Source organism: Pyrus communis, chromosome 4 (genome assembly GCF_963583255.1).
Source record: "Pyrus communis chromosome 4, drPyrComm1.1, whole genome shotgun sequence".
Taxonomy (NCBI): Eukaryota; Viridiplantae; Streptophyta; class Magnoliopsida; order Rosales; family Rosaceae; genus Pyrus; species Pyrus communis.
The window spans coordinates 2,928,895-2,996,738 of NC_084806.1; the positions used below are offsets into that span (position 1 = coordinate 2,928,895).

At 37.3% G+C, this 67,844-nt stretch overlaps 11 protein-coding genes and 1 long non-coding RNA gene across 18 annotated transcripts in view; 3 read left to right on the top strand and 9 right to left on the bottom strand.

Annotated features, from left to right (window-relative positions):
* The first annotated feature begins 5,081 nt into the window (after positions 1-5,081).
* Positions 5,082-11,335, top strand: LOC137731013 (putative phospholipid-transporting ATPase 9). The gene is made up of 10 exons (XM_068470051.1): positions 5,082-6,620; positions 6,969-8,320; positions 8,429-8,539; positions 8,635-8,911; positions 9,005-9,202; positions 9,351-9,560; positions 9,672-9,797; positions 9,911-10,009; positions 10,142-10,333; positions 10,442-11,335. The coding sequence occupies exons 1-10, from the start codon at positions 6,225-6,227 to the stop codon at positions 11,072-11,074; spliced, it is 3,594 nt and encodes a 1,197-aa protein (XP_068326152.1). The 5' UTR covers positions 5,082-6,224; the 3' UTR covers positions 11,075-11,335.
* Positions 11,336-11,785: 450 nt separating this feature from the next.
* On the bottom strand, positions 11,786-12,810 carry LOC137732566 (probable calcium-binding protein CML16). The gene has a single exon (XM_068471883.1). It carries the CDS (start codon positions 12,553-12,555, stop codon positions 12,079-12,081), a length of 477 nt encoding a protein of 158 aa, XP_068327984.1. The 5' UTR covers positions 12,556-12,810; the 3' UTR covers positions 11,786-12,078.
* A 992-nt stretch (positions 12,811-13,802) lies between these two features.
* On the bottom strand, positions 13,803-14,267 carry LOC137731297 (uncharacterized). The gene has a single exon (XM_068470393.1). It carries the CDS (start codon positions 14,265-14,267, stop codon positions 13,803-13,805), a length of 465 nt encoding a protein of 154 aa, XP_068326494.1.
* Positions 14,268-15,078: 811 nt separating this feature from the next.
* On the bottom strand, positions 15,079-19,691 carry LOC137732210 (proline-rich receptor-like protein kinase PERK9). Its single transcript, XM_068471509.1, has 8 exons — positions 17,679-19,691; positions 17,021-17,431; positions 16,853-16,939; positions 16,642-16,712; positions 16,482-16,558; positions 16,203-16,350; positions 15,584-15,745; positions 15,079-15,498 (listed from the first exon to the last, which is right to left on the bottom strand). Exons 1-8 carry the CDS (start codon positions 19,054-19,056, stop codon positions 15,328-15,330), a joined length of 2,505 nt encoding a protein of 834 aa, XP_068327610.1. The 5' UTR covers positions 19,057-19,691; the 3' UTR covers positions 15,079-15,327.
* A 2,846-nt stretch (positions 19,692-22,537) lies between these two features.
* Positions 22,538-25,695, bottom strand: LOC137731798 (5'-deoxynucleotidase hdd1). The gene is made up of 8 exons (XM_068471021.1): positions 25,316-25,695; positions 24,701-24,825; positions 24,514-24,551; positions 23,760-23,870; positions 23,588-23,667; positions 23,299-23,335; positions 23,179-23,220; positions 22,538-23,081 (listed from the first exon to the last, which is right to left on the bottom strand). The coding sequence occupies exons 1-8, from the start codon at positions 25,595-25,597 to the stop codon at positions 22,996-22,998; spliced, it is 801 nt and encodes a 266-aa protein (XP_068327122.1). The 5' UTR covers positions 25,598-25,695; the 3' UTR covers positions 22,538-22,995.
* Positions 25,696-31,794: 6,099 nt separating this feature from the next.
* Positions 31,795-35,189, top strand: LOC137731612 (uncharacterized). The gene is made up of 6 exons (XR_011068276.1): positions 31,795-32,051; positions 32,177-32,386; positions 32,923-32,983; positions 33,252-33,388; positions 33,486-33,548; positions 34,374-35,189. It is a non-coding gene; the product is annotated as an uncharacterized lncRNA (long non-coding RNA).
* Positions 35,190-37,504: 2,315 nt separating this feature from the next.
* LOC137730836 (uncharacterized) lies at positions 37,505-47,479 on the bottom strand. 4 transcript variants are annotated; one of them, XM_068469822.1, is made up of 33 exons: positions 47,226-47,479; positions 46,784-46,845; positions 46,453-46,545; positions 46,171-46,342; positions 45,650-45,765; positions 45,391-45,477; positions 45,177-45,293; positions 45,028-45,091; positions 44,768-44,910; positions 43,996-44,043; positions 43,826-43,894; positions 43,526-43,601; positions 42,655-42,785; positions 42,508-42,567; positions 42,280-42,349; positions 42,116-42,180; positions 41,974-42,035; positions 41,752-41,875; positions 41,619-41,676; positions 41,344-41,456; positions 41,123-41,200; positions 40,955-41,017; positions 40,730-40,825; positions 40,496-40,605; positions 39,804-39,993; positions 39,304-39,418; positions 38,869-38,981; positions 38,700-38,774; positions 38,420-38,464; positions 38,196-38,327; positions 38,068-38,124; positions 37,905-37,985; positions 37,505-37,765 (listed from the first exon to the last, which is right to left on the bottom strand). In XM_068469822.1, exons 1-33 carry the CDS (start codon positions 47,356-47,358, stop codon positions 37,709-37,711), a joined length of 3,075 nt encoding a protein of 1,024 aa, XP_068325923.1. In that variant the 5' UTR covers positions 47,359-47,479; the 3' UTR covers positions 37,505-37,708. The 4 variants fall into 4 exon arrangements, with proteins under 4 accessions (XP_068325923.1, XP_068325921.1, XP_068325920.1 ...); XM_068469820.1 differs by having other exon boundaries at positions 38,196-38,330; XM_068469819.1 differs by having other exon boundaries at positions 38,399-38,464.
* LOC137731298 (cytochrome P450 CYP749A22-like) lies at positions 47,466-48,886 on the top strand. Its single transcript, XM_068470394.1, has 2 exons — positions 47,466-47,510; positions 48,085-48,886. Exons 1-2 carry the CDS (start codon positions 47,466-47,468, stop codon positions 48,868-48,870), a joined length of 831 nt encoding a protein of 276 aa, XP_068326495.1. The 3' UTR covers positions 48,871-48,886.
* A 149-nt stretch (positions 48,887-49,035) lies between these two features.
* Positions 49,036-51,481, bottom strand: LOC137730837 (F-box/FBD/LRR-repeat protein At1g13570-like). Of its 4 annotated transcripts, XM_068469824.1 has the most exons (6): positions 51,276-51,481; positions 50,877-50,950; positions 49,965-50,799; positions 49,688-49,846; positions 49,286-49,579; positions 49,036-49,164 (listed from the first exon to the last, which is right to left on the bottom strand). In XM_068469824.1, the coding sequence occupies exons 3-5, from the start codon at positions 50,775-50,777 to the stop codon at positions 49,286-49,288; spliced, it is 1,266 nt and encodes a 421-aa protein (XP_068325925.1). In that variant the 5' UTR covers positions 50,778-50,799; positions 50,877-50,950; positions 51,276-51,481; the 3' UTR covers positions 49,036-49,164. The 4 variants fall into 4 exon arrangements, with proteins under 4 accessions (XP_068325925.1, XP_068325924.1, XP_068325927.1 ...); XM_068469823.1 differs by lacking the exon at positions 49,036-49,164 and having other exon boundaries at positions 49,174-49,579; XM_068469826.1 differs by lacking the exons at positions 49,036-49,164; positions 50,877-50,950 and having other exon boundaries at positions 49,174-49,579.
* A 795-nt stretch (positions 51,482-52,276) lies between these two features.
* LOC137732091 (inorganic pyrophosphatase TTM2-like) lies at positions 52,277-57,811 on the bottom strand. The gene is made up of 12 exons (XM_068471385.1): positions 57,617-57,811; positions 56,273-56,629; positions 56,006-56,120; positions 55,270-55,465; positions 55,074-55,187; positions 54,790-54,963; positions 54,417-54,611; positions 54,002-54,124; positions 53,767-53,888; positions 53,330-53,453; positions 52,954-53,223; positions 52,277-52,776 (listed from the first exon to the last, which is right to left on the bottom strand). The coding sequence occupies exons 2-12, from the start codon at positions 56,607-56,609 to the stop codon at positions 52,555-52,557; spliced, it is 1,992 nt and encodes a 663-aa protein (XP_068327486.1). The 5' UTR covers positions 56,610-56,629; positions 57,617-57,811; the 3' UTR covers positions 52,277-52,554.
* A 6,246-nt stretch (positions 57,812-64,057) lies between these two features.
* LOC137730488 (peroxidase 11) lies at positions 64,058-65,950 on the bottom strand. The gene is made up of 4 exons (XM_068469475.1): positions 65,687-65,950; positions 65,390-65,581; positions 64,930-65,095; positions 64,058-64,723 (listed from the first exon to the last, which is right to left on the bottom strand). Exons 1-4 carry the CDS (start codon positions 65,921-65,923, stop codon positions 64,293-64,295), a joined length of 1,026 nt encoding a protein of 341 aa, XP_068325576.1. The 5' UTR covers positions 65,924-65,950; the 3' UTR covers positions 64,058-64,292.
* A 1,021-nt stretch (positions 65,951-66,971) lies between these two features.
* Positions 66,972-67,844, bottom strand: part of LOC137732361 (uncharacterized) — a 1,177-nt gene continuing 304 nt past the window's right edge. The window contains exon 1 of the mRNA XM_068471672.1: positions 66,972-67,844. This exon is cut by the window's right edge and continues 304 nt beyond it. Within this exon, the coding sequence (XP_068327773.1) occupies positions 67,210-67,844 (635 nt within the window). The 3' untranslated portion in view covers positions 66,972-67,209.

Consider the following 67,844-nt stretch of genomic DNA (forward strand, 5'->3'; position numbering starts at 1 on the left):
CTCGAACTCGGATTCTTGGCGAATTGGTTGTGGTTTTTCTCTATGAACTGTGAAGGATTTGATGGAAGATTGATATACTTGTTTCTGATCCGACAACCATATATAATGGCATAAATGAGCATTTGAAACCGTTCATTTTTATCTTTAAGAACGGTTACAACCGTTCATGTGATCGGTTTTATCATTTCAGAAAAAAAAAAAAAAAACTGAATGAAAAAGATCAAAAACGTAAAAATGATACTTGGGTTTTTCGTCCATCCGAGCCCCAAGGCGCAAGGCCCATCTTTGACATTTAATATATACACCCAAACCCTCCAAGTCTAAGGCCTAAGGTCCATGACTTTGACCCAATTCAATTCAAACCATAAGTGAGTGAACTCACTTATAAAGATGTAGAGTAAAAGGTATGTGGGACTGGCAGTCCCACGTAACACAAGTTCCAACAAGGTGCAGGTCGGGCCAAGGAAACAAAGAGGAAAGAGAGAGCAGTGGCTGGAGGGGTTTGGGGGTGCGGATGGAAAGGAAAAAAATGTGGAAAGCAGCAAGGGCAGGGAGCAGGAAGCGAGGGGTAGAGAGGTTAGGAGGAGGGGCATGCTAGAGAGAGGTGGGAGGGGCTGCCACCAGCCCAAGCCTAAGCAAGGGACCGGCGGCTGAAGGTTTGCAAGGTTAGGGTTTGTTTCCTAGAGAGAGAAACCTATGATAGTCGTAACTTGGTCTTGCTTTTACTTTACTATATATCATATTTCTTATGCATGCATGTTTGTTGGAGGTGACAAGGAAATGGATGGATACGTTCGTAACGAATTTTTTGGCCCTATGGTAATGTGATTATTATGTGTCCGATTTGTCGAATATATGCTCTTCTTATATTTAGGTGGTGATTCACTGATTTCATTACGCATCAAGTCAGACTTTATGTATATTAATTCGACCTTATGGAGCCCATGCATGTTAGTTTTTACCCTAAACCCTAATTGTTGGAGCACGTAAAATAGAAGGGACCGTATTTTTGTTTGTTCTTTTTGAGTGAAGGGTTAATAGTGCTTAATTCCTTACAACTTTGCTAAAAAGTGCTTTCCTACATGGAGCACTTCAACACCTGAGAATAATATCTAATTTTATATGAGTAATATTACACTTATTGCATTTTTTATACTATGGTTGTACCACTTTTATAAAAGATGTAAAGTTCACCAACACATTTAAATCTTATCTTTATTAAAGAGAATTCAGATATGATATAAAAGATGTAGTAAAAATGGCATTACTAAATCACTATCTTTTCCTTAATTGAGCTCAAGAATTCTATAAAAGTACCATTAAATACAAACAACCAATGATAAACTACCCACTTGATCACACACATTCTTCTCTCCTCCAGTGAGAGCCATTATAACCGTAGTGTGAGTGAGTTTCGTTTTCGTTTTTATGCGTAGCTGCACGCTGGCCCTGGTTATGGCCAGGGTCGATGGCAGTCTCTTGTTTTCCTTTTGTCTTCTTCTTTTCCTTTCCCTTACTGTTTTGTGCAATAATCCCAACCCTGTTCCGTACCGATCTACCCTTCACGATCTCATTTTCCTGCTACTTTCCTTGCCTCTGATTTCACCATCTTGCGTCCCAAATTCCGATCATCTGTTTCCTCTACCATCTTCACAAATTGGCTCCATTATTTTTCCACCAATCCTCAATTCGATTCACCTGCCTTTTTCTGCAATTTTTCGCGTTTCTACGGGAGGATGTGTAGAGCTTTGTCTCGGGTGTTCACACCATCACCTTTGTTGACCTTTGTTAGTCCTTCTTGGTGTTCACCCTTGTTGGCGATGTCGCTTGTCGGATCTTTCTTCCCATAGGCTTCCTTTATTTCTTGGTGGCGTCCGTTCGCATGGTCCGTAGAGGATGGTGAAGTCTATTTCATCCTCAATTTTTTGGATTCTGGATGGTGTCATGACATGCGCTAGTGTGTTTCTGGGCTTTTTTATAACTGTTCTTTTGTTGGTAATAAACTTACCATTTAAAAAAATGAAAAAAACTACCCACATGAATTATGATAAGCTATCTACTTAATGATCTCTCTGAGTAATTTCAATTAATATTTTCTTCATCGAGCTCAAAACCATTAATTTCTATTTGAGTAGTATTCGAAACACCATACAACCTGAGCAATTTCATTCGTTTATTTATTCACAAAAAACAGTAACTTGTCACATGAGTTGGTAAACAAACAACGATGATAAGCCCCACTTGATGAGAGATTTTTCAGTATGATCGGTACACGAGGTGGTACACCATGTGTTACTATACAAATGTTGCAATATGTGTGTTAAGTTAATTACTAACTTAAAAAATAAAAATTCCCACTACTTCTATAAAAATACATAGTATATCATTCGTATTCGCATCACAATGAAAAATTTCTCCCAAGATTCACAAATGACAATTCCAATGAACCAGAAGACACAATGCATGCATGCTACAATTTTCCTGTGAAATGGCACGCACTCATTGGTCAATAACCTTTACGAACAGCAGTATATGGTCGTATCCTGCATTGGTTGAAATGATGAATGAAATTTTAGTAATGATACAGTTACCACATATTTGTATCAGTATATGGTCGTATCCTGCATTGGTTGAAATGATGAATGAAATTTTAGTAATGATACAGTTACCACATATTTGTATCATCTTTCAAATAGGAATATGGTTTATCAATATATACGAGTTCTTTTTTACTAGAAAAATAATACAAATATATAATAAGAGTAATATTTTTTATAATTATTTCATGACGGCATAATTTATTTTTAGGGTTTGGTGACCGAAGCGGAGTCTTTGTTTCTTTCACGGTCTCGACGGCCTCTTTGCCACATTCCCATTTCATGCATGCAACAAACATGTTAAATATATTCAGAGCCGGCGGCCAACTGCTGCCCGGCCACCTTAATTAACACGCGTCTACAATGATTTACAAAAAGTTGAAAATATTAATCATTCTTAATTTTTTATTATTTTTTTAACGGGTCATAGTATACAATGAAAATAAAATAACGTTACGTCACTATAATTGAGCTATCCAAAATTAAGTATTTACAAAAAATCAATCTAATCCTTATGCTAAAGAGAGATGGCGATTGGTATGAGTCAATCGAAGTTACTCTGTGATCTTATGGAAATGGCAAAGCAGTTGAGGCTTTTAGTATTAGTTTGGGGCTGCTATGTTTTTTTTTTTTTTTAACTGTTTCTACTGTGTTGTGAGAATAAACAATTGTAAAATAATGAAGGTAAATGTTTGATGAACTATAGTGCTAAAGGTGATTTTAACAAAGAAAGATGGGGTTAGGATTGCTAGTAAAAGTTTCATGAATGGTATTGCTCGCCTGCCTCTAATGAAAAAAATATCATTTTTTAGAAGCATAGATAGAGCTGCTTCTGCTTTCTGCTGTTTTGGATCCAGGATTTTGAAAGAAAAAAAACGCCTTTTTTTTTCGTTTACCAAACACAATTAAGACCCCAACTTTTTAAGAAGCTGCTCTTAAAAAAATTTAAGCAACCTTAAACCAGCTCCTAGTGTTTTCATCCCCTACAAGTTCATGCCATGAAGCGGCACACTCAATGGTCTCTTTCATTACTAAACTTGAGGAAATTTTTATTGGGACCAAATTGGTTTAATGTTTTGATGCAGATGTAAATGTTAGTATTAGAATTTAATAAAATCTTATTTTTAAGAAAAGGTTAGGCCGAATCGATTTGGCATCTATCACATTTCTTCTTGATAAGCCCATTTCCTTAATATTTTCAATATTGTCCGAGTTTGTTTGCTTATATAGCTAGATTTGTTGCGTACTCAGATTTATTACCACATATGTCGACGTGGATAGATTTGATTTACCTTTTTTATTTACCATTACAGATTTCTTAATTAATTATAATTTGCTTTGGTTAATTCCTTTTAAGGAAAATTAATGAAAATGGCTTGAAAACTTTGAGTTTTAACGATAAAGACAAAAATAAAGGGTAAAGTGAATAGTATCAGGATTGACTTTTTAGTGTAAAAATATGATTTTTCGTTAAAGTGAATAGTACCGTAAATTTTTCGTTAAAACTCCCTTCCTTTTATGAGTGTCTTGATTTACCAAAATATCTTCTAAGATTCGTGATCTCCTGTACATTTTCTCAATCCAAATTCACATCTCAATTAGAAGAAAATAAAAAAAAGATTAATTAAACACTTTAAGTTTTTAACTGTTAAATTTTTTGTTAAAGAATCAATGATTAATATTTTAAAGTTAAAAAAAAAACTCAAAAATCATATACTTTTGAAGCACCATAAAATTTTTGAGAACTTTGATATATGATTCAAAATCCTTTGCTCCTTTTGGTTTAAACTTTAAAAAAATATAAGAGCTTGTCTGAAAGTGCTGTTAAAATGATTGAAAACATTTTTAGAAAAAATGTTTTTGAAGCCATTCATTCGTAAAATCCAATTGTAACTTAGAAAAATATTTAAATGTTTCTTAAAAAAAAACACTTAAAATATTTTTGAAAACAAAAATTAACTTCACTAAAACGTTTTTAATCATTTTAAAAACACTTTCAAACAAATTTTTCATTTGAAACAAAAGTTGTTTGGTTCTCTTATGTTGGATTTACGAAGAAAAAGCTTTTGCTTCTGGTCTTAAACCAGACAAGTGCCTCGAATTTAAAAGTACAAAACATTACAAACTAAAATGAAACAAATAAAAATGCAAGAAAAAGTGCAACATGTCATTGTTATGTTAGAACGAGAGCATTGGTGCTTGGCTGTACGAGTGTTTGACCCGCAGATCCCGTCTAAAACTCCTAATTTTAATTTTTTAAATACAATTCCTTAATTTTAATTTTTTTATTAAATTTATTTCAACCAATTAAAAAATGCTTAAACCAAAAAAAAAAAAAAGAAAAAAGAAATTAGTCTGCAAATAAAATCCAGTTTCCAACCTGATTACGGTGGAAAAAATAAAGTGTGGGAAAATTCCGGTAAGCAAAAAATAAAAACAGAGATCTCTGTTTTTATTTTTTGCTTGACAAAAGCATTCGGATTTGTCTAATTTCTTGCCCCTGTCTCTATCTGCGTTCCCTCTGATTAATGAGTTAATCTGCTGATTAATCATTGCATCAGAAAATTAATGCAAATCATTAAGGGACTTCTCTAATCAAGTTCCACAGAGAAAGGGACAAAAAGGAGAAGACCATTTCCCACATAAGAAAACAGAGAGAGAGAGAGAGAGCATAACAGTCACCACCATTGACGAGGAGCTTCCCTCCCACCTTTCCCGCGAAACTCAACTTTCCTGGAAATTCCCATTAGCCAAACCAATCTTCTAACCTTCCCCCGTCAACCCCTTTCATTTTTCAATTCGATAATTCCGTTTTCCTCCCTGGGGAAAGCAGCTGAGTTTTTGAAATCAATTTTCAAAAACAAAAACCCGAAAGGCAAATGCTTGTTCTTGACATGAGTCAAAATGCGAGATCAAATCCAAGTCTCCGTCCAAAGCTGCAATTTTTAGAGAAAATTTCAAATACCCGAGTAGTATTCATATAAAACCCATATTTCCCAACTCTTTTTTCCTTCTTATTTTTGGGTTTGGATTTCTGGGTTTTTTCTGTTGTGTGTAAAATTTTACAACTTTGGGTCCGCAGATTAGAAAGCTGGGTGTGCAAAAGGGAAAAGCTGTGTGCTTATCAGTAAACCCTTTTTTGTTTTTTTTTACCATTCAGGTTGTAAAAAATCTTTCTTTTTGTTTATTCTTTCTCTCTGTGTAATACCAAATTTGTTTGTCTTTTATTGACTGGGGTTCTGAGCTTTCTGCCTGAGAAAATTTTATTTACTTTCTGGGATTTTGCCCCCTCTTTTGGGTCTCTGTGTTCAATATTTGTAAATTCTTGGGGGGTTGTGGAACTGGGTTCTTGCTCTGGGTTGTCCTTTTTTGGAAGAAAGTAGCTGTTTTCTTCACTGAGGAATTGCTTTTCAAGAAGCGGCTGCAGAAGTTGGTACCTGTTGTTTTCACTAGGCGATACATATTCAAAACTCCTTTTGGATTCTATTCCTCTTGAAGAAGTTGCATTAATTAGTGAGGATTGGGAAATCAGAAGCAGCTTTTAGCCTTGTAAGTTGGGTTTGTGTTGGTTTTGGAATTGGGGTTGGTTGGAGCTTGTTGTAGAGTGAAAGGGAGTTCAGAGAAAATATGAGGGGTGGAGGCAGAAGGAGAAAGCTGCATTTCAGCAAGATCTATTCTTTCACTTGTGGTAAATCTTCTATGAGAGATGAACATTCACAAATTGGGGGACCGGGATATTCCAGAGTGGTTTACTGCAATGAACCGGACTCTTTCGAGGCTCATATGCGAAATTATGGAGACAATTATGTTAGGAGCACAAAGTATACAGTTGCTACTTTCTTGCCAAAATCTTTGTTTGAGCAGTTCAGAAGGGTGGCCAACTTCTACTTCTTAGTCACTGGCACTTTGGCATTCACTCCTCTGGCTCCATTTACCGCTGTCAGCGCGATCATCCCTCTTATTATTGTGATTGGGGCGACCATGGTGAAAGAGGGTATCGAAGATTGGCGGCGAAAACAGCAGGTATTGGTTTTTCTTCCTCGGTTTGGCTCTCTATTTTGATTGTTTTTCTTTCCCTTTCCCTTAAAATTTCAATGACTTAGGTTAGCAGTTGAGGATTTTTAACTGTTGAATTTTACTATAACTATATTGGGAGTTAGAATTGATGAGGAAATTTATTGAATGAAAGTTTTCCGAGGCGTGGAGGAGGATAATCAAACTAGATTTTCCAGCTCTCTTGAAGATATGCTGAAACTGAATTGTTTGACTGTGCCATGTATCTTACCTGCTTTGTTGTTTACAAATCATTTGCTGGTTCTGCTATACTATCACCTGCGATTATGTAATATTACAAGTGCGATGATTTTCCAGGATATTGAGGTGAACAATCGAAAGGTTAATGTACATTATGGTAATGGGGTTTTCGATTATACTGCTTGGAGGAATCTGAGAGTGGGAGATATAGTGAGAGTAGAAAAAGATGAATTCTTTCCGACAGACCTCCTCTTGCTTTCATCCAGTTATGACGATGCAATCTGCTATGTTGAGACCATGAATCTTGATGGGGAGACAAATTTAAAGTTAAAACAAGCATTGGAAGTAACTTCGTTCTTGCAGGAGGACTCTAAGTTCAACGATTTTAACGCCATTGTTAAATGTGAAGACCCAAATGCAAATTTGTACTCGTTTGTTGGAACTATGGAGTTTGACAAGCAACAGTTTCCCCTCTCTCCTCAACAGCTTCTCCTCAGAGACTCTAAACTAAGAAATACAGACTACATATATGGAGCTGTTATCTTCACTGGTCCCGACACAAAGGTTATTCAAAATTCTACTGCCCCTCCTTCAAAAAGAAGCAGAGTTGAGAAGAAGATGGATAAAATTATCTACTTCTTGTTCTGTGTTTTATTCACAATGGCATTTGTTGGGTCGATTTACTTTGGGATTGCAACAAAAGATGACCTAAACAATGGGATCATGAAAAGGTGGTATCTCAGGCCAGATAATTCTAGAATTTTCTTTGATGCTAAAAGAGCTCCGTATGCAGCAATTTACCACTTTTTGACAGCTCTAATGTTGTATGGCTACTTTATCCCCATCTCCTTGTATGTGTCAATAGAAATTGTCAAAGTTCTTCAGAGCATATTCATCAATCAAGATATTCACATGTACTATGAGGAATCTGACAAACCAGCACATGCCCGTACCTCAAACTTGAACGAGGAACTTGGCCAAGTTGACACGATTCTGTCTGATAAGACTGGAACTCTGACCTGCAATTCAATGGAGTTTATTAAATGTTCTGTGGCCGGAACAGCTTATGGCCGAGGATATACTGAGGTTGAGAGGGCTATGGGTAGGAGAAATGGTTCACCTTTGGTTCATCAACATTTAAGTGGTGGGGACAATCTCAAGGACTCTACTGATGGCAAGGCACCCATCAAGGGCTTTAATTTTAAAGACGAAAGGGTCATGAATGGAAACTGGGTTAATGAGCCTAATGCAGAATACATCCAGAAGTTTTTCAGTTTATTAGCAATCTGTCATACGGCAATTCCGGAAGTTGATGAAGCTACTGGGAATATTTCATATGAGGCTGAATCTCCTGATGAAGCAGCATTTGTGATTGCAGCAAGAGAACTTGGTTTTGAATTCTACAAAAGGACACAAACAACCATATCACTGCGAGAGTTAGATCCAGTGTCCGGCAAGAAGGTTGAGAGGTTTGTACATTTCATTGTTTTTCTGATAAGTAGGACCTTTAAATCTATGCTGGTACTCTTAATAAGTAATGCGGAGAGTATATTCATCGAGTGATGTCTTTTTTGCAGGACGTATAGCCTTCTCAATGTTTTAGAGTTTAACAGCACAAGGAAGCGAATGTCTGTGATTGTCAGAAGTGAGGGAGGAAAAATACTATTACTATCCAAAGGTGCCGACAAGTATGTGCTCACTGCCTTAAACTTGAATATCTCCTTACTTCTTACTGCTAATTTAAACTGTTTTTTCTAACCAGCATAACTTATTTTTTGTCCAGTGTTATGCTTGAGAGGCTTGCCAGAAATGGTTCGGATTTTGAAGAAGAGACCATGGAGCATCTAAATGAGTATGCTGATGCAGGGCTGAGGACCTTGATTCTTGCCTACCGTGAACTTGACGAAGACGAATACAAAGAGTTCAATCAAAATTTTATCAAGGCCAAGAATTCTGTTAGTGCAGAACGTGAAACAGTCATTGATGAAGTAACAGAAAAGATTGAGAAAGATCTAATTCTTCTTGGTGCAACTGCTGTTGAGGACAAACTACAAAATGGGGTATGTAGTCAAACACTGATGGGGTAACATGGAAGTTTCTTTATGGACGATATCAGATTTTGAATTAATGTTCTTTCTATCTTTTTTGGTCAGGTTCCTGATTGCATTGACAAGCTTGCCCAAGCAGGAATTAAGATTTGGGTTTTGACTGGAGACAAGATGGAGACTGCCATCAATATCGGGTTTGCATGTAGCTTGCTTAGACAAGGAATGAAGCAAATTGTAATCACTTTGGAGTCTCCGGAGATTAAAGTGTTGGAAAAGGAAGGAGAAAAGGAGGCCATCGCCACGGTAAAACTATATACATATAGTTGAATTTGTTTCTGCATTGAAAACAGAATCTGTAACTTAATACTCAAGGAAGTAAAACCGTGTTCTTGAAAAATATAATAGTACCTTAATAATCATGGTGATACAATATTTGCTGATTCATCATTAGGCATCAAAAGGAAGTGTTCTCAATCAGATAAATAGGGGAAAAGCTCAGCTTACAGCGTCGAGCAGGAACCCTGAGGCATTTGCATTGATCATTGATGGAAAATCACTTGCTTACGCTTTGGAGGACGATGTAAAGAATTTGTTTCTAAATCTTGCAATTGGCTGTGCATCTGTTATTTGCTGCCGTTCATCACCTAAACAGAAGGCACTGGTGCGTTTACAAATTATAATAATCTTTTTCTTTTCTGTACCTTCATAAATATTTTCTTATATCATAGTCAGAAAAGAATTAATTTGTTTTCAATGGTGAAATGAAAAATAGGTCACTAGACTGGTAAAATCTGGAACTGGGAAAACAACACTAGCGATTGGTGATGGAGCCAATGATGTGGGCATGCTCCAAGAAGCAGATATCGGGGTTGGAATTAGTGGTGTTGAAGGAATGCAGGTACTGTACAGATTCTTCCACTTGTTTAACCGAACATTAATTAATTTTTGTTTCGCTGTATTTTTCTCTAAACTTTTGTCTCGTTAACTTTCCATGCTTATTTTTCAATTCAGGCGGTCATGTCAAGCGATATTGCTATTGCACAGTTTCAATACTTGGAGCGTCTACTGCTTGTGCACGGGCATTGGTGTTACAGAAGGATCTCATCAATGGTATGCATGTCATATACTATGAAACAAACTTGAGATTTTAGAATCTCGACAATGTGGCGCCTTATTTTAAATTATCACAGGCGAAAACTGATGCATCACTATAAATTGACGTGTGCAATTTTCTCCTTGCAGATTTGCTACTTCTTCTACAAGAACATTGCATTTGGTTTCACTCTCTTCTTATATGAGGCACACACATCCTTCTCTGGAACGCCTGCATACAACGATTGGTTTTTGTCACTTTACAACGTATTCTTCTCTTCACTTCCGGTGGTTGCTATGGGAGTTTTCGACCAGGATGTATCTGCGCGGTTCTGTTTCAAGGCAAGCTCACTGGGTTACATGTGAAATTACGTTCGGACTAACATACTTAATTTGAAGCCTTGTTTTGAAACCGTTGGGATGTATTGTTTATCCTGTTTTGTGTGGCAGTTTCCTCTATTATACCAAGAAGGGGTGCAAAATATTCTCTTCAGCTGGCGTAGAATATTCGGATGGATGTTGAATGGGTTTACAACGGCCGCGATTATCTTCTTCTTCTGCACGAAAGCGCTAGCACACCAGGCCTTCAACAGCGAGGGCAAAACTGCCGGAAGGGATATCCTCGGGGCAACAATGTACACATGCACAGTTTGGGTTGTGAACTTGCAGATGGCACTTGCCATCAGTTACTTCACCTTGATACAGCACCTCTTCATCTGGGGTTCAATTGCACTATGGTATATCTTCCTCTTGGCTTACGGTGCCATGTCACCTTCACTCTCAACCACTGCCTACAAAATCTTCATCGAAGCCCTCGCCCCCACGCCTTCTTTCTGGCTCATCACAATCTTCGTGCCAGTCTCCGGTCTAATCCTATTCTTCACATACTCAGCCGTTCAAATGCGTTTCTTCCCTATGTACCATAGAACAATACAATGGATACGGTACGAGGGAACATCAAATGATCCCAAATTGTGTGACATGGTGCGGCAGAGATCGTTGCGGCCGCAGACTGTTGGTTTCACGGCGCGATTGGCGGCGAGGGCCAACCGTATAAAAGATAGACACCATAACCGTAGATAAGTTTTGTATGCTTCTTGTTTGTTATAGGTGGTCTTAAAAAATACCAGCTTCTTCAATCACTCCCAAGTTTTGGAACTGTGCCTTTTGTACATCATTGGGTTGCATATAATATTATACAACAAAATTCTTTGGTTCAAATTTGTTCTGGGATTGGGCCCTTGTAGCTAGATAATTACTTTGTACAGAAGCACTTTTGAGCTGTGTTAGATTTAGATCGTGTAAATTTTGATACAAGGTGAAAAAATATGTTGCAGAATTCAATACTTGTGTTTTCTTCCTCAATTTTCTGTTTTTTTCTTCTAAGGAATTCTCCCTTTTCCTTTTTTCAATAATAAAAATGAACGCTAAAACCTGAAATGAAATGATTATCAAACGATTCTTAGTTTTTGAAAAACGAGATGTTTTTCTTGTATTAATGACATAAGAAAGGAAATCTAGATGGAGAAACCATTAGATGATGAACATTAAAGAAAATCCAATGCCATTATGCGGTTAATCCAAAATCTTTCGTCTTTTCTTCAAAAAGTAATTTCGTACTCTGATGTTCTGTAAGAAGAGATTCTTAGCTATCTCCGGTTGTATGTCTCTACGTTTATTTCTCACGGAATATACAACTAGTTACAAGACATATTCTCGAATCTCTCTCACCATGCCGGAGACCAAGTTCACGTTGAATTACTAAATCATATTCCAAGAGAATTAAGAATGACATGCATGTTATCACAAATTATTATTTATACAAAAATACTTACAAGATTTGTTTGTAATTAGTTGATAATTCTAATCTTAATTAACTAAAAGAGCCTTGATTAGCATGTCTCCAACATTATTTTAATCAATGTATATACTTTCTCTTAATTCTTCCTTTTCTTCAGACACAAGAAATCCTATACAAGCAAAGACATGCCCTAAAAAACCCACACAAGAAAAAAGAAAAAAATAATAAAAATAAAAGTCAGCGAAAAAAGTCAAACAAATCCAGAACCCATCATACCCGCGCGCGGTCAGAGCCCAAGAAAATCAGCGGCGGACCGAGACATGATCGTCGCGAATTCGTTGAAACTAATGACGCCGTCGCCGTTCGTGTCGGCCTCCATCATCATATCGGAGAGCTCCCGGTACGTCAAGGGGTGGCCCATTTTGGCCATGGAACCGGCGAGCTCGGCGGCGGTGATGTAGCCGTTGCCGTCGCGATCGAAGGATCGGAAGACCTCCATGAGCTGCTCCTGGTTGATCAAAATCTCCTCGTTCATGTCGGGGAGGATGGCGGTGACGAGCTCGTCGAACTCGATGGCGCCGTTGCCATTGGCGTCGATGTTGGAGAGGAGGACGTGGAGCTGGTCGCCGGTGGGCTTGAGGCCGAGGGAGCGGAGGAGGGCGGCGAGTTCGAGCTGGGTGAGGCTCCCGTCGGAGTCCATGTCGAACCGCATGAAGATGTCCTTCAGCTGCTTCAGCTGATCGGATCCGAGCGCGGCCATCATTATTGTAATGGCGGCCGAGAAGAAGAAGAAAGGGATCGAGAGATCCAGACGATTATAATTTTGTGGTTTTTTGGCGTTTAATTTGGGGATAATTTTTTTTGGGTTGATTGGTTTGAGATTTTGGGGTTTCTTTTTGTTGTTTTTGTTTTAATTTTTGTTGTGTTTGGATTAAAAGTTTGAAAACTGGAAACGCGTTTTTGCTAGAGTGATTAATATTTTGCTACGTGGTTATATATTGGGGGATGCTACTTAGTAGGAGTTGTTTGTTGATTAACCATATTTAGGACTTAAACGTGTTTTTCTATTTTGGCAATAGTGTTGATTTGTAGGTTTCGAACTAAATTCAACGCATTGGTGTGTGTGGGTGAGGTGGGTTGATCAAAACAACGTATTTGTTATCATGCACTCGAGTTTAATGTTAGTTAGAGTGTTGATTTGTAGGTTTCCAACTAAATTCAACGCATTGGTGCGTGTGGGTGGCAGGGTGTGGTTAGCTGATCAAAACAACGTATTTGTTATCATGCACTCGAGTTTGATATCAATTTTCACGAAAATAAAAATAAAACTCATGCAGAGGTGTTTAGCCCAAAAGTTAACTTGGATAACTTTTATTGTGCCCCATCAAGAACAGCCCCGGCTGCGACAAGTGTTAAATCATTTCGAGTTAACGAGGAATTTTTAAATGTATCGGGAACACGATCTGGTACATCAAATATCATAATACAAAATTTTATTTTTTTTTTAAATATCAAACCACTTATATTATAATACTTGGTGTGCCGGAGCATGTTTCCAGCACATTGAAAAAAATCTTTGAGAAATAACATAATTGGGTGAAGAATATTCGAGATTCAATTTGAAGAATTTATGTGATGTGGAATTTTCAGTTTGTAAATATGATGAACATATTTACAAAGTTGACATAGTTCGGTAGTGTTATGTAGACGTGTGACAATATTTCAAAGTGAAAAACAAAAGAATTATTTGAAATTTATAAGGATGATGTCATTACATTCGAGAAGTATGATAAGGATTAAGAATCTAAGCCTTTGATTTGTATCAAGAGATGTCATATATATGCATATGGAATTAATTTTCGTACTGGAACTGACAATGAAACTACTCGTCAGTTTGCATTTGTTCTCACGCAATTAATTGTGTGACGAGAGATGACACATGACACGAGATGCAAAAAATAAAAATACGTACGAAACGCGTTGCAGGTAAGTTTTCTTGCGATTGAAAAGCTACCCAACTTTATGATCAATGGCTGAGAGAGCCACCATTTCAATCAAGTGATGTTGCGAAAAACTAGTATCAAACTGATCACAAATTGATGAATTTTGAGTTGGGGAGCGACCCAATTCTCCCCTACGCCAAAAGCTTCCAAATCCGAACTCTCCTCTCTGAGACAAATCCTGCAGTACCTCCTCCACCTCCTCCATGCAACGCCTGCAACTATGTCCTGCATCCATGGAAGATCTCATAGACTCTCCAACAATACTCACAAAGTCGACATCTTTACATGTATCCAGCACTATCATCTCCTTTCTCCTTCTCTGTTGGAGCTTCTTCACGGTGTACTCTCTCGTCTTTCGGATCAACTTGCAAGGGAGCTTGTACAAGATGAAGATGGTGATTTGGAGGATCAAGCACTGGCTGCAGCACGAAATCACGATGCAGTGTGCGGCGGTCATGTTGCAGTCTTCCATGGCTGTGATAATCTGGAGGAAGGGGGTGGTGGTGTTAAGGAAGAAGTTCCTTGCCCTTGTGGGAGGTAATAGGAAGGGCGACTTCAATCATTGATGTGGCATTGTACGAGTCATGACTTCAATCATTGTATCCAATTTAATATATATTTTTTTTTCTAAAGCGATGTTCTAATTTAATTAAAACTATGACAAGCAGACTCCAACGTAATATATTAAAATATTAGGATGTGAAAGAAAGCATAAAAACGGAATATCTCGATTTCATTCATCTAGTCAAAGAAAGCAAAAGAAACCACCTTGAAAGACCAAGAGCGGACTATCAAGACTTTGGGAAAGAATTAGGGGAAGAAGGGCCCACAGGTAACGAATGGGAAGATCGAAAAGTCGGAAGGAGGATATAACTTGACTTCTACTTCTCCTTGGTGGAAGATTTCTTTGATGGCTTTAAGCATTTCCATACAAGGTGTCACAGAGCTGTCCTTCAAACAAGCCCTCCCCCTTTATATTTGCAAACCCAGTTCACATTGTACCCCAAATATTTTAGCACGCGACGTTTGAGACACTTGTAAGAATATATCCCCGGGTATACTCAAGATTTTCGCGTTTCTGAGGGTGATAGGGCAGCCCTGCAGGCCGATTTAACGACCTGGCAAAGTTTAGAACAACATTCGACTCCTGTAGGTACTTCCATGAAATTGTGACGCATCCTATTTGCAACTGAAAGATGAGTACGTATTTTCGAACTGAGATTGTCGCGTATAAATCTCAATACATGGAGTTGTGAAACAGAGGAAGCAAATAGGATCCATGGTTAACAAAAATGAATTATTACCTCTATAACACCACCAAAAATATTGGTGGGTGCAACGAGATCATCTTACAAAGGCTAAATAATTACAGCGGCTGGACCTTTACAGGAAGGATGGAACGAATGCAGTCTCTACATCCGATGCAGTCAGTTCCGGTTGCTGGAAGATCGGGGTTCCAGCTGAGCGAATCCAAATCTAGCTCAATTTGGCAAAACCCTTTTCAGTTCAGTGTTTAGCTCTCCGAATATGTACTATACCTCTCCGCTAAAAAAATCTGTACTGTAATTTTGACTACCGAATGCCATTCTTCGGAACAACCTAATTTCAGCTGACTGTTGTGCCGAGTCAAATGCCTCACTTTCCCCCACTCTCATTCCGTTGTTTATATCAGAAGCAGCGAAACTATCAAAAACTCTAACAACCTGAGGAGAGTGAGAACGATGATGTTAGTTTAAGCTGGTGTAATGAATGAATTCACATAATAAGGAAATTTCAGCTTCTCATTACCTGTCCCATTCGTGGTCTCTTGGCAGATGAATGTCGCACACAAGCAGCAGCAATCTCGATCATTCTGAACATTTCAGTATCCACATAATTCTTTTCAAGCCTTGGATCTACCACGCCGTCAAAATCCTCATTATCAAGAGCATAACTCAACAACGGCCGCGCCTGGAAAGTAAAATGCGTCTCTTGTCAGGAAAGCTTGGGTTTGACCTTATAACATTCAGTTGGTTAACTATACGGTTTTATTTCATTCTATAACTATAATGCGTCTCGAGTCTCACATCTTACTCATGCATTTATCCATACACTTCTGAAAAAATTGAAATGAATTCACAACGAAGGCGAGACTAACTAAATTGTACCCCCCGAATCCACACAATTATTGACAGCATAATCAGAGAGTAGTAATGATTTCATGCATAAATATTTCTTTCTTTAGGATGATTCTGAAGTTTTATTTCATTCCTTGCTTAAGAACCATAGGGTCAGAAGATCTAATTCGCTAAATTGAAACTTCAAAATATTCGACCGGAAAAATCAAAATCTTATTATCGGTTGAAGCAAAGCAATATAAACAATGCAGCATGATATGTCCAGTATGACAAGAGGATGTTAAGTTTACCCATTCAACTAGACTCTCATCTCCCAAGGGTTGGGATGGATCTACAGGCTTCCTTCCAGTGATCAACTCCAGAAGCACAACTCCATAAGAGTAAACATCAGACTTGTCAGTCAATTTCCCACTTGATGCATATTCAGGAGCCACGTATCTGAAAATCAACCGGAATCAATACATAATCAGGCTTGAAAGGTATGTTTGTGATGACGGTATAAACTAAAATCTAGAAGAATCCTCATACAAGCGGAAAGCATACGAGCCAACACTAGATTGCTGACGTACCCAAATGTTCCCATCACACGTGTGCTTATATGCGTATTTGAATCAAGAGCTAATTTGGCAAGTCCAAAATCCGAAACCTGTAAAGTAAGGAAACCATGAGCTACATTTTAAACAAAATATAGAAGTACTGAAACGTGCTCTGAGTGAAATTATGTTGTACCCGAGCTTCAAAGTTGTTATCTAAAAGAATGTTTGACGACTTTATGTCCCTGTGAATAATTCGAGGATGACCTGACATTAGACAAATGAAACCAAACTTAGTCAACAAAACATTTCCAGTTAAATTATGTGACCCAAAAAACTATCGTATGAGGATATAATAACCGCAACATTCAGCTATTAGAATCCAGAAACTAAAGGTAGAAAATTACAGTCTTCATGAAGATAAGCGATCCCACGAGCTGCACCAGCAGCAACCTTAACACGTGTTGCCCACTCCAGAACTGGTCTACCTTCTCCTGAAAATTGCAAGGTGCAAAACATGAGAATACTGAACCATTATCACTAACTGTTTCTTCAAAGCTCTGTTATAGATTTACCATGAAGGTGAAAATAAAGGGTATTGTTAGCGACATATTCATAGACAAGCAGCCTTCGGTTATCAGAGATGCAGTATCCCACCATAGAAACCAAATGGCGGTGATGTATGCGACTAATAGTCTCAACTTCGGCCTTGAATTCTCGCTCACCCTGACTCCCTCCAATTTTTAGTTGTTTTACTGCCACATCTCTCCCATCTGGTAGGCATCCCTTATAAACACAACCAAATCCGCCTTCTCCCAAAAGATTTTGAGATGAAAAGTCATTTGTGGCCTTAGCCAGTTCTTCAAAAGTAAACCATGGCCTTGAATTGCCAACTCCTGCTTGTTCTGGTGGAGGACTTAAGATCTCACTGCTAGAACGGCTTCCAATAAGGGGAGCTGAAGAATGCACCTTCAAGAAGGATGAATCTGGAAACAAGTTACAGAAACCTTCTTAATTCATTTAAATGGCCTCAAATTTGTGGACAGACAGAATACAGTGGTTTATATGAGCTGATTAATTTATCCCATACCCTGATCTTAGTGAGGCTAAATAAATTCCTAAAAAGTACGTTGAATTCATTGTAATTTAGAAACAATAAACGGAAAATCCCACATTCATACGAAGTGAATAACATAACAAGAAATCAATTGTGTTATATACGATAGAAGTTACCTGATGTTGGGGATGAACCCAGAGAGGATTGCTTAGCGTAACCTTCAAACCCGGATACTTTTTTCCTTTGCCTCCTCATGCACCATACAATCAATCCAATGAGGCTAAGCACTACTGCCCCTATCAGTACAATAATTGCCACTACGCCTCCGGTACCAATGCCATTGGAATTGGAACTTTGTAGTGCCTTTGGACTGGAAGTGTTTGTTGGTGAACTAGGAATTTGAGGAGGTGCAGGCGGAGAAGCCTGTGAGAGGGGAGGTGGTGCCAGTCCTATAATGGGTGGTGGAGGTGAAGTGGTTGGTTGAGAACCAGGTGTGGTGGGAGGAGTACGGCTAGGAGGTGGGGGTGCTTTTCTGGGAGGTACTGATGCTGGTGGAGGAGTTGAACTTTCAGGGGGGGTTGATGCTGATGGTGAAGGTGAACTTTTGGGTGGCACAGATGCTGGAGGTGGGGGTGACTTCCCTGGTGGGTCTGATGGTGGCGGTGATGGTGAAGTTTTGGGGGGACTTGATGATGGAGGAGGAGGTGACTGCTCAGGTGGCTTTGATGACGGTGGCGGTGGTGGTGAAGTTTTGGGGGGACTTGATGATGGAGGCGGAGGTGACTGCTCAGGTGGCTTTGATGATGGTGGCGGTGGTGGTGAAGTCTCAGGGGGATTTGCTGATGGAGGCGGAGGTGACTGCTCAGGTGGCTTTGATGATAGTGGCGGTGGTGGTGAAGTCTCAGGGGGATTTGCTGATGGAGGTGGAGAAGACTTCTCAGGTGGCTTTGATGATGGTGGCGGTGGTGGTGAAGTCTCAGGGGGATTTGATGATGGAGGCGGAGGAGACTTCTCAGGTGGCGGTGGTGAAGTTTCAGGCGGCTTTGAAGAAGGTGGAGGTGGACTCTCAGGTGGTTTTGACGATGGTGGGGGAGATTGCGGCGGTGGAGGTGAACTTGCAGGTGGATCAGATGTCGGTGGTGGTGGAGAAGGCGAACTTTTCGGTGGAGTCGATGGAGGGGATGGTGGGGATGGAGTTGATGATGGAGGGGTTGGAGAACCAGAAGTTGTTGGAGGTGTACCGGATGATGGTGGGGGTGAAGAATCGGAAGCTGGTGGAGGTACATTGGAGGGAGGCAGTGGCGGCGAGGTTGGCGGTGAAGCAGATTGTGGAGTTGGAGGTGGTGATGATGTAGTTGGAGGAGGAGCTGATGGGACAACAGGTTCTGGAGATTGAGCTGTGGCGTTAGAGGACTCTGGTGAAACCAAATTCCGCTGAGAAGACGGTGTCGGTGTGGTGGTAAACGGTGGTTGTGGCGGCGGTGTTAAAGTAGTATCAGAAGCTGGAGGCACGGCGGATAGAGACGAATTTGGAGATGGCGACGTGGTTGCCATCTTATTACACCAAAATCAAGTGATGGGTACCATACAACTCACCCACCACAACCTTCATTCAATCATGAAATCTTCAAACTTTTCACAAAATTCAGAGCTTTCATGCAAATGCCAAGATTTTGAGAAAAACCCAAGTCACAAATTTCAAGTCTTTGTCAAACCAACATCTCCAAAAACTTAAAAAAAAAAAGGAACTTCCCAAATTCCCCACCACCAAACTCCACCAACCAAACACCTCTAAAACCTCAAACAACTCTTCTGTGATCAAAATCCCAGAAACCCAACTCAGAAACCAGGTTTTCCAGATCACTAACTTCAAAGTGAGATATATTTCTAACTCTACAGCAATCAAATTAGCAATCTTTCTCTAATGTGAACACTTAAAAATCCAAACTTTTAGTGACCAAATGCAGCAGAAGCAGCAATATTATCAAAAGCTGGTACTAAAATTCAAACCCCAGATGGTGAAATCCGGAAAGACTTACCTTTCACTTCGTCAAAGGCGGACAAACAAAAATCGTGAACTTTGATCTCTTGAAACTTCCTCGTCTCTCGGGCACTGGAAGCTCACCACACAGGGAGGGGAGTCAGGGACACGGATTGTGGGGTCCCCAAAATGTACTGAAAACGACTCGCAAAGAATAATTATTATAGTTTGACGCCATTTTCCAAAATCTTATTTTGTTTTGGTTGAATAAAAATAATAAATATTGACAAACCAATGTGGTTGGATTTTTTCTTAACGTCCATTTAGTTCGACGCAACGTAAACGCATTGCGCTATTTGGTCAATTGCCCCTTAAATCTTTAGTGTTTGGAGTTTTTCTACTTGTTTGCTTTCAAATATCCCATATATTTGATAAAAAAACAATATTATTTTTTGTTGAAATAGATAAATAATATATTTTAAAATAGTATTTGTAAAATAATATTTTAGAAGGAATAAATAATATTATGATATTCCTCTTGTGCTTTTTACATGGAGAGAAATATCATAATATTAGTGGGGTAAATTCCTGCCCAAATCTTCGAAGTCTGAAAGGGGATGAGAGATATTTGTTTTTGTGGGGTGTGAGTCGTGTGACTACGTAAGCTGTCATATAAAGTGGAATTATTCCACTATTATGATGATTAAATTAGTAAAATACACACCTTCCTAAGATGTTGAATTTGTCTTAAACATATTTTAATACTATATAAATAAATAGAATAATCACCGTGCTTAATGTGGCTGTAGTGTTTTGGAGTTTACTTGTGGAGCCACGAGTTTGACTCCATTCGTTAATGCCAACAAGTCCAGCTTAGTCCATCTATCTCCCTTTTTAAATAAGACATGAGACAAAATTTCAAACCAAATTTACAAATTAAATAACGTATCATCAATAGAAAATAAGCATGTTAATTGATACTTAATTAATAATTCAATCATCAACAACCACATCATTTGGTTTACACAATTTGGTTTAAGATTTGAACTGTCTATCTTTTAGGTATTCCCTAAAAAATCACCCAAATACGTCTACCAAGAACCACTCAAATCTAAAACCATATGAGTGTTGGATTAAGGGTTTAGGGTTTCTTTGTAGAGCTGTATAATCCATTTTTTCCACTACAAATAAATATCTTAATGGTTTTGGATTTCTAGTGTGCAAGAATGACCAATGAATGATGTTCTAAAATATGGACGATTCAAATCGTTAAAATACATAACAGAGTAAACCTTAAAAAAATACATATAAAAATTGAGTGAAAAAATGATGTTGCACATTCCCCCTACATATATAATACACACACACACACACACAAATATATGTATATGTATATGTATATCCCCGATGGGAACAGGGACAATCTTAGAGTATAATCTTTTATTTTGTTTTATTGAGAATTCATTACCTATCCGATCCCCTATCAAGGAAGAGGATCCTTTTCTGAGCTCAGAATGGGGATCCTCCTGATCACGAAATTCAAACCGTTCAAATTTAATTCAACGGTTACAATTATTATAACTTTTAGAAGACCCTCTTGTTTGGAGCTATTGGATTAAATTTGAACGGTCTGAATTTTGTGATCAGGAGGATCCTCTCCTGAGCTCAGGAGAGGATCCTCTTCCCCCTATCAAATATATGTTGCATTGATTAGCACATGGTATTATGATTATTGAAATAGCGGCTGTAATCTGGTAGGGCGGGCCCGCCATGGATTAAGATTAACCAATTTTGTTTTTGTGTTGGGATTTTATAATTTATTAGGAGGAGCATCAGCATGCAATGTGCTCGAATATTTCAAAGTGGGTCTCCGTTACGTCTCTCTTACATAAGATGTCTGCAGAAATTGGAAAAATATTTCTAAGTGGAGGTGGGTCAGGTCATGTGCTCGAATTATTCCATCTTTGGCTGCTTTTTCTGCCCTGCGGCCCCGTGAAGCTCCTCCACGTACTTGTTGCTGCTGCCCCGTGAAGCTCCTCCACGTACTTGTTGCTGCTGCCCCGTGAAGCTCCTCCACCATCATATCATATGGGAACAGGATCTCACAATTTATATTTAAACATGTGATGTATCACTTATGTTCTTATCACAATTAAAATTTTTTTCCTCTCTAGATCCAACGATCATAAATTATTCAACTTTTTGTTTGCTTTCTCGTTGGAAACGATGCACTTCTCTTCACTTCTTTTTTTTTTTTTCTTCTGTTCAACTTCTTCTTTTCTCCTCTTTCCCTATCCCCTCGGTCTTCTCTTCTCCCTCTTTATCTCCTCGGATTTCTAGTATCCGAATGGAAAGAATCTCAATCATGGGAGATTTGAAAAAAAATGACTACTTATATATAAAGATCGGGTAAAGTAAGATCTCTTATCTTATGTACTAAGTTTGAATTCCCTCATCATAATTTAAAATTATCGGCTCCTTTATTTCTTTAAATTGAAATTTTAAAGTTAATATACTTGCATGAGATTAATTAACCTAAAAGGATTTCTATGTCGGTAAGTGGGTTCCATTTTTTGGCAAAAGGGTAACTTTTTCAAACATCGAGAAAGTGTCGACGTGGCCTTACGGATAAAAAGCAAAAGTAAATCCGAGACACAAGGCACACGTGCGCACACTATTAATTCTCTCCTGCCCAAATGATGACGTCATGATAAAGAAAAGCCCAAATATAGTAAAAACACACATGCAAGTTGCAACCACAACGTAACGTGGAGGTTCCCACACTCTACTCCCTGCACATTGCCATCATTTTCCAAACAGGATCTTTTTGGTGAGGATCCCAGAGATCTGTAAATCATGTTCATTCATTGTATATCGTGCAGTTACCTTTTGTCAAGTACTGTTTATTTTTATTTTTAAATAAAAATATTTAAAATAATTTTTGACTGCACAATGTACGATGAACCGACACGATTTACAGATCCCAGGGATCCTCACAAAGAGGATCCGGACTCCTCATATTCTTGTACATCATTGTTCAAACGATGCCACATGTCATGTAAATATTACGGTATCATAAACCAATCACGCCATGTCAAGATTGAGTTACTGCAACCATGACGTAACATCACATGTGCAGATAAGTTTCTCTAATCGGTGTATTTTCAGTACATGGAAAAGAAACTAACTAATTGGAAATTGAAAAAACGAGTACTGAACTAACTTGAAGCAAAAGGCTCACGGAAACTACCCTTTCGAGTGTTGTGTTCAGGCAACAGCTTCATCTAGTTGAAATTAGAATACCTTTTCTTCCACCAGGGCCTCCATGGATGTACGCTCGGATTGCACAGCTGCAAATGCAGATCTTACCGGGTGCTCTGGGTTCTGGAATAGAAGATCGTTGTTTTCCTTCTATGTGAGAAGACGAAAATGGTTAACAAGGAAGTTGCGCGGCTGGGTGACGGCCAACTTCTAAAAGGAGGCTTGGCATCGAATGTTACTACATGAAGAAATCAGTCGCGAGTATTGCCCAACCGTGAATTTCTTCTAGCAATGATCTCAGCTGCCCAACTCTTTCCTAGTTCAGTTTGGAATTTGCCTGGGGAAACAAAAGTCAAACAAAAAAAATAATAGTTACAAATAGCAGAAAACACAAATTTTCCTTCTCTAATCAGCATCAATATAAATCGATCTACCTGCTGTCGAAATGAAGAACTCATCCAGCACCTTTCCGTGTTCTGTTACGGGAATAAAAATATCAAACGAGGAGGACAAGAAAGCCAACAAAGTTACAGCAAAAGAGTGAAACATTTTACCCATTTCGTATTCCAATGCTTGCAGAATCATTTCAACCTGGACAGAATTGCATAACATATTAAACGGAGGGGAAATCTTAAGAAATAGTGGAAGGTCAGAAAGGTCTATATCCGTAACTCATGTCTGCCCATATAAGCACGCAGCACTTACACAGAAGTAGGAATGAGTAAATTTCTAATTTCAAGTTGTTTTGCAACCTAAAGAGCTAAATTAGACACTTCATCTGTATGCCTAATATATTGAAGCATGTTCATATAACATTAAATGCGAATGTCATTATATGCGTACTTTGTCAAAATCTTTCACAAGATTAGCCTCTATGGACGAATTATTTTCATACTCTGACCAAAGTTCTTTGATCTCTTCAGCTGCAGATAAGAACATTACAGTTAATGCAATTCCGGAAGTGAATATTTTCAGATAATCAAATAGTTCCATGAATATAAGAATTAATGATCACCCCTAATCCCTCCACCGAGAACTAAACACATTTCATCCAATGCTTCTTGCTCCATTTTACTCTTTACTGCTTTCGGTACACCATCGGATGGTGTTATATCTCCGACAATAGCTGAGAATAGTCCAAAAGCAATCTAACATCAAAACACATTGCTATACATATGCATGTGTGTGCGCGCGAGCGTGCGAGTATGTACATATATGTATCTGTAGAAAGACAGATGTACACAACACATGCACGTCTGACCATGAGTCTGCAGCAAACATAGCAGCACACTCTAAAATGATAACACAAGCAGGATTGCTAAAATCACAACAAGAAAACCTTATTCTGTACATAGGAAAAACTAACGACATATTTAACAAATTTAGTTTTTACGGTAAAAACTAAAAATGAACTACCCAGTGTGCCCTAATAACACTCCGATTGTATTAGTATTACCATATGAAGCAAGGGTCATGAACTTTTCCGGAAACTTCACTTCAAACCAGCAAGACAAACAGGCACAAATATCACTTTACTTATCGTTTTCCTAATTAGTACCTTTCTTATATGCTAAAGTACAGTTTTTCTATTTTTCAGCTAGCTAATCTTAGCATCATCATAAATTAGCATGGCTACGACAAACGTAAAAAGAATATAACTCTAATGTCTATTACATCTAAAGCTGATTCTTAGATAGAATCACACTAAACTCCGATTTTGGGAAATATGATACAGAAATAATGTGAAAGAACAAGGGAACAAAAGATACCTTCTGCGATGTCATGCACAATTGCTATCTTGATACACCTGTTCAAATAAGGGATGGCAAAAATGAGAAAATAAGGTACTGCACACAAAAAAGTCCAAGTCGCATATCGATTACCAGTATAATCAAGCAAGGTCGATTAGAAAATGATAAAGAGAATAGGCCATTATATAGCATCACAAACTCCAACCTTTCTCTATTCAATCCTGGAACGTCACCAGCAATCAAAGACATCAAAGCCATGCGGTACATGTGATCTGCGATGGACTCTGGACCCTTTATTCCCTGATTGATCCAACCCTTCCTTTTTGTGGTCTACAAGAGAGAGGGAGATGATATCGTGAATCTTCTCGCAATTCATACCGTGAAGACATTATATTTACACCGCTACTATTACTTCGCAGTTTGCAGAAATCATTTTGATCTTCATTAGGAAACCTATCATAGTTTTAAAACTAAAGTTACTAAATCCTTCCCAGTAAGTCGCATCTTTCACAACCCAATTCAATTTCTTCAATTTGTCTTACTTGGCATATGGATTGTATTCCGAATCATCCCAATAAATATTTTCACAATGTGAAACATGCAGTTCAATTCAAGCGTCAATCTTTGTTTGGTAGCTGAGAAAATTCTTAAGTACCTAAAATTTTTAACTTTCCCACTACCTACCACCCACCTAATCTCTCAAATTGCAACACAAATTTTCAATCTTTATACAACCGCAGAACACAGATACAAACAATTTTCCAACTTTTCATTTTCTCGGTAGCCAAACAGAGAGAAAACTAGCAGAATTAGTGCATACCTTGAGACGGTGACACAATGTGAGAAAATCAATGGCGGAGGACGCGGATGAAGAACCCGAGGACCCAATCGAAGCTTCGGATTCGTCCAAATTCACTGAGCGCTTGGACGCGAAGCCGTCCGGACTGGGCGCCTGGCAACGAACGGAGACGAGCCTGGCGGCCGGGACTTCGGTGGAAAATCCGGGTCTGGAGAAGGTCCGATTGAAGAAAGCGAGAGGCGAACGAGGTGGAACAGAGCGGGTCAGTGGAGCCGCGCAGCGGGTTGGGGAATTAAGCGCCATAATTCCCTGAGATTGAAACCAACGATTAGCTCTGTCGAGGAATTTCTTTTGCTTCCCGAAGTATATACTTTTTTTTTTTTCTCACAACTTTTTTTTTTTTTCCTGAAAAATACTTACGTAGGGTTTAATTTGTCAGTAAATTATGCTGGGTAATATTATAATTTACCTAAAATTTAGCACGTGTCAATAAATTATAATTTTTTTTTATTTTCTATTATGCCGCTTTTATCCTCATCCACGTCATTTCAATTTCCATGTCAGCATTTTACATAGTCTTTGAAGAAAATAAGATTTTTTTCATTCCTAAAATGCCCCTTACCTTCTTCTGTTAAATCTGAGATCGAAATATTGAGTTCCTAATTTGAATTTTCATCTCATAATTTGAATTTTTGTAATAACCTAATACATTTGCAATGCGAAAAATTATGAGATGAAAAATAAGTAAATATGTTTGTTTTTAGTGTGCCTCAACACAAAATAATATATCACATGTTATCATACAAGTAAAGTAACACTTAAAAAATAGTACTCCTTAATACTTTTCTTCACATTTTGTGTAATGGGGAATTCGTGGACTTTGATGTTTTGAGAGTGTGTTGCAAGTGCGTTTCCCACATATATCACAACTCCAATGCACCTCATGCATGCGGTGATTTTACTATCTCAACAGACTTGCCCCAGTCAAAGCAGCTGGAAAATTGCACAAGTCATCGATCTTTCTACTTCCACGAGAAATACTACAATTTATGTAGCAGTGTGTCTGTTGACAGGTCGTAGCCTTGTAGCACAGTAGGGCAATTGACACAACGTTTGCTTCTTCATGAAACGAACCACCTAGGATATATAACTTTTTGAGTCTAAGTCACACAATAATTATCATCATTTATAAATCAGAATACAAGACTTCTCACTTGTAAAGAAAATAATAACATAGTATTGAAAAGCAAGTTCTAATCTTTTATGCAGTTGTCAATGGCTTATGTGATCGAATGCCACTGGATAGAATCTCACAATATGAGAGAGACATTCCACATAGTGTAAAACCTGAATTACTACACTGGATAGAAAATGATTTATTCAATTCAATCCCATTGTTTGGGCCCTTAGAACATGGCACCCTTAGGGCTTTCTATTTTATTGTATTGAAAGCCCAATGTATTGAGATTTCCCTATTAGGTTAGGTCACTTTAGGGCAAGCGGATCATTTATGATGAAAACAGATGGACTTCATAGCCAGGACATTGAGGAACATCTAGAAAGGCATTTAGAGAATCGGTCTTATTCTTTCTTTGTTTGTTCCATTTGAAGAGAAGAAGAATCCCAAAGAATCGATCTTTCCTTCAGGACCCCATAGTAACAACAACGAGTGCGTTGAACTATTAACTAGAGTGGAAACTGCCGCGGTTAAGATTTTACAGCCTTCCAAATAGGAACTTGCCAATCCATGGATAGACCATGAAGTTACAAAGGTTTTACCTATGAACCAAGGTGAGAATTATAATTAACCCTAAGAATCTTGATTAACAATAAGAGCTTATTAGAATAAAAATTGGCATTATTATTGCATTGTCTACATGATTTCCTTAATAAAATCGTCTTCAGTCAAGGCTGCATCCAAGTCCAACACAAGATTCACTCTCGTGACTCCAACTAATTACGAGATTATTGCATTGTTTATACATAATTATGCATAGCTAGCCCTCTAACTCATATTAGTACATCTGCTTAATATATATGATTTCTCATATGACACCCTACCAATCTGCATCTTTCCCGGCCCTCTTCTAATCGTTCTTCGGAATAGTACGTCTGGCTGCATTTGATCGGTACGGTTTTATCATTTTTTAATCTGTATACACACTTGTTTCACAAATTATACGATAATTTACACTAAAATCATTTAAACAATATTCAAGAATGCGTTTTAACAAAAACAAATTTATATAAAAAAAAAACTTTGTGTGTTTCGTTTCCGTGATCAGATTGCAGGTTCATCAAGCATGGTGATGAGGAGTCTGATCGAGTTGTTAGAAACTCTGAAATCAAAACTGAGGATTTTAAATAAAAGAAATGCATATGCGATAATTGGGAAAACTGAGAGCATGAGGATGGACGCGAGGCACAGGAAAGCTCAGGCATCGATTGCACGGACTCTCAAGAATTCCGATTACTGGAGGAACAAGAGCTACGCATAGCCGCTGATCCGTGACGTGATCGTTTGAAACCAGAATTTCCCTTTTTATTTATGTGTGATTGCTGAAAATAATGTGTTTTTAGCAAAATGTTCTTTGATTTGAAGGAGCTAGATATATAATATGTTACTGTTTGGACCCAAAATTACATCATCGGTTCAAATAATCGAGGCCGTCAGATGATTAGAGATTTTTCTTAACATTACTATTGTTTTTTTTTTTTTTCATAGTAATTATCTTGAAAATATCCATCCTTAAAATGTACAGAGTTGTGATACACGTAAAGCTCTATGCAGAAGAGGTTATGTGAAATGCCGTGCAGCATTAGAGTCCCATATTGCATGCAGAACCACGTGGAACAATACCATAAGGATGCAATTAATATTGGATGATCAGCATGTGGATATGCCTTTTGGATTAGTCAAAATGAGGTGACGTGATGGGATCAGGGTGGTTTTGCAGATAATGCAAAACTATCCCAAGGTGGTTTTGCAGATAATGCAAAACTATCAACCATGGTATTTTAATTATCATGCATGCATGGTTGCACTTGGACCAATATAATGGAGAAAGAGAAGTTTCTGTTGGAATATGATGCATTCATTTGGTCAGGCCACATATGTGGGAAGATACATTTAATCTTTTCAAGGAAAATTAAGAGATAGCCTTTATCATATCTTGGAGATATTGGACGGCTAAGGTGATGGGACACAAGTTTGAGTCAAGTGATGTTCTACAAAGTTAGAGCGACAATTGAACTCTACAAAGTTATCAAGCCGTGCCAAGCAAAAGACAGTTACTATAAATATAGAGTCGTATACAACATTTGGGGGCTTCTTCAATTCAACACACAAATTGCCCTGCGCAAACCTCTCAAACATCTTGAGATTTTTTATTTTCTTTTTCCGCCAACAAATCTTCAGTTTGGATAAACAGCACTGTGAAGGCAACCGGCGAACATCTTCAGTTTGGATAAACAGCACTGTTGCCGTAGAATCAGCCGACCGAGGAGCACCTTCAGTTTGAATAAACAGCACTGCATCGAGGCCGACTGGTTACCTATCCAAGTCTCGGTCAAGAAGGGTTTCTGAATCCTTATTGGCAAATGTCATCTTATTAGCTTTCTCAGCAAAGTAAGGTGTTACAAGTTACTATATTCGGCACATTGAACGCCGGGTGATTTTATGATTGGATACTCACAAGTGAGTTTCAGAGTTCAACATTCTGACGACCGAACCACATTTACCATCAAGATGTACATCTCTTTTGAGTACCTGTGTCCATATAGTTTGGAGCTGGTTCGACGTGCTTATACTCTTACGAATATAATCACCGTGACCAAACCCGGTGTCGACGATTCGTGAACTTTGTAGAACTAGCAGCTTTGTCTTCAGGCTTGAGAATCCAAAGGCCGAGACGTGTTCCTTCCTCGGTCACAGTTGCAAGATCAAGAAATCAGTAACGCGTTCAACTCAACATTAACAAATTTTACTCCTCGGCCGAGCTTGACCGACGAGTTGGCAAGTCCCGCATCAACCAAATGACGTAGTTAGCTCATTAGTTACTCGGCATGCGCACCACGTAGGCTTTGTAGTTTTTAGGGTCAACAGTTACATATATGAAAATGGTTCTACTCTTTGTGTCAGCAGTTTAATATTGTTTCAAGTCATCAGAACGCCACGTTATGGTGTTACAACTTCTTAATTCAGTTTTGGATTTTGAGACTTTCTTTTAATACAAGCGATATTGGAAGAGGTCTATTTATAATTTAGAACTGAGAATTGACATCTGATATTCCCCCTTGATCCAAAAAAAGGCAAACCCAAATTAGGTCTACTCAACCTTCTGCATTTAAATTTGACCATTGATTCTTATTATATCTTCAATCCAACGGCTAGAAAAAAAAGAAAAAGAGTTTATATTAGAAAATTAATTAGTTAATTCGGTATTTTAACTTATATACAAAGATCATTTTCTAGCAGTTTTCGAAAAGAGAAAAATAATGTGCATAAATCATTTTCATTAACCAAGTATTGATAAGTGACATTAGCCTAAATTTGATTGCTTGGCTAAGGCTCTGCTTCCCTCTATTATTTTCCCACGTCCAAAGCCTATAAATATCTTCATACTCGGCCCTCATAAGCCGACCCAACAACTCCAGTTTGCAGCTTTAAACAGTTATTCAAACCATGTGGAAGTACATACATCTAACCTACACCCACATAACCTGGCTTTTCAACTTCTTGGTTTACCATTCCTTCTCCATACATTATGATCACTGCTTTGATGAACTATTGCCTGCCGACCAAGCCACAGAGTTATCACTTACCACAGTCCGGTACAAACCCAATGCTGGGACGAATTCGGAGAGTAGTACTGCCGAATGTTGTGTGTGTCTATGCAAAATTGACGAAGGAGAAGAGATTAGAGAACTGATATGCGCTCATCTCTTTCATAAACCATGCTTGGACGGGTGGACTGGATTTAAATGTGCAACGTGTCCGATTTGCCGCAGTCGCCTAGCTCCACCAAGAAGCACACAACTCCAGCAGCAGTTTGATGGACAAGTGGAAGTGCTGCTGTTCCAGTTTTGTTCTTTCAGATCGGATAGTGATCGTGGCGATAGATGGTGGCTGCGTTGAACCAAAGAGAGAGAAGCAGCACAGAGAGTCATGCCAGATTTAAATGAATAATTATATGATACAAATAACGCATGAATGCGATCCCTTGTTAGCAAATATCTGTTGATATATATATATATCTAATGTAAAAGAGTCAAACGTCTAATAATTTGTCGTTCAGTTCTACTGTCATAATAATATAGTATATTTGTTTTCACAGTTCATCAAGATAATATTATTTGTTACCTTAATTGTCGATTTGTTATGAATGATTAAACGGTATTCAAATCAAATGAATTATTTTAGAACGGTAATCCTTCTAACATACTAGCTAGATCGGTAAATATAGACCTTTTTGGACAAATATCTTGTATGATTGTTGACTTTCTCAACATGTCTAGGGAAATATCTTGTATGATAATCCAGGCAAAAAAGTAAGCTAAGTACAGAGTGAGAAAACCTGAATCCTAATAAAATTTCCCAATGGTTTGTTTAGCTTTCCAACTCTGATTACTGATGCAAACTGTATGCATTAAAACTTAATATATTGGAAAGTACACCAGGTCAGTCGAATGTTACATAATATTTGGAATAATAAACTTGACTTAATTGCAGTAAGTTTATAAGGAAGCTGGTGACTCCCAAGGCTACCGGCAAAGTTGCTGATGCGCTTTTAAGTGCGTATGCAAGTCTTCGTCCTCTTCCATCCGCATCCCTTGCTTTGTCACCGCTCACCGGAACTCGAACAAGAAGAAAAATACGACCAACGTACTCTTCCGGGTTTGGTGGACGAGCTTATTTGCTTACACAAGGTGATTTGCTACCCGTTAGTTAAAAGGGTTTGGTGGGCGAGCTTATTATTCTCCTCGCAAATAGATGAAAAGGAGAATATAGTGCAACTCCTGGCACCCATCTTTCATACATTGATAAGCACGGTATTGAACTCCCCTGTGTACGTGCGGAGCATCAACAGCTTGGTCTGTATATGTTTCCGATGATAGAAAATCAACGCCGTGGCTTCTAATATTTAATCCCATCACTCGAGAGTCCATCAAACTTTCTCCTAATAATACAACTAGACCTTGGTGATCTTCCTTTTGATCTTCTAAGTTGCGAGTTTGGTCAAATATGCGTGTGCATCCACTGTTGTTTGCCCCCTAAATTTGTCATGGGCTTTGCAGGTAGGCGGGGAATTTACTTGAACATGAAATTAAAGACTGCTACAGCCTACCGTTGCATTATTAGTTACCGTTAGTAGACAAGATTTGAGTGATGAAGATTGCGCTTGACGAACCAATATTCTATATATACTAAAACCCAAACTCGAGTGGCACTGTTCTAGGGCAGTGTGCTTCCCTTTTTGCCCCTGCTTGATTTGTATAATTTCGATTTTGCCTCTTCTCGACTCTTCTTCATTTTTGTCTCTCTGGGAAGGGAAAGATCTGGATGTACTCTTCTTTTCTCCTCTCTCTCTCCGTCTGTGTTTGCGCATGGCTATTGGGTTTTCTTGGACGACAGCAGATACCTGCAGCGAAAGAAATCTCACCATGCGGCACCGCCTCTCACGGAACCACCGCAACCACCATCTTTCGGCTCGAATTTTGTGGGTTCTGAAGAGCCGCAGCGACATGCAAATATGTGGTACCCTTTTCTTCTTTCTGTATTTTTTTTATTAGATGCATGGTGGATTTATAGTTGGTAACTATTAAATCGCTTTTGAATTGTGTTGAATTTGGATTTTTGTGTTTTGAATTTTGAATTTGCAGCCTGATCTTCCACTGGAGCATCCAAATTTTGCAGTTGTGTATCAAATGACAGCAACCCTTACAAATTCAAAATTTGAAGCCAAGATACCACCGTCCATATACTTGCATCCCAAATATTGTTAAAAACGAAGAAACAATGGAAATATCCAAATTTTACATTTGGTTATAGCTTTTGTGTAAACGGAGCTTCCATTGAGCTCTTAGTTCTGGGTGTGTCTTTGTTTTCATAATCCTTTAGAGGTTTTGGAATTTTGAGATTTTCTTCGTGGATTTTGTTCATTGGCTTGCTTTGTTGTGAATTTTCTGTTTTTTTATTTTTATTTTTATTTTTAATCTTGAACTGATAATATGCTATGCCTTTCAATTTCTAGCAGTGGATTTATGTTGTGATCTTTTGGTGATTAATTGGGTAATGATCTGCATGTGATTATTTATAGAATATTCATAATTATTTCACAAGATTTGTGCTTCCACTTGCCTTACATTTTTTTTTTCTTTGGGAGTCTGGAAAAATAGTGCCTCTGTTTTTGGCTTAAAAGTTTTAAGATTTATATTCCACTTTGTATGTGATTTGAAAATTGAAAAATATATATGAATTATTCTTAGTGCTTTGGTCATGAAGGGTATTAGCAGGTTGTTCCCCATATGAGAAAATGATTGAAAAAGAAGATTTTTTTTTTTTTAATTATTTGTTGGTTGATTTGTGTATGGACTATGTATTAACTTTTTTTTGGGATTTTGTGTAGAGAGTGCTCTGTGGAAACAGCAATGCAAGGGCAGGATCTGATCGGTAGCACTCAAACAAGGGTTTGTTTCTCAAATCACGTTCATTAGTTAGATTATTAATGTGCTTTGGTAGGAGTTTTCAATATGATTTTATAATTTCTCTTTTTCTTTTTTAGGTTTTTGAACTATCTATGTGATTTATGTTTGATTATAAAGAAAAATTAATAAAACAAAGAGATGCAGCAATTGGAAACATGGCTGCAAGTGATAAGTCAGAATCTTTGTTTTAAATCAATGTACTACATTTGTAGTGTATGCATGTGTAAGCGAAATTCAAATTGTAATACAGGATCTTAAGGCTGTGCAAAATGGTGTACAAAAATGCACACGAGTCGGAATTGTGAAACCAAGTCAACTCTCACTTAGAAGTGTAAGTACTAGGAGGTCATCCTTGAGCGACCTGGCACGAGGAATTTAACCAACATGGTTGGATTTCTGAACTTCATTATATTTTCATGTATTTTTCATATATAGAATGAGTCTATCTGGGGATCGAAACATGTCCTTTTTCTGAATTTTTCAGGGCATGAAAATTCAAGCTCGGGCGGTACCCCCATTTCATTGCAAATGAGACCATTTGACGATGGTAACCCAATGGCTTTCTCTGTTGTGTTTCCTTAATGAGTTAACAATTCCTTACTTTTTACTGAGTTTTTGGCTGTGTATTTTGTATTTCTGAGCTTCAAGGCACATTTGTCCAGTACATATAATTGTTTTTGCGTAATTTAGTATTCAGCACCGCTTGCCAATTTATTGCATGAAAATTTTGAATATCAATGTCAAACTAAATTATACTAAAAGTGGCTGTAAACACTAGAACAGCCTTCGGGCAATCCAGTCTTTAATTGCCTTCCACATAATTGATTTTCTATAGTCACAGATCATATTTCTTTGATTTTGCATGAAATTGACAATAGCCATAATTCGTAGTCTCGGCGGTTTGGAAAACATATGGTAAACCAATGGATAATAAGTTTACCTGGTTATCTATTTGTGCGTATAAAATATTTTTTTGGAAATATGGTTATCTTTTCTGGTCCAGAAGGGGATTTACAATGCAATGTCAGAAAGAGTTTTTGAGTTTTAGTTTACTGGAAATGTAATGGAATATGTGTTTATATTTATATGAGTTTGATAGTTATTACATCTTATTAGCTATGTTCCTTTTTAGAAGCTTTGATCAGAGCATTGCTCTGTGACAATTGTGATTGATCTTGATTGGGAACATTTTGGCATGGGTTGAGAGATAGCTTTTGTGTCATACTTATAACATAGTTTTGCAACCCGCAGCATCGCGCGGGCTCAAATGCTAGTTTATACTATATATTTTGCCCCTTTATATTTATTTTCTTGTCGAGTTTAGTTGGAGGTTTTAAGTATTTGTGATACTTATGCCATATTGTGTTTCTAGGAGCAGCGTGATCGAGTTTGGTGAAAAAGTATGCAAACGGTGGAATTTTTTAGTGATTCTAATTGGAGATGAAAAATACCCAAGGAAGCCACTGGATGAGAGATAAAGATAAGCAAGGAACGAAACTAATCTACCAATATCAGTAGGAAGAGGTCCATTAAGCATGTTGCTTGAAAGATCTAGGCCTGTTAAGCTTGTGCAGTTTGCTACACCCTGGGGAAACTGGCCCTTGAGCCCCAAATCCAAAAGCTTGATATTTAACTTTGCTTTCGTGAGGGTGCCAACACTCGATTCCAATAAAGTTACAGAGGAAGAGAAAAGATGTAGTCCATGTGACTTTGCCAGGAAAGTGGAGATTCCACTTATTTTGGCTTAGCATAAAAAAAAAAAAGAGAAAAGATGCAGGGAGTGGCAGAAAAGAGGAGAACATGGGGTGCCCACTATGAAGTGGAGTTTGGTTGGTCTTCCACTTGTAGCTTTGGGTGGTTTTGGCAATTATTGCCTTTTGTTGAAGGCAATACACGAAAAGAGATAGAGGGGAAGACAGAGAGGAGGACGGACAGAATGGAGCAGCAGAGGAGTAGAGAATTGCAGAGAGCAACATAGCAGAAAAGGAGGAGAAGATCGAAGAGCTTGTCTTGTAAAAAAGGGTTGTTTTCTTTCTTTGATTCTTAATGGATAATCCCTTATGTATTTAGATAAGTATGTATAACTAATTTCCTTTTGCTAGAGTGAGACCGTGAACCTCAACACGATTACGTAAATTTCTCTTTTAATTGCTTAAGTGTTGTTGCATGCTTACTTTGATATTTTCAATCACTGAATTAAACTGTCTATGTGTCTTGATGCTTGATCATCATTAAGATGCATTAGAAAAGTCATCGGATGCAATTTTGAACGAATATCATGTTAAAATTGGTTATGTTTCTTTAACCCTTGTTTTACAGGTGCGAAAATCTCTATCATTGCTTAATTGACTACAAACAAAAAAGATTGTGTCATTGAGTGAGAGTGGCTCAATTTAGGTTTTTTCTTTGGCTTAATGATAAGGACTTTACTTATATAGAGAAATAACTTCACAATATGTAGTGGTCAATTAAAGCGTTTGTTGGAGAATAATTCAAAAATAAATAAAAAACAGAAATAACAAAACTTGAAATTTTAATACTTTATTAACCAAAAATACTTGCTATACATAATGAAATACAAAAATAAATACATGAACTAACTTGATTAACCACAAGTAGAGGCCAACGCAAAAGCAATGTCCTTCGAACAGTATTTTCGTCTCACTCTTGTGCTTGTGGTTCTACAACGTTTGTTCAACTAGGATACAACAACCTAATTCTACAACCCGCACTGGATTATAGAATTCTAGCGAATTGTTTTGTGTATTTACTGTCTAGAAATTTTGTACGGAAGAGAAGGAGGAAGAAAATATGATTCTATTTGGAAACTGAGATTACAAATATATAAGTTGTTTCACATCCTTTCAAATACTTGTTGAATGTATTTGAAAATATACAACTCTTTCTAAAAGTTGTGTCTCTTAATCAAAACGTTTTTTAATTAATATGTTAATTAAAAAACTTAATCCAAAATTAAAATTAATGAATCTGATTAATTTTAACTTCCAAGCCCAAGACACTTATCTTGATTAATTAATATTAATTGTATTAAGCTATATTTTACAAATCGAACCCACACAACCATAAGGCCGAAGCCTTCAATCCATTTGCAAATGGTTCAAATCTCAACCACTCGTGTAGAAGACAAAACATCCCAAGGAGTCTCAAAACTCCAACAGCGTTGACCCTCGGAGTTCAAGCTTTGATTCAAAGGGAAAGAGAAATTGCTTGTGCTTTGTAGTAAATGACCATAATGATTCGATGAGAGATTGTTATTAAAACACAAGTAGCTATTACAAGAGAAAGATTTAAAGAGGAATACTTGTAAATAGAATAAGAGCTTGTTTGGATGTGCTTTTAAAATGACTGAAAACGTTTTTTGTAAAAATATTTTTAGAACCAACCTTTAGTAAAGATGCAAATAAATCTTGGAAAAACAGTTAAAGTGCTTCTTACCAAAAGCACTTTCAATGCTTTTGGAACCCAAAAACATTAGCTAAAAATGCTTTCGGTTATTTTAAAAACACATTCAAACGAACCTAAAACGACAATGAATTGAAAGAGCGTTTTGATTTTTTTTTTTTTTTTTTTTTTTTGAACGCCAAGAGCTTTTTGATTTTAATTGAAAGAAATGAAAGGTTGCTAAGCTTGCCAAGTAAAATAAAGCTTTGAAATGAAAAATGTGCAGCTGTAGAGAGATTTGTTTGATTGTTTGAGTGTCCGCATCTTCATGCATTGGCTTCCTTGATGCAAATGCACCACCCTAGTGTGAATACAAAAGCCACTTGATGCGTTCCACTGTCAAAACTTCACTTGTATGAGAAATATTGTAAACATTTATCATATAATAATGAGTTTGGCATAAAGCTATCACCCAAATCATGTGCCACTTAATGCAAGTCTACTCTAATTTCACAATAACCCCACAAAATGTCATAATTTGTCTTTAGTCCCAAACGAGTGAAATTTGCCAATTTTATGCACAAACAAGGCCATACATAGATGCACGCGAGAAAATAAAAAAATAAAAAAATAAACTGTTGTAATGGTATTTGATGCTGGAGACGAGAAATTCAGAGTGATCCCGCTGCCTTATCGTTGTATTGACTTCACCATTGAGGGTACAGCTGAGGTGGGAGGATGCATGACTCTGTAGGGTAACAAGCTCACAAATAAACCAGAACATGGAGAATGAATTGGTGTCGTGGAAATGGAAGGACTGCACGAACCATGCGTGGATCGAAGAGACTATCTTAACGTCGATGGAGATCACGGCAACCTTAGTCACGACTCACGGAGGCTGACAACCTTGAACTAGCGATTTGCGGGATATGTTGTTTGATTTTCCCGAGTTTGCTGGCGGATAATGGTTGAGCCCGGCATCTTTTACGCTACTTAACAGGTAGCAGGTACGATGATTTTTCCCAGACGTGTTCATAGGCAGGTTTGAAAATTTCTTACAGACCAAGATTAGTTTGATGACGCTAGACAGTTGCTAATCCATGGTTTCAAATTTTTTGAATTGAATTTCTTCTCGATATTGAATATTCACAACGCATCACCAGAATACATAGCTCGATTTCTGCGTTTTGTCTATTGATCAACTGCACCCAGAAAAAAAATTGCACCGATTCTACGGGAATGGCCTCTGACGAATAATAAAAGACGATAAGTGATACAGAAACGAGACTTCACAAGGTCGGTCAGTCATCCTCCGTGAGTTCGTATTGCTTGAATGGCATTCCTTTGATCCTGCGTCAGACTCTGCAGTTCATAGCAAAATTATAAGACAATCGCATATTTTCGGTAGTTGTACAGAACTAAACAAGATCAAATTAAACTTTTGTTTTCGTAAATGCTTGCAACTGCTTGAATCGGAATGAATTGAGTTACTGAACTTCACCTGGAAAAGATGATCAAACATTTGTCTTTCGCTCTGGGAAAAGTTTACGAAAAACTCCGCAAGATAGTTTGCCAGATTAATCTGTAAGGTGTAATTAAAGCGTGAATTATATGGAATATTACAGATAAAATGCTTAGCAGATGTGAATAAGTCATCAAGGTACCTCGTTAAGGGGATCGGCTGCACTTAGTTGATCCTCTTCATAACTGTCCTCCTCATCCTTCGGAAGATGTTACATTCGATTAGTATCCCAAGAAACTTTACTAAAATATACCAGCAACAAGAAAGTACCTTGTCAAATGTTTTTGCCATTGCTTCAAGATGTTCATGTGAGGGTCTGCCAAATGATGTAACACCAGCTGAATACATCAAATCCTTGTCAAGTTCCCCATCCTCCGCCTCAACTTCTTCCCAGTCGCTATCCTGCTGCAGGAATTGGTTCAAAGTTTAATGTTTATTACGTTACCAAGTAATCTTGGAAATTCATTAACTACCTCATTATCACCAGTTCCAACCTGTTCTTGGATTTCAACCAATGCATCTGCCAGTAACGCCATTATCTGCAAAGCATAGGCATAAGCATTAAAGACAATCTTCCATGTAAAATGGGTGAAACCATCAAGCCAGGCACAACTGTGCACCGGCAAATATAATGTTACAGCAAAACATAATATTTAGGATACTAAATATAATCTGCCCTTTAAAGCGTCCCCTAGGGGACTAGGCAACCAAATATAACCATCATGGTCCTTTGGCCATGCAGAAGGTGCTTGTCAGGTCAAAGAATAGAAGTACCTTTGCAGGGAGTGGCACCACAGTCCACTGATCTGGAGTTAATTTAGCTTTTGAGCGGGTGGTGATCCCAGCAGACTTTAGAAAAGCAAGAAGAGCAATTTCTTGAATCAAGTACGTTTTAGAAAATAAATAAGTGCATAAAATCACAAAGTTTCGGTAGAACTAGAACCTGAACCAAATATCCTTGCACGTTAATTTTTGCTAATTCAGCATGCCTAGATGATAGTAATAAAGCCAATGCAGTAGTGGTGACTTTAATTTGGTAGGCACCCTGGATCTCACCTGCAATCAGTTTTAAAGGGCTCAGATAAAAATCATCAAAACTATATACCAAATTCTAGTAACCTCAGCTCCCACTGGCCATAAACATTAGGTTTTGATAATGTTATCACTTATCCACCCTTCGATATTACTTTCCATTCAACGAAAGTACATGTTTAATATCTAACCAAATTCTACAAATTTGAGATGCTGCAAGGCATTGACATTGGATATTTGACTTGCAATCTTTCGTATGGGCAAGGATTGGGTTTAATCAACTAAATTTAATGGATCAAATATTGTATCAAGAATATGACAAGTCAACAAGTAAGAAATATATTACCTTGCTGTTTTGTCCATTCTGACATTAAATAGACAAAAGAGTTATCATAGCCGTCAGCTGGAATGGTGACCAGCAGATCAATAAACTGTCCAACATTTGGGGCACTCAAGTGAACCTATGAAATACAGAATTCAAAAACTAACCCGAATAAGAAATGGCTAGTCAATGCCTGATCCATACCAGACCAGCTGAGATTAAACATTCAATGAAAGGTAAAGATTGCCAGGAAATTTGATGAGAAACATTTCAGACAGCTAGAAGCTGCAAAAATTAAACGACTAACTTTCATTGAGCAATAAGTACTGTATACAAAATTGACTGTAGAGTTTTGCCAATGTAAAAGCTTGTTATGGATGATGAATATATAACCTGATTAAGTGTTGGTAAAGTAAGTGAAACTTTCAAAGGGAAAACGTTTATACCTTGTCAGACTATTATTTTATGAGATTAAAAAAAGGTAAACAGAGGAACTAATAAAGATGAAAAGTTGAGGTGCATACCAACCGAGCGAAAATGAGTAGCAGTGAGTTTCTCAATCCTGCAATTTTAGCAGATCGCATGCGCCTAAGAAGAGCAGCAACTAGGTCTCGAATATGAGGTGCCATTTGTGACGGCAAATGCAATATAAGTTGTAGAATGTAGCTCCCAACAAAAAGAGAACCTGAGCTTTCCAAATTAGGGTCCAGAAGCCTGCACAGTTGTCAAACATTCAGGTTCCCGTAACTAGGATCGACCAAATCCTATGGATATGATGACCACTCAGTCAAAAATAATAGAAGTTCAAGCACTACCAAAATGGAATTGAATAGTATACATGGGAATATCTTCACAACCTGACACTTATTTTCAGCATGAAAAAAAACATGCCATTTTTCATATGAAGTATTACTTGGATCCATCAAAATGATGAACAAAATGTTGGCTTTATTCACCTTCCATAGAAGAATGTTGATGCAAAATTCTTAAAAGATAATTTCATGAAAGGAAAAGCAAAGCAAGCCCCTTGCTGTGTATCCCCATTCCCCACCAACAGAGAATCAGAGGAAGGGACAAAAGAGTACCCATCGATATTCCATTTTCATATTCGGTTGAGTCTACTAGTACGTGACAAAGTTTCAAGTTTGAGCCAAAACTAAAAAGAGTTTTCAAGAAACTATGAAATACCAAACATGGTTAAAATGAAAACAATTACCTTGAAGCTGCATCAAGCAATCTTCTAACTGTATTTCCAGAATCACCACCCCAAGCTAGCACATCTTGTCTTCCACCAGATATAAAGGCAGCTAAACATTCCGTAGCATTCTTACCAAATTTATCACAATAATTTTTAGTCATTTGTATTCCTTAGATATGTGATAGCTCATAGAACTTAGTCCTCTGTGTGTGTCTGTGAGTGAGAGAGAGAGAGTTAAGCATAACAGACTACCTGCATTTCACTGTGATCATCACTTTGAAGGACTATTTGTATAACAGCGTCAAAACAAGCATCATATACTGTTTTTACCACATCAGTAGGAGCATTCTGCACCAACGCTATCACAGATTTTAATTAAAAATCTTGTAATACCACCAAGATGCTGTCTATATATAAAACTGGAAAGCCAAGAGCAGAGGAAAGTAAAAGATGAGCATCCACTGAAGTACATCTTACTTTCAATAACATTGTTACCAGATCCACTGATCCAGCGACTAATCCATCAGGCTGTTGTTGTGGCTGCAAAGTAAAATCAAAGCATCAGAGCAAACACTTATCCCACCAAAAACTAAATTATTGCACTGGGAATCTAATTTATATTACAGACAATCTTACAAGCCATACTTGATTAAGAACTGGCCAAACACATGGTAAAACTCGAGAAACCAGTGGACGAATACAACCAGGAGCGTTTTTGAGTGCCTGGAGTAAATTGAACAGAAAAACCAAAGCACGGTAAATTTAACATATAGATCATAAAAGAAATATTTGTACACAAACTCAAACCATGCAAGTGGGAATTTGAAGATATTATAACATCTACCAACTATGCTGCCTATAATTACCTCCAGAACCTCAATTGCATCAATACTGATAAAAGGATCGGAAATATGTGATGCCCACATGTTGAGGACCACAGGAGAGATTACAGGCTCAATGGAAGCTGATAATTCGTAACCTATAAATAGTCAAAAACAAAGCAAGAAGATAAGCAACCTATTAAAAATTAAAAAGACGACAATAAAATCACAAATACATATAGCAAACTTACAAAACCATTCTGTTCTAGCAAGGTCTAGAAAACAAAGTACACAATATTCACACTACCCATAAAACTCACCTGCCTTAATTGCCTCTTGCAGTGTTTCAAGTACCAGGTGCAAGGTTTCATCGGAGGCCTGAAACCAGAATTATAGTAAATTCTTAATGCAAGTACAGCAATAAAACTAAAGTTTATACTAGCTGTAAATTACCTGACTAAGAAGTTCTGAAAGTGATGAAAACAAACTCATCAAATGCGGTTGAATTATTCCTTTGTTCATTTCAGGTAGGAGCTCGGAGAGTGCCCTGCAGGCACCTACTTTGACAGGTGGCGGCCTGCCAGCATATGAATGTCAAGAAAAGAAATATCTCATTTTTTATTAGATACAAGTTACGCATGTACATTCATAAATGTGATTGAGAGAGAAATTTACACATCCATGCCAATTGCTTTGATAGCAGCAAAGAGAAAGTGCTCAAGGACTCCATGGCTGATCTGTGAAATGCTAGAAATATTTTTACCATATTTCAAAATTATTTAACTTTTAATAGATGAGGAAACATTGCAATAGTTACCACGGAGGAGAATTTAGCAACTGATGAAAAGATACGAGAATACAGAAGGGGAAATTGATGCACATCTGCAACACAATAACAGAAATTGTTCACTGATTCATCAAATTGACGTATTTAAACAGAAAAAGAGTGGGGGTGAAGGAGTTATTGCAGGGATAGATAACCTAATCCACTGTCTTCAGTGATTACTTGCTCCAGAAGGCTTCCTAAGCCAACTCTTGTAAGTTCGGAATCCTATAAATTAAAATTATTAATGGTATACCAAGGGGAACCCACTAAAAAAGGGAATTGAATAATTCACAAAGAAGTTGCACCAAGCTCATCGGAGCTTTGTCGGAGCACAAAAACCACCTTCAAAATAAAGACATCAGAATGAACAACGAAGCACAAACCTCTGCTTCAAGCAACTGGTCTGACAGAGAAGACAAAGCGAAAAGAGTAGCCTCCCTTATCTGATAGCATGTGCCATCCAAAATAGAAAAAGGAGTTCAGAGAGAAGAATTAAAACAAACAATATAGACAAAATGGTTTCTACTCACTCTCCACCAAATTGCAGAACCAACATCCTTTTCCCTTTGAGACTCACTAAAACATCTTTTTGCAGCATCAATGATGGCACAGATTCCTTCAGTACCGCATGAATTCACCACTTCTTCAAGCAAAAGTGCACCTGCAAAACAAGTGTGATAATGCTTAAGTGATAAAAGCAATTAGAATAATCATTATTTTTTTTAAACTAGCAACAGCAAACCATCCATAGAATTAACAAAAACAACAATACATAACCCTGATAATTCAACCAGTCAAACATGTAACTTGTGAAATATATGAACATTTGGCAAATTCTAGGTTACAAATGAACATGGTAGAATAACACACACATAGATGTATTCCTCTCATCATCAGTTATTCTTCCGCTGACAATGAGCTCTAGTTCAAGGGGTGGGGGTGGGAAGGCAGTGAATCCTCGGGTCGACCCCTATTTTATGCAACAAAATAAAATTATTGTGCCACTAAAATATTTGGGGTTTTAAGGTGAAATGACTCAAAATAAAAATCATTATCCAAAAATGAAACATTTGCTCAGAAGTTGGAGAACTAAGATAACTACCCCTTTTTGGAAGGGTAAACCTGGACTGATATCAAGGTATAATGGTCTTTCTCCATGCAAAATTGAGTTAATTTTTCTAACTTTTGAAAAACCTTGGCATAGAGATAGTCATTTCGGTTCACTTGGCCATAAACCCAAGTGTTTTCCAGGCGAATTCATTGTTCATTTTCTAACTTTTGGAGTTTCTCAAAGGCATTAACTGGCACTAACAACTGGACCCATGCTGTGAAATCCAATCTTCAGTCCACATATTTATGGTTTACGTATTACTAGCTAACATTTGAGATGCATAAGCGTACCAGAAACACGACAGCTATAGGTAACATCATCCTCATCAGCTACAAATTGGTTGGCATCCATTGACCAAGTGTGAACCTAAGAAAATGAAACCAAGGTAAGAGAGTCTTTTATCTTCAGCTAATATGTGCAAAGAGAACTTAGGACCATTAAGGTGCAAGTGTTGCAAGCATTAAAACTAGAAGTTATGAAAATTAAGATCTGAATCTGAATAAATTTGATACTTTTCTGCTGAACCACTCAGTGCAGTACTAAGATGTCAAAAAGGAAAGGACCAACGAATAGCAAAAGCACATTCCCACCTGTTGTTCTGTTATTTGGAGAAAACCGATGGTGTTGTATGTCAACTCTTTGACATTATTCATAATGACCTGCAATAAAAGGGGAGCAAAAGATTTTGATGTAATAAAAGGACAGTAGGTAATAAGGAGGCAACTAGTAGATATGGAATTAAACAATCTTTGCAGCATACCGTTATCAGTTTCGCACTACCCACAATGGTCAACAGAAACTCAAATAACTGCATATAGAAAATAAATAAGTTAAAAACAAATAAAATGAAAAAATCTGGACACGAATTACAAATACATCAAAAGGTGTTTGGGGGTGAGGCAGAAAAATAGTGCACCAGCACAAATTCTTGAATTTCTATTCTAACTGTTCAAACTTCTGATAATCAAATAGTGCACAATATCATTACAATTAATCTGAATTTCATTGGTATAACCATATTTAATTTAAAATGCATATTGGTTTAAATTGTTGCTCCTTTTTTTTTTCTTCCAGAAACCTGAGCTTTGAGCTTTTGAAACTAACAAATGGGCTAACATCCAAGTCTTCAGGGGATCCAAAGACCTCCAATATTATATAGCTATAATTAATATTTGGATATGCAACGTACTCTAATCTGACAACAAATTCACCGAAAAACATGAAAAGGAAAGCATATGCACTAGATGAAATGAACTGAAACAATAAACTCGTGCCTTTGATTATGAAAACATCAAACAAAAATACCAGTTCGATTTTTGTTTGGCAACATAATACAAGCACACGAGACAATATCTGCAAGGAAAGAGCTATTCACACGCCCATTTTTACCTCCTACACACCCCTTGTTAATTTTTGGCCATTCATCTTCAATTCATTTGATCCAACAGCCGAAAATGGAGAAGGGTGTGTGAGAAGTAAAATTGGGTGTGTGGATAACACTACCCTATCTGCAAATGCTAATGATCAACTACCTGGATGACAAAGGAATCAAGGCTTTTCTCAGCACCATCAGAGTCATATCTATCATCATATGGATCTTCTGTACCTTCAATAGATGACCGCACATATACTCCAAGAGAACTCATAAAAGTTTGCCACAAAGGCCCTACAATAACTGCAACAAACAGGATTTGTTCAGCAGGAGATATGAAAACTGGATTTATCAATGTGCAGAACCAGAATCTAAAAGGTATATATCTGATCCATTGGGTGATAAGAATGGTCAACTTACTCATAAATTCACTTTCAATAAGGCTAGGAAAATTTTGAACAAACTGATTCAAGCACTTCAATACCTAATGGAGAAGGGACAAATAATTTACAAATCTAATTACACTGTATAAACATCATTACAGATTTCTACCAAACCACCAAACCAACCTCCGTTCTTATGCTCCAATCATCAGGATCTTCAGACTGCACCGGATGATTCAGGATTGTAGAGAATTGATCCATCCATGGCTTAATCATTGGCATTATTAATGCACTGGTCTCCGTCTGAACATAAACATCTTAAGCTGTTAATCATAACAAAACGCTTAATTTACCACACTTTCATATCCTGGGAAGTTAATTAGAATGGATGAAAAATTACCTTATATACACCACTCATCACCCCTAACATGGAGATACAAGAATAAACAATTGAAAGGGATTTTGTGCGTAAATATTTGTCATACACCTGCACAAACAAAGAACACAATAAATGGAAGGATACTCTGCAGGAAACACAAAAAAACTCAATTACTCAATTACTCATACATGTTCATGTAACAGACTACTAAAGAATTGGAGCACATGTGATAAGAACAGCTCGAATAAATGAGAAAAGAAGACAAACAAAAAAATCTAACCTGAGGAGATGATACAATTTTAAGCAAGCATGGGAACAAGGCTGGTACTAATGTCGGAACCACTGTATCATCCAAGTCAACAGAGAGAAGAGCCAAGCATCTTAGAGCACCATGTACTACAAAATTTGAGAGAAAATATTGAACTTCAGCAACAAAAATTATTAGACTTCCAAATAGAAAAAGCCACCACAAAAATGGTTCAAAAGACTTAATAGACTTCTTTTCAACAGCTGCCCCAGGCAATAACCAGTTACTTGAGAACCTTATGAGAGAAATAAAATTGCATATTTGTGTTCTATGATGAGATAGTTGATCATCTCTCGTACAATTGCAATGCATATTTGATTGCTACTACTTTAGTACCACCAGGCAATTCCTAATTGAATTTTTTAATTGCTTTCATGTTGGAAAGCCTCATGTGAATTATTTGGGGGAGAGAGAGAAAGAGTGCATGTGTGTGCGTCCGACAGCAAGACAAAAAGAAAGAAGATTGTGCAGATCATGAATAAGAAAAGGCTTACCTCCATTCATATTATTTTGATCATTAATCAACTTCAGCAGGTACGGTAATAAGTCAGGCCAATCCTCTGGCCAATCATAAGCTGCTATAGATGCAACAGCCATACTAACTGCTGTATAAATTTTCCTATGAGAGTCATCCAATGACAACAACAGAAGTCCGCGTACAACTACCTGGAAATGCAACCCCTAATTAGATAAGGAATGCAGAGAAGTACAGAAATCAATCTTTCAAGATAAGTACAAAAACAAAAGTGCTTGGCAATGCCAACTGCTGAAAATACCTTCTCGTCACTTGAAACAGCAGGATGTTCAAATGCTTCCTCTCCCTCATGCCAGTGTTTCTTAATAAACTGTTTAAGAAGGACAGCAGCTAGGTAAAAGTATGTTAAGTCTCACACGTGAGGAAATGAAAAAATAATTCCAGCTGTATGCTACAGGTGAGAACTTTAACCGAGCATCCAGCACGATAAAATACAACTCAAGCACATCTTTTTCATATTTCAATTAGAAAAAGGGAGGAATCACCTCCAATTTTCATTACATTTTTGTTATGGACCAAGAAAATAATGAAAACAATGGAGAGAGAAAAGAACCATGATAACAAAAGGATATCTGGCGCAATCCTAACGGGAGCTCCCTATTTGCAGCAACCTTGGATAACGCAGTTCCAAAACCTTCAAACAACAAGAAACCCATCAAACAATTTCAACATGCTTCCGCGATCTATAGAGAGAACAGCGAATTTACATACACAATGCAACAATATATTTCGCTCCATCCACTAGAATCGGAACCAAATCATCAACCTCAAAGGTGCATAATTCACTGCCTATTACAGTAATACCTCCAAACTCCAATTCATATCACCATAAATTCTCCACCAAAAAATAAAATAAAATAAAAAAACTATCATTTCTTCTCAACTATCCTCCTTTCAGCAAGATTTCAAATTACCAAACAAAATTAAAGCAACTAAAAGGTTCAGTCAGCGACTCAACATTAAGAAATGAAACAAAATCAAATTGAAAGATGGGGTTTTTAGGTGGGGGACTACCTGGTTGCACAGAAGCCTGATCAAGCGAAGCTTCGGCGAACGAGCGAACCTCGTGGCTGGGGTCGAGAGTAGCAGACAGGCAATTGAGAAGCCATTGCTGATCCCCGTCGACGACAATATTGAAATTCGCCATCGCCGAATCCGAAAACCCTACAAACCCTAAAACCCTACAACCCTAATCTGGTTCCAAGTAAATGATTCGGTCTGTCTTTTTCCTTTTATTTTAAGATTTTAATCCGGATGGCTTTTTTAGTTTCCCGCCTCCAACTGAATCGGAGACACAAGGTAGGCGGCTGTGTTATATAAAGAGCGAGAATCCGCCACTCCACTCTAGTGTAGTGGCACAACCGTAAATAAGTAAAGATATAGGGTTGGCAAGATTTGGGCTCAAGTTTGGGCTGCATGGGAAGGCCCACGTGTTTAAAGCGATATGGATCCTTGATGTTGCATTATCTTGGCCCAAGCCCGGAAGAGTTTCAAGCTCCAAATAAAAATAAATAAAATAATGTTGAGAGATCCACCTTCAATTCTCATTCTAATTTTTGTAGGTTCGCAAGATGAGGATGGTGTTTACACCTAAAATTTATTTTTTTTAATTATTAGCTTTGGTTAAAACCATCGTATTAAATAGCTGTTGAATTAGACTCAGACCTCGTTAGAAAGTGTTTTTAAAATAACTAAAAAAATCTTTAAAAAAAAAATTTGTTTGAATTCAAACAGCGTTTTTGGCTATTTTAAAACGATTTAAAACAAACGCTTAAGAAGGAAAAGAGTCACTCTTCTCCTTATATATCGATCCCAACATCTACTCGAGAACAAGGAAAACTTCCAAACACAGTAAGTTGAATAACACTGTGAGTTGTATAAAACTAGCAACGAGGTTGAAGCCGATGGAACAGAGAAAATAATGCACAACTCCATAAGAGAGATTATTAAGAAAAGAGAAGAGAAGGCAGCGATCGGAGATGAGGAGAGCTTCGATCGCTGCCGTCTCATCTCTGATTCCAATGACGAGAAGAGGACATCAGTGGACGAGTGCAAGACAATTTACTTTGCTGGACATGAAACCACGAATACTGTGCTTGCTTGGACTGTCTTTCTTCTGGCACCCCACACTGATTGTCAAGAGGAAGCAAGAAAGGAGGTACTTCAATTATTTGGCAGACAAAATCCGAATCCTGGTGGCATTGCCAAACTAAAAACAGTAAGTACGATCATCAACGAGTCTCTAAGATTATATCCTCCGATTGTTTCCACCGAGAGGAAGGTCGATAGGGAGGTTCGATTGGGAAAGCTCATTGTTCCTGCCAATGTTGAAGTGGTCATCCCAACTATAGCAATCCACCATGAGCCTGAAGTTTGGGGGCAAGACGTGCAACTTTTCAAAGCCGACCGCTTTGTGCAAGGAGTTGCCAAAGCTACTAACAATAACATAGCCGTATTCTTACCCTTTGCAACGGGACCTCGAAATTGCGCGGGCATGAACTTTGCAACCACTGAAGTGAAGATTGTTCTGTCGATGATTTTACAACGCAACAGCTCCACTCTTTCCCCTGCTTATGTCCACTCTCCCTTTCAGTTCCTCACGCTTCGCCCGCAACATGGAGTGCAAGTAATTCTACACCCTCTTGTGAACTGCCCATAAATACTCTGCTTCTAAAGAGAGACCCCATCCAACTGAGCGTCGTTGAACTGATTGTAGTTCCATATTTGACTGAAATATCGAGTCTCAACTCTGTTCGGAGCTGGTATGCTTATCAGTCTCGGGTGTGTTTGGGAATCTCTGCCGCAGCATAGAAATATGACTCATTGTATTAACACGGTGCAATGTTTATACGATGATAACGCCTCTGTTTACATTTAAATTATCTGTTTGGTGCTTGCTGCATCTTACCAACCACGGCAGTTGACGGCAGTGCCTTAAATTTTAAGGGAATCCCTGTAAAAAAAATTCCATTTGATCATCTAATTTTGTAGACAAAAATATCAATAAATTGTCATTTGTCAAGAACAACACAATTGAAAGGCCAGCTCTCTCAAACAAACAATTTGACTCCAACCTAATCTTGGATGAAGATAACTTCTGCTTCAGGAGATGCCCGTTTAAACCTCACCAACTCAATCAACATCTTCATCCGCCCTTCCAAACCATACGCGCAAGGCGTGATGCTCATCATCTCAAGCACAGGCGATTTCTTCAACAAAAACTTGATGAATTCCATCTCATGTGGCACTCCAGACATATCTGTCATCTTCACAACTTTAAGCCTTCGGAATGTGCAGACGGAAGGGCATTGTTTCTCCCAGAAATCCAAGTCGGACGCTTCTATTGCTGCTAAAGCATTTGAAGATCCCTATGGTGGCAGTAATCCTTACTATTAACAGAAATGTAAAACTAATAATAGAAAGGTCAACAAAAGAAGAAAGAGGGGTAACCCTTCAACATGTTCACAATAACTTACCGAGATTTGAAGTTCCTTTAAGTTGGGAGCGCTCGTAATCAAGCGAAGAACAACTAGTATCTCATTCATATCTTCGAAACTTACTTGATATAATTCGATAATCTTTAAACGATTGTAAGTAATCGGAAGAATTCCTAGGTCATTACCTATACTCAAATACTTGAAACAAGGAAATAAACAAAAGAATGTATCAATGTCAGAAACGTATATGTACTACTGCTACTCAAGATTAAAAGAAAGGAAGAATTAACAAAACGAAGGCATCTGAAAATGTTACCTTCGTAAAGTAGATATGCCCAACAAGCCTCTCAAGAAGTGGAATGCCACCAAGAAACTTGATAAAATTGCAATTTGAACTTTGCTCAAAGTGCTCAGCAATGTCATCAGTCATATACATAGCAACAGACATGGCAACCAAAAGCGGAGTATTTTCAAGACAGATATCCTTAAATTCGCCTTCAAGACACAAGTATTTGAGATTTGGAGCGCGGATGTTTAGAGCTAAGCTATCGAAGTACGACAAAGCCAGACTCTCAAGTAGAGGGCAACTGGAAATAAGACTTCCGATTGCATCAGGAGTAACCAAAACCTGATGAAGATTGAGGCTCTTCAAACACAAAAATCCTTTAAAAGAAGGAGGCGGATCCAACTCGCAGCGAAATAGCTCCAGACGGGTCAACTTTTTACAGTAAAAAAGGCATGAAGGCACCCTAAACCACTCACCTTCTCCCAACTCAAGAACCAACTCTTTGATATCGTTCCTCGAAAGGAAAAGTATCCATTGATCAATATCCGAGCAACTCTGCAAATAAGAAGTCGAAAGCTGGAACTTGTGAATGGGTCCTTGGTGAAGAAAGAGAGCTCGAGTAACAAAATCTATGAGGCTTTTCTCAACAAGAGCTCGGTCATTGGATAGAGTGACACATTTTTCATCGAATGAAAGATGAGTGATAGTAGTCCATTTGTATCTCCACTTCCTTGATAAGCTGCTAGTTCTTACAGCGTCTCTGATCGGGAGACGCGTAAGAATGCTCTCTATAATGCTCTGAGGCAAATTGCTTATCAAATCACAACCCGAAAAATCTCCCATTCGTATATTTGAACTCAATCGACTACAAAGCAATATAACAAAACTAGTCAGTAATTGAAGGGCTTTACAGAAACTAAAATGCCACAATAAATTATTCACCTTAAGCTCCAAATGTTCACAACAAGATCAAAACTTGAGCAAAACCCACGAATTTCCGGCGTACGTTCGATTTGCTAACGAAGAACAGAACAGGAAAAATTAAAAAAAAATCAACTCTGAAATTTACAGATTTTCACCATTAGAGTTAATTTAATCAGCGTTCATAAAGCAAATCGACAAAGAACATTGCTTTCTGTGGCTTTTTTTCCTTGTCAATTTCCATCAAACCAAACCAAACCAATCAATCAAATTTCTCAAAAATCCAAACAAACCCAATAAAGTCACGGATCAGATCTTTGGAACGGAAAAATAATGAAAGCAATTCACACAAGGGGAAAAAAAAACCAATTTATATCAGAAAATACATGAACATATAAGAAAAGGAGAAGTGTCAGATACCTGGGGAGAAGGATATGAAGGAGAGAGCTCTGTTATCTTTTCAAAAATGTCAAATTTTACTTCATCTTTTACTTTCTCTGCGTCGAGAGTCGACGTTTGAAGTGTATGTATCTGGGGATTCAGTTTAGACTTCGGAGTTTTGAGCTCGGATCATTTCTCATTTCCGATTTCCTTTTCTATCAGCGTGCACAGAAATCCGCGGCTAGTTGCCCAGTTGCTGTTCAAGTTTTTTTTTTGTTTTTTTTTTTTTTTTTTGTCGTTTTTTCCTTTTTATTATTTTGGGTTTTACATGATTTTTTCCTCCTAATCCACCAAGTTTAGGAATTCGAATCATTGAAATTTGATTCAACGGTTAAAAACAGAAATCCACTTTAAAAGTTATAATAACTTTAACCGTTATTTCCGAACTTAATAGATTAGAAGAAAGAAATCCGAAGATGATCCTTTCCAATTTTTAGAAATCAGCATCTCGGGAAAACCAAAAACAGATAAAGGTTCACGTTCTCAAATAGGACATGAAGAATTTACATTATTTTTCACATATTTGATACGATGTAATTTTTATTTGATTTATTTAATTTGGGATGATTAAAAAAATAGTGTGAAAAATAAAAATAAAAATCACCTGTTATGTTTGATTTCTCATGACATGTAATTAGATGTGTGATAATCACGCATGTCGTTCGTAAAGGAATCAATTTCTTTAATGAAAAGTGACGGTAACAGTTTTTCAATTTTAATGCGAGTGACCAAATTAAAGAGTTTCTCACATATCAAGAATGGATTGAGTTTTAATGCACTCATAAATATACGAAGAACAAAATTGTGCACGGTATTTTGTTTTGAAATGTCAATAATTAATTCCACAAGTCAAAATTGGAACCGGATCTAAAAGCTAAAAAGAATTTATTAATAATTGTACAAGACAAATTTTTTTTTTTCTTCATTGAACAAACGATATTCTACACTAAAAGTAAAAGACGAGAGTTAAACATTGATCATTAACTGTGAAATTTCTCTATTTCAATATCTGCCCTTGGATATGTTAAAATTAGCAAATTTCAAAATAGCCCCACAAAACTTCAAAATTGCCAAGGCACCCTTCTCTACAAACTCTCAGTCTCAGAGATCAGAAAGCTAGATAGCTTATGCTTAGCATCTCTATATGTTGTCTCTCCCGACCAGAAGGGTAGAACCGCAACAAACATAAGAGGGACCAAAACGAGGTTAAGCAAATTAAAGTGAAAGTTGATGAGTCTGATAAAATTTTGAAACAGCATCAGTTCCTAGTTAGGATACCCTTGTATATGATCACTCCTAGAACGCCAACGGCAAGCGTTGCTGCAAGAGGAACTGTCAAGGGTTCGGGTTGGGCTACGATGTTCTTCCTGCTGTTAGTTTTTACCGGACGAGGTCTCTCTCCCATACTATCCCGGAGAAGATTGCTGAGATTGTCTAACTGATGCATGATTTGACGTTGTCCCCGTGCAACGCTTGACATCTGATAGAATACCGAGGACAAATGAGGAGGCGAAATAAGAAGATAAATGAACCAGTCAAGAAGGAAAAATTATCATCTTGTGCTTCATTACTACTTTATACGCGTGTTGTTATTTGTTAATCCTCAGAATTATGAACTGCCTGAATTTCGATAGGAGGTAAATGAGTATGAAAGTACCTCTTCCACTACTGAAGACTCCTTAGTCACCTGTGAGGAAGAGGAGGAATTAGGCATTATCGCCCCAGTTAACGAACCGTTGCCTAAGCCAGAGATGAAATACGAAGTGGGAACAGAGCCATTGCAGTTTTCAGCTTGAAGAGCCATGTTTTGTTGGCTAGGAGAGTTCTTCATGGTCAGCTTGGAATTCAGCTCTTCGATTCGATTTGTAAAGTCATCCATTCTATCATTCAGCGAAGACATTTGTTCTGAAAGCTGAGTAGCTACTCCCTGCGATAGCAATGAGAAGGAAAAAGCAATGATGATGAGTGATTATATTTACTTGCTGGGGCTCCAATTGCCAATAGCAGATAAGAACTAAGCAGCGTTACTCTACCTGGCTTGCTAGCGTTGTTGATGACTCTGTGTTTCTCTCATCAAACCTTTGACTGCTGGAAGAATACCCGGTAAGCTTAGATGTACTTTTGTCCCGTTGGCTTGTATATGACTGCGACATACCACTGTCAAATGAATTCAGGTCACATTCAGTTTAAGGGCAGCCAGCAACATTCGAATTGAAAATGAACAAAAAGGCAGAGTTTATGCTTAATGATGTCCTTCTGAACAGTTGAGATAAATGCTTTGCTATGTCAGTTGAGAACAATGTTATATGGATGGAACAAAATATAGACCCAATTCTCAGATGGCAAATCTCAAACGCAAGAACCAGCCAGATTCGGCTTTCTATGCGCTCACTATGGTGCATTGGGCAAACATCTAAACTCCGAGTTGCACAAAGAACTAAACTAGACATGGATTACAAAAGAATCATACCTCTTGAGATTCTTAATTCTCATGGCAACTCTATCTGCAGAGGCTCTGGAAAGTGCTTCTTTGGGGCTTGAAACAAGGTCCTCATCTAGGCTAAGCCTCGTCTTCAAATCATCTGGCAAAGCCTGCAAGATGATCAGATCAGGAATACAGATGGAAGATAAGGCATTATACAATTTGAAGTTTTATCACAGCCGGATACTCAGTACACAGAGAGGATAAGATGTAGTTATCATACCATGACCTCATTGACAAGCTTTTCCAGTTGAATCTGTTCAATGTACGTACGAGGAATGTATGAACCTTCCAAGCCAAGCTGCTCGGCAACACATCTTACAACTACCCGATCTTTTCCTTGCACCTTTTGGTCAACAAGCAGAGAAACTTAGATATACATGAGTTACCAAATAAACTACAAATAAGAGTTTTAAAAATAAAAAAAAATGAACAATAACGGATGCAGTCAGAAATGTACAAAAGAAGAACAATAAGGTATCCACTTAATCAGCCCATAATCATTCATTCATCCATGCAATCAAGAGAAAAAAATGAGATGAGCAAGCGTCCATATTGAAGGACATACAAAATTCATGAAGCACCTAAGCATTAAGTGGTTTTAACTTCAGTAAACACTAAACAGAAAATACCAGTACCTGAATATATCGACGATTTAGTTGCTCTAACCAATCAATTTTTACACACACTCCATCGTTGGAGAATACATGGCTGCTCCTTTTAAGGATAGTTGCAATGGTGTAACCCAAGGCCATTAGTCCACCAAGAAGACGCACGCTGACCTCAAAAGTTATTCTTGGTGATATAACAAATGGATTATCTGTCACCCATTCCTGAAATATGCAGTACACTGTCTGATTATGTAAGTCTATGCAAAGACATTTTCTGAAGTCACAACTCACTAGTGCTTGGGACTCTTTTGACATTTCAGCTAAATTCAAATTTAATCCTAAGTCCTATACAATCTGTCACATCTCAAACAAAATACAGAAACAAGTTTTGAAGGCAAACCTCAAACATTAGACTATATTTCCCATCTTTATCCCGCATCCTCAGATATGATTGGCAAGCTTCGAGATCTTCACCAGGTGGTAGAAGGTATATATCATACGTCTCCTCCTTTGCTTCTGTGTGATCTTCAGAAAACACAGCCTTAATTTGATCCGCAGACAAGTTCTTTGCTGACTGCAATAAAAGGAAACACTCAATTGTCAATTTCAATGAAGATGAAAAAATTTAAGGTTAGAAACTAATATCAACGCAACAGAATAATTGGAAAAGGAAAGGATATTAACCTTCAAAATGTAAGTGGGACTCTGAAATCCAGTAAATGGGTTAAATTTGTTGATAATTTTTATATGTGCTGTTTGAAGGTCTGGCTCAATAAATGCCTTGTACATTGGATATACCTGTAGACAAAAGAGTTCAGACTTCTGGAAAAGCATCAACTTATCAAGTGCTTGATGATATAAAGGAGGGTTAGAAAAGTACAGTTTCAGATATTTGATGTATTATTTCTTCTGGTTCTTGGCCAGCTCTTTGTATGTCCCGTAAAACCCTTTTGACAAGGTCAAAGTGAACACCGCCTGTGACTGATACTCGTAGATCCAGATAACGTCGCAACTTTTCACTCAAAGCATAGATGCCCTCAATGATCACAATACGGGAGCTTGGGACTTCAACTGTCCTGTCACCAGTAAATTCTACAATATAAGATTTAAGCTACACCAAAAAAAAATATGATAAGTTGTACAAACTACAATCTTGTTTATGAATAATTTTACCAAGGTACCATCCAAAGCACCCTGGAAGCATGAAAGGTGAAGTTATAGACCATAAAAACTAGAAATTTATTAATTATAAAAAATTAACCAACAGTTATTCAAAAAAATATAAAAAAATGGCCTGACTTTTGAAACAAAGGGCCAACAGGAAGTATAGAAAGGCTCTAAACTAAAATACATAAAGGGTATGATTCTCCAAACGAAAAGTGATATCTTTTTAAGATGGTTGTTTCTTATTCCCACATACAATAAGCACAAAAGTAGTCACAATTCACTACATCCATGACCAACAATTAAACACTCAGAACATCGCCACACATTACTTGCAATTGAAAACAAAGAGTTACAAATGAAAAGACATATCTTCCCTATGATACTATAATTCAAAAGCTTTGTCAAAGAAATCCAAGGATATGCTAATTTATGCAGGATAGGTATTCAACCGGTATCCTGTGCGGGAACTAGACTTGAAGTCATAAACTGGAACCTCAACCGGTTTCCCTGCTTTTAAATCATTGACATTCTGGAGCAATGTGTCGTAGTCTGTCAAGCGTGGATCTGTTTTATATACAAATATAAGAAGAAACACTAATAATTATATAACCAAAAACATTGTGCACCATAAGTATGTGTCTATTGTTGTACTTCCTGAGAAAACATATATATTAAAGCTTCAAAACAAGAGAAAACTAAGTGAGGTAATGATTTACCATCAAAGTTGCCATCGACAATCCGACTGGCATCATTGTAGTTGTCCATTGATATGACAGCAACGCTGGGCATAAAGTTGACTATCTTTTCTGTAAATATAGTCTTCCCAGCCCCAGAAGGACCAGCAACTCCTACCAATACTATTCCTTCATTCTTTTGGGCCAACAACTGGCATGCACGGATTAATATAAAGAAACCCTTCTCAAATGACAAAGGATTTTGGATTGGTGCAATCTCGTAATGAGAAGAATCCTTTCTCTTAACCAATCGAACTTGATCTTTTAAAAGGCCTTGCCGTCTTTGGTGTGAATCAGCACCAGACATATCTTGAGCCATTTCTTTTATGTTGGCTTTCTCTAGTTGGCAAAAGGAAAAAGAAAGGTAAAGAGATATACAATTGACAAAAATGAGAAAACTAAAGAACTCAAGTGTGCATTGTGCAAGCTTAAGAGGCAAAGTGTAACAATTCCAATCGCAGGTGACCACCACAATCTTCTTCATAACTAGAATGCCTCTTCTTCTAGTTACTCAAAGAGGTGTAACATGCACGTGTGGACGCACACATGGATGCCGATTGTGTTGGCACTTCAGATGTAATTAAGATATTGAAAAAGGCATATGAAAGTTAAGGAATTGCAATAATTAAGCATTAGCAAGATGTGACTTGCACCAAGAGACGTTTGAGGGAACTCAGGGTTTTGAATGCCTCTAATTAATGAACCAAGAAGGCACTGACAAACGTCTGCATCACACGGCTATTCGCATAGTGAGAATTACTGCAGTGAGTCTTAGAACCAAGAATTTGACAACAATATGCCTAATACTATTGTCGAAGATTTTGTTAAACTTGCTACAACCACAATATTCCTTGTTGTGGGATGTAACCATAGGAACTGAAGACTCCAATGAACAAGGCATGCTACATGAATTTTAAGAACTACACCAAAACTCTCATAAGAAAAAACTCAAACTTTAAACACAAAGATCATTTTTTTGCACTCTCCTGAAAAACACAGGATCCAAACAACATCCTCCATCACAAAAGCTTAAATTAAGGATCACCCGCATAACAGAATCCCAAACAAAACATGCCCAGAAAACAAAATCATCACAAAACAGGCTCAAGAATCTGTTGATACACACCCTGTAGATCTAACAAGGATTGCCAGAGCAAACCGCTACAATAAAGCACGAATCATAAAACAAACAAACGATTACCCATAAATTGCAATGCCAAAAGAAGCAAAACCCAATATTTGTTGAGTCAAAATTCCAATGGCAGTGCGGATCAAAACGAAAACCAATGTGTGTGCTTGTGGTGATGGGAGCAGTGACCGACTCACTTTTATTTGGCAATGAGTCGAAGTGAGTTCAGCAACAAATACTCAGAAGGAGCCTGGCCACGCTATCGTGGTCGGTCTCTGCTTTGCAGCAATATTTAAGGCATCGTTGATATTTTCCTTCCTGGAAATAGAGGGAAAATCCCTCTGGAGTTCTTGAGAAACTGCAAACCATCGAGGAGAGAAAGAGAGCAGTCTAACAAGAGACGGAGAGAGGAGAAGGTATTTTATAATTCAATTTCATTTGCATATTTAAACAGAATTATAAAACATATTAATTTCGATTTCTTTTTTAATTAAATATTGGTGATGTTTAATTCAAAGAATTCAAGTCCTCCTAAACCACATTAAATTAAGATAACTTTAACGAAAAATTCCTGATATTGTTAGCTTTAACGAAAAATCATATCTTTACACTAAAAAATCAATCATGATACTATTCACCTTATCATTTATTTTGTCCTTATTATTAAAACTCAAAGTTTTCAAACCATTTTTATTAGCTTTCTTTAAATTAAACCAGACTAAGGTTGGAAATATCATGAAGGTTTACAGGGTGAAAAGACATTTAGGCGAACCTTTCAAACGAATTGTTTTTACATCTATTTGACAGAAGGATGACGGGACTCTTCGTCCAACATGTGTTTTTTGACACGAGATATGATCGTATCCTAATTATTATTATTTTTAAATTAAGGGAGAAGCATGATTAACCTTAATATTTTGGTTCGAAATTTTAGTTCAAATTTTTCTATGCAAAAAGAACACAAAACTATCAGTTTTAGCATCCATTGAGACACGAGATAATTGTTGTTTTTGTTTGTTTGTTATTCTGTGAATTGAGGCAGAAAACGTGAAAGACACCAACGTTTAGTTTGTATTCTTTAACATAGAGTTTATTTTAGATGCAATAGAACACAAAAACTATCATTTTTAACATGGATTGTAATGCGAGATAACTGTTGTTTTCTGGTACTGTTAATCGAGAGAGAAATGTGAATAGCAATGACATTTAGTTTGTATTCTTTAATACAAGCTTTCCTTTAGACATGAAAGAACACAGAACTATCAGTTTTAACATATATTGATTCACGAGATAGTTGTTGTATAAGTTTTAACATGCAGTGAGACACGAGATAACTGTTGTTTTACATTTCTGATTCTATTAATCGAGGGAGAAACGTGAATAGCACTGACATTTAGTTTGTATTCTTTAACACAAGCTTTACTCTAAGCACAAAAGAACACAAAACTATCAGTTTTAACATGCATTCATACACGACAGAATTGTTGTATCAGTTTTAACATGCAATGAGACACGAGAAAACTGTTGTTTTCTATTTATTTGGTTGTATTAATTGAGGCATAAACGTGAACGAGACTATCATTTAGTTTGTATTCTTTAACATGCGTTACGACGCGGGATAAATTGTTGATTTTTTTTTTTTTTGTTCTTTTAATCGAGAAAGAAACGTGAATAATACTAACATATAACTTATGTTCTTCATCACAAACTTTCCTTTAGATGCAAAAGAACCCAAAACTGTTTGTTTTAACCTATATTTTAACACGAAGTAACGGTTGTTTTCCGTTTCTTAATATATGTTTGATCCAATTATAAATAACTGAAACTTAGGAATAATAATGACCCAAAATCCTAACATTTTGTTTCTTTTTGTACTTCTTCCAAATTTCAATCAAAGATTCATATGATTGTGTGGTGTAAAATTGGTGCTACATGTTTAGCATGTTTGGTTAGGCAAGAACTATAGTTTGGTTCCTACTTAGACCCCTTTCCATAGTTGGCAAATTCCCACAGCTTCCCGCAATCTGAGAAGTACTTCTCAAAATGTATGAAGACAATCATATATTCATGTACATCGTCTTCCCAAAAGGGGATGAATTCCAGGCTAATTATGTAAAATGTCATTTTAGTTAATTAATTGATTATCTATGCAGCTCCAAATTTACATGGAAAAAGTGTTAAAATGGGACCCATTGCATTTGAATTTGTTCTATAATTGTCAGTCATAGGCATGGAACCTGAAAATTTATTTCACAACACATTAACCTGACACAAACAACACAAAAGTAATAGGTTTTGGGCCAACCTGTTAATGAGTTATATCCTTATTGGATCATCCGTTAAAAACAATTAAAGAGTCGGCCGTTATCGGGTCACCGGGTCACCCATTATCATTTGTTAGATCTAAATATTAGGTATGACCATTTCTTGCATGACTTGTTAACCCGACACGAAACGGCACGACACGACTTGTTAACAAATCGGATCGTTATCAGATCACCTGTTAAGAACCTATTAAAACAAAAAGTTTGACACGACACAATCCATTAAAATAACAAATATGACACGAACACGATAAACACAACCTATTTACCAGCCCATGGCCCATGCATTTGACCTATAAAGAACAACTTTGTACTAGCGTAACATGGCTAGCACTACCGCACATGGTTAGTTTTGATTTGCTCGACAGGTTTATAATTTATTGTAGGAAAGTGATTTTGGCACATTAGTTTTTTTTTTTTTCTTTTCTTTTGCCGATTTAGAATTGAAATGATAACGCATTATTTGTGTTAAAGTGTGATTTATAATGTAAAATTCAAATAACTTTATTGCAAAATTGAATACATATTCTCATGATCAATCCCAATACTTTATCAGATTATGATGATAAACTTGAGAAGGTTGAGATTAAAAGTACCAAAAATTCAAATATTCCAAGGAATTGGAATAATGGCAAATTAGAATATATTCTAAAAGTGAGAGCTCTTTGAATTTATAATTCACGTTCTCATCCGCTGACTAAAAGATATAAATAAAGAAAAAAAAAGTGAAAATGACAGAAAGGGCCCGGGGGATCCAAGCCACCAATTAATATTTTTTCAATTTGCTTGTTTGTCAATGATGGGGCATATGGTCTTTTGGATACTTTGGCAAGCACCAAAGCATCCAATCAATATGTATTCTTTCCCTTTCCTAATAAAGTACAAATCACTACAGAAAGCAAGGAACAATTTTCAAGGAACAATTTTCATAAGAAAAACAAAGAAAAAGAAAAAGATTAGAAAACCAAATTAACTATTAAGGATGACATAGGATTTGATTCTTGTAGATAAACAAATAATCTTTGTCAACTACCTATGACCCTATAAAGTGGTCTTTTTTTTTCTTACTTGACCAATTCAAGGGGTAATTGTAATGAATACGAACAATTTTGTGAAAACCTTCTACGAGATAATTGAGTTTTCGCAAAACACCTCTCATGAAGGTGTCAATATTATAATTACTCTTTGAATATTTTTTTTTTTAATTTTTTTCTAATATATTTCTTTATTTTTTAAGTAATTAGATATAAGAGTAAAGTTGTTAATTTATTAGCAGAATTTTGACTCAAGGGGTTATGTGAAGGTGAATTAAAACTTAAGCAGGTGTTAGTGTAATGTCTTAAACGTGAGAGGATTTTGTGAAAACTCAATAAACCTCATGAGGTGGTAATAGTAATTTTCATTTTTTTTCCTCAAATTTGAATTGTGTGAAATATGATCAGATATTTTTTTAATTTTTTTTTTAGAGGTTCATGTTTGTTTTGACCAAATTTATAATTCACATTCTCATCCACTGACTAAAAAAGTGAAAATGACAGAAAAGGCCCGGGGGATCCAAGCCACCAATTGATACTTGTTTCAATTTACTTGTTTGTCAATGATGGGGCATATGATCTTTTGGATACTTTGGCAAGCAACAAATCATCCAATCAATATGTTTTTTTTTTTTTTTGGGTAAACATCAATATGTATTCTTTCCCTTTCTTAATAAAGTACAAATCACTACAGAAAACAAGCAACAATTTTCAAGGGTGTGAAGAAAATCATAAGAAAAACAAAGAAAAAGAAAAAGATTAGAAGACCAAATTAACCATTAAGGATGACATAGGTTTGAATCTTGTAGATAAACAAATAATCTTTGTCAACTACCTATGACCCTATAAAGGGCTTCTTCTTTTTTTCTTACTTGACCAATTCAAAGGGTAATTGTAATGTATATGAACAATTTTGTGAAAACCTTCTGTGAGGTATGTCGAGTTTTCACAAAATCCCTCTCAGACCAACTCCAATGGTGGGCTAAAAGCCAAATTACCTCCCAAACGCACTCCAACCCAAGGGGAAATTTTGAGCTAAATGCTAAATGCTAAACCAATGCCAAATTCCCCCCGAAATTTAGCCCAGAAATCGGGGTGGACTCTACCCAATATTTATCGGAATTTAAATTTTTTTAGATTAAAATATTCATAAAATTAATTTACGATAGTCTACATATTTATTTAAAAAGAAAATTTAATTTAACAAAAAAAAAAGCCTAAATTCATTCTTTAATAATCCCGGGCTAAAATTTTAGGGTAGAATGGTTGGAGTAGAAAAGCTGTTTTTGGGCTAAAAAATTTGACTTTTAGCCCAACCATTGGAGATGGTCTCATGGAGGTGCTAATATTATAATTAATCTTTGAATGTTTAATTTTTTAATTTTTTTTCTAATATATTTCTTTGTTGTTTAAGTAATTAGATATAAGGGTAAATTTGTTAATTTATTAATAGAATTTTGGCTCCATGGGTTATGTGAAAGTGAATTAAAACTTGAGCAGATGTTAGTATAATGTTTTAAATGTGAGGGAGTTTTGTAAAAACTCGATAAACCACATGAGGTGTTAATAGCAAATTTCAATTTTTTTTTTCCTCAAATTTGAATTGTGTGAAATATGATTAGTTTTTTTTTCTTTAGAGGTTCATGTTTGTTCTGACCAAATGGTAAAATCCATCTTTGTATTAAAAAAAAAAAAAATCTTATAATTTGTAAGTGAGAGGTATTCGGTTCGATTTTCGCCAAATATGAATTTAAACCACATTATTTATAACCCATTGTGAAATTCTAGATATGCATTAATATATAATAAAATCTTTTCTTTTAGGGAAACGATGGGAAACAATACAAAAAGAGCCCTTTAGGGTGAGGAACAATCCTCAACGAGCTCATCAATGATAATGCTAGGAGGGTACTCCAAGCACTCACAAAAGTGCTCCGCAGAGAGGCCAAAACGAGCAAGCCTGTGAGCCACACCATTGGCTTGACAGCAGACATAGGTAAAAGACAATTCAGTGACTGATGGAATGAACGACTTGATGTCTTCCACAATTTGCCCAGTATAAAAACCTTGAGCCCACTAGATGAGGTGGGCGGTAGATCGAAGATCTTTCTTTTCCTCTTTTTCCAGGTGGCTGCTGCGAGCATGTTGACAAGTTCCTTTGTTTCAACCTTCAAAATACAAAAGCAAACACGCTACCCAACATCTCTTGGTCAAACTTAGTTGTTCAGCACCGAGTTATAATTTTATTTTCTACCTTGTAGACTGACATTGGCATTCGGTTTGGTAGCTGTTGATACTTGCATGTTATTGGAGTGTGAAATTTCCAAAGTATGGAAATTGCATGAATTTGTACTTACCATTACGTAACAAAAGTCTAACAGGGTCAAGTAGTCGTTTTATTTTTCATTAATTAATTATTTTGAGAAAGTCTCATTCTCATTTCCATTTTTCTTTTAATCCGGTCTATAAATTCTCCTCTTAACGGTAACACATCGATTTCTGGTTGCTTGAATTGGTATCCATATATTGCATTTAATTTTTAGCTTTCATGGATCTTACGATCATTCGTTAATTTTTAGCTAGGTTAAATATGGCGTGACTCGTGATCCATATTTAGCATTCCGACAACGCTTTGTGTGAGTTTGATTCTCATATATAAAAAATTAAAAATTGGACTATCCGAGTTTGACTAAAAATATTGTTGATGCAATGAAGCGAGTTTAATAGATACTACCATTACACATTTTATAGGAATTAAACTCAATAGACTCATATGTGAGGACTCAAAAGCTTCTAACCCACCAAATAAGAGTTTGTTTAAAAATGCTTTTAAAATGAATGAAAGTGTTTTTAGTAAAAATAGTATTGGGACCTGTTAAACAAGAGTCCTTGTCACAATCCAATTCGTCACCTCTAACCAAACCATATTGATGTATGTCATCTCGTATTTGAGATATAGAAGGGAATACCTTGTATCCGAATAGGACTCTTTGTAATCAAATGTATTTATACGTTCTCAATGAATGAATGAAGGCTAAGGCTTTCTACAAACTACAATCATATTTACCAGTGGAAGGTTTTCTACATGATATCATCCCTTACTTCCTGGATTAATCATTAGTAAAAATGCAAGTGAAATTTTTTTGGACCAATTTTTTGTAAAAATGCAAGTGAAACTTATAAAAACACTTGAAGTACTTCATGCAAGAAGCACATAACAAGTGCTTCTTCAAGGAAGCACTTCAAGTGCTTCTAGAAAACACTTCAATTGCTTCTGAATTCAAAAACATTTTCTCTAAAAACGCTTTCAAACAAATTAAAACTCAAAATTTTTGGCCTAGAGAGTATTGTTTTTTGTATTTCTGTCATGACCTCTTACTTGTCACAATAAAACATCACTCTCCATTAACTTACAAACATAAAAATACATGTAAATTTGTGATCACTTCTTGTTATAAAAATACCAAATATGGTTTTCCAAATGAGGCTTCTCTCATGAGGACTAATTGCAGCTCTTAAGTGTTGACAAACCTGCAATTTTTTCTAACTTCTCCATTCTCAAAGCTTTCATCATTGGTAATATTTCCCAACTTCACCATCGACTCCGAAAACTGCTCGAAGAAAGCAACTGGATCAGCTGCATACTTCCTCACAATCTCCCCCGTTTCGATCCCAAACAAACTAGAGTACATTTCCTGATCCGAGTTCAGCAATCCCTCCCCTTTCAGTAGCAGATGATAGAAAGAATTATCAAAGAGTTCGGGAGTCACGTAATCCATGGCGGTTACGTTATTATCCCCAACTCCACCGACTGGCGGGCACGTCGATCTCAGGTTGTTGAGGTACGACTCCGACAGCGGATTGATTCCTGAAGTTGCTTCGAAGTCCCCGCTATAAATCCTTTCTCTTACGTTCTCACACCGCGCCATGCCGATTGTGTGAGCCCCTGAAAAGATCGGTCACACACAAAATGATCCACATTTTTGTTACTGTGCATACAAAAGATTTAGCTAGCATCAATAGCTCACGTGCATATACACGTGTTTTTGAACGGGTGTGATGGTCACATGTGTTCAATTCCCGCGTACATATATGAGAGGAAGATCACATGTGACGGTCGCATGCAATAAAATTTGGATCTTTTTTAAGTACCTGAAAGAGCCACCATATCTGTGACTGATAAGCCTTGGTAAAAAAATTTGGAGATGATTGTCGAAAGGCCTTCATTTGCAGTAGGAAGGTTAGCCTCTGCAAGTTCAGGGCTAGCAGTTACAGAATCTTTTCTTCCTAAAGGAACATCCCAATAAGGTCCACCCACCTCCAAAGTTAACAACAATAACGAAGCAAGTGTGGGTTAGGCGAGTTGGCCGAGTAATGTGTTAGCCAACTTACAAAGTAAAAAATAATGAAAGAAGCAGATGTGGATTAGAACGTGAGTTAGACGGTCAAGACAGTATGCTCGCCTCTGTAACAAGTTTGATCCATCCGGGCTACCCAAATTAAAATGTAGGTTATAGTTGTAAAAAAAAAGAACAATGAATGAAGGATAAAAACTCTGTTTTTGAAGAAAACTTTATACACATATGTTAGAGGTTTGTATTCTAATTTGTACCAGAATGACAGCTTCTCTTGCAGCAATAGTGAGAAGATCAGCGCATGAAACGATTCCCGGGCACTCGGATTCGAGCTTGTTCTTGATTCTATCAACAATTCTGAAACCTTTTAAAGAGTGTATGTTGGGGGAAGCTTTCTTCTCACCTGTCAGCGTGATCGTGTCCTCTAGCAGAACCGATCCATCACATCCCTATTTACACAATCCAAGAACTCAAATGGGATTCTTAAATTTTAAAAATTCTGCAAAAACTTGAAACTAAACAATGGTGATCATGTAGTCCTTAAAAATGGGAACCTGAACAAAACAGTCGTGGAAATGCAATCGAACCACCAAGGCGGCGTTACGAGGATCAGAGAGCACTAAACATTCCATTTCTTTCTTCACAATCTCAAACACAGTCGGACATGCAGATACGTAGTAGTCCAACGTTAACGGAGGGTCACCTGTGCGCAAGCCGGTGCTCAAAACGGCGAAACCTAGCAGCAAGAGTTGCATAACGAAGGGCCGAAAGCAAAGGGAAAAAGGAGCCATTTTCGGTCGCGATCGAGGGCTTTCTTGGAGGATTGAAGAGAGTCGGAGAGATGGTTGGGACTGAGAGATACATATATAAGTGAAAAATGCAAGAAAATGTTTGCATTGCATGTTGCATGGGGAGTTTTGACTTTTGAGTATTTGGGGTTAAGACTTCGGGGTCAATAGAGGATGCAACTAATATTTGGCCCGTTTGGTGGGTATTCTCGAACCAGGAGTTCCAAACAAGAGTCAAAAGCGCATGCTTTTCCCAACAAACAGAGCCTAATAACAGCTAACGTTCACCCCTTTTACCTTTTACCTTTTACCTTTTATTTTAGGAAAATTAATAAAAAAAGTTTAAAAACTTTGAGTTTTAACGATAAAAACAAAATAAAGGGTAAAGTGAATAGTATCAAGATTGACTTTTTATTGTAAAAATGTGATTTTTCGTTAAAATGAACAGTACCGCGAGTTTTTTGTTAAAACTCCCTATTATCTTTTACAGAACTCTTAACAGTAATTAGACTCCAAGTTATATGATTGTCACCGTGGCACTTACACAGTGATACCTTGTTTCAACAGTATAACCTTATTAGTACGTGATGCTACTGCAAATAGTGTATTCGTGTAACAAAAGTCGTGTTAATAGTTGAGGCTTCCTGCTTACCATCTTCAGGAAAAAGAAAAAGGTCGAGCATATTAAATCAATTGATGTAGAAAGAGTTCAAATTTGAGGATTTGATTATTTCTCTCGTTCTGGTATGGCGTGGACTTGTTCATTGTTAGATTAGGTTAAACGGTGAAGTATGAAATCTTGTCTTAATTATTCATCTTTTTGTACTAAAGTTTTGGTTGGAAAAATCTAATTTCAATTTGTTTGGGCAAAAGAACCAAAAATCTAATTTCAACTAACTCTTAATCTAATGATACTTTTTTGATAATCGAAGTCTCAAGTTCAAAGCTCCTCAACCGATAAACGGATCGTACCAATACGTACATGTAATTTGCAACAAGAATGAGGACCTTTGGAGGAGAGACTTGTGTATGAATTATGAATATGGTTGGGAAAAATAATTTGCATGACACGAGTTGACGCTACAATATAGTCCGATCGCCGCAGTAGCGTTCCGGAATAACACAACGACATCTACAAAAAGCTAATACATGTTCTTGAATGGTTGATCTATATATCAGAAAAAATGAAATTCGCACAACCAATACAAATTGCAGAAAAAAAAAATTTCAGAATTTGTGTAAACCCAGAAAAGCAGATGAGCGAAGAAAGCGTGGACTCAATAAACATGTCAAGTATACAAATCGGAATCAAAAGGATGATGGTGATCCTTATCTTGCCCTAAAATCACATAATCCTCACCACCAGAATCAATGCTCAATTCCAAATCAAATGCTGGGAAGATGTGGGACCTGATCAGGGACAGCACCAAAGCTCCGAGTTGCGGCCACGTCACGCAGAGCGCCGCCCTGATGTTCTTGATTTCACACGCCGCCAACAGCGCCGCGCCCAGCCCATCCACGACGCTGGCCGAGGGGAAATATTCCAGCTTCAAAGACGGCGCCTTTCTTTCCGCGGTGGTCTCCAGCTTGAACGCTGCCGCCTCGTCCTTCGAAAGCTTGCCTCGGAAGTTGAGGGTCTGGACCGAGTCGAGAATCAGGACCCTCTGGGGGACGATCTGGTGAGAAGTGAGCAGCTTGGCCACGGCGTGGCATCTCTCGGCGGCGATCGGGCACTGGAAGGAAACGAGGAGGGTTGGAGATTCAGGGGTTTGGGGGTTTGGGAGGGAGTAGATGTTGCAGGACTTGTCTTTGAGAGAGGGATCGATTGAGTTGCCGGAGAAGGGGGTTTCCGGGAGGACTAGGGTTCCGATCAGGGTTTTGTAGGACACATTGTGGAAGAGGTGGAGGGATGGGGAGGATAGGG

Coding starts and splice junctions, on each gene's coding strand:
- LOC137731013 (XM_068470051.1), top strand. CDS start 6,225: ATGAGGGGTGGAGGCAGAAGGAGAAAGCTGCATTTCAGCAAGATCTAT. Junction 8,321..8,428: donor TCCGGCAAGAAGGTTGAGAG/GTTTGTACATTT, acceptor TCTTTTTTGCAG/GACGTATAGCCTTCTCAATG. Junction 9,798..9,910: donor GTGGTGTTGAAGGAATGCAG/GTACTGTACAGA, acceptor TTTTCAATTCAG/GCGGTCATGTCAAGCGATAT.
- LOC137732566 (XM_068471883.1), bottom strand. CDS start 12,555: ATGATGGCCGCGCTCGGATCCGATCAGCTGAAGCAGCTGAAGGACATC.
- LOC137731297 (XM_068470393.1), bottom strand. CDS start 14,267: ATGGAAGACTGCAACATGACCGCCGCACACTGCATCGTGATTTCGTGC.
- LOC137732210 (XM_068471509.1), bottom strand. CDS start 19,056: ATGGCAACCACGTCGCCATCTCCAAATTCGTCTCTATCCGCCGTGCCT. Junction 16,559..16,641: donor ATAACAACTTTGAAGCTCGG/GTACAACATAAT, acceptor CTTACTTTACAG/GTTTCGGATTTTGGACTTGC. Junction 15,499..15,583: donor AGAGACCACGAATGGGACAG/GTAATGAGAAGC, acceptor CACTCTCCTCAG/GTTGTTAGAGTTTTTGATAG.
- LOC137731798 (XM_068471021.1), bottom strand. CDS start 25,597: ATGGCGCTTAATTCCCCAACCCGCTGCGCGGCTCCACTGACCCGCTCT. Junction 24,552..24,700: donor CCAGGATTGAATAGAGAAAG/GTTGGAGTTTGT, acceptor TTATTTGAACAG/GTGTATCAAGATAGCAATTG. Junction 23,221..23,298: donor AGCATTGGAATACGAAATGG/GTAAAATGTTTC, acceptor TTCCCGTAACAG/AACACGGAAAGGTGCTGGAT.
- LOC137730836 (XM_068469818.1), bottom strand. CDS start 47,358: ATGGCGAATTTCAATATTGTCGTCGACGGGGATCAGCAATGGCTTCTC. Junction 42,350..42,507: donor ACCAGTTGCTTGAAGCAGAG/GTTTGTGCTTCG, acceptor TTTAATTTATAG/GATTCCGAACTTACAAGAGT. Junction 38,125..38,195: donor TGGCAAAAACATTTGACAAG/GTACTTTCTTGT, acceptor CATCTTCCGAAG/GATGAGGAGGACAGTTATGA.
- LOC137731298 (XM_068470394.1), top strand. CDS start 47,466: ATGGCTTTTTTAGTTTCCCGCCTCCAACTGAATCGGAGACACAAG. Junction 47,511..48,084: donor AACTGAATCGGAGACACAAG/GTAGGCGGCTGT, acceptor TAACACTGTGAG/TTGTATAAAACTAGCAACGA.
- LOC137730837 (XM_068469824.1), bottom strand. CDS start 50,777: ATGGGAGATTTTTCGGGTTGTGATTTGATAAGCAATTTGCCTCAGAGC. Junction 49,847..49,964: donor GGCATATCTACTTTACGAAG/GTAACATTTTCA, acceptor CCTTGTTTCAAG/TATTTGAGTATAGGTAATGA. Junction 49,580..49,687: donor TAAAGGAACTTCAAATCTCG/GTAAGTTATTGT, acceptor CTGCCACCATAG/GGATCTTCAAATGCTTTAGC.
- LOC137732091 (XM_068471385.1), bottom strand. CDS start 56,609: ATGGCTCAAGATATGTCTGGTGCTGATTCACACCAAAGACGGCAAGGC. Junction 54,612..54,789: donor AATATAGTCTAATGTTTGAG/GTTTGCCTTCAA, acceptor TGCATATTTCAG/GAATGGGTGACAGATAATCC. Junction 53,454..53,766: donor AGAATTAAGAATCTCAAGAG/GTATGATTCTTT, acceptor TTCATTTGACAG/TGGTATGTCGCAGTCATATA.
- LOC137730488 (XM_068469475.1), bottom strand. CDS start 65,923: ATGGCTCCTTTTTCCCTTTGCTTTCGGCCCTTCGTTATGCAACTCTTG. Junction 65,582..65,686: donor TCCACGACTGTTTTGTTCAG/GTTCCCATTTTT, acceptor TTGTGTAAATAG/GGATGTGATGGATCGGTTCT. Junction 65,096..65,389: donor CAAGAGAAGCTGTCATTCTG/GTACAAATTAGA, acceptor TTAACTTTGGAG/GTGGGTGGACCTTATTGGGA.